General features: G+C 40.4%; 1 protein-coding gene, 1 long non-coding RNA gene and 1 pseudogene across 3 annotated transcripts; all 3 read right to left on the bottom strand.

Annotated features, from left to right (window-relative positions):
• Positions 1-19,682: 19,682 nt before the first annotated feature.
• Positions 19,683-31,951, bottom strand: LOC125083066 (uncharacterized). Of its 2 annotated transcripts, none has more exons than XR_007122171.1 (2): positions 31,921-31,951; positions 19,683-19,737 (listed from the first exon to the last, which is right to left on the bottom strand). It is a non-coding gene; the product is annotated as an uncharacterized LOC125083066 (long non-coding RNA). The 2 variants fall into 2 exon arrangements; XR_007122170.1 differs by lacking the exon at positions 31,921-31,951 and adding an exon at positions 31,151-31,255.
• A 4,394-nt stretch (positions 31,952-36,345) lies between these two features.
• On the bottom strand, positions 36,346-43,179 carry LOC125082949 (spermatogenesis-associated protein 31D1-like; annotated as a pseudogene).
• A 10,392-nt stretch (positions 43,180-53,571) lies between these two features.
• Positions 53,572-59,631, bottom strand: LOC125082950 (spermatogenesis-associated protein 31D1-like). The gene is made up of 6 exons (XM_047698878.1): positions 59,404-59,631; positions 58,420-58,465; positions 57,808-57,868; positions 57,007-57,541; positions 55,512-56,460; positions 53,572-55,460 (listed from the first exon to the last, which is right to left on the bottom strand). Exons 1-6 carry the CDS (start codon positions 59,593-59,595, stop codon positions 53,572-53,574), a joined length of 3,672 nt encoding a protein of 1,223 aa, XP_047554834.1. The 5' UTR covers positions 59,596-59,631.
• Positions 59,632-72,089: the final 12,458 nt, after the last annotated feature.

The following is a 72,089-nucleotide window of genomic DNA, read 5'->3' on the forward strand; positions in this document are numbered from 1 at the left end:
GCCATAGACAAAGACAATTAAAATGATCAATCTTTCATTATGTCTGGGTTGTCTCTCTTTCCCTTTTTTGCTCTCTTTAAAGAAAGTGATCTTTATCTAGATTCGCAGCTGACTTTTACTCTATATCATTCCCTTATATCTCGGGTCTTTCTAATTATGACTCAGCCAGTTCTTCTCCAGCCTCCCAAAGTTTGTTTTTCTCTCCCCTCTTCTTTCCGTTTTTTTTTTTTTTAAGATTTTATTTATTTATTTATTTGACAGATAGAGATCAAAGGTAGGCAGAGAGGCAGGCAGAGAGAGAGAGAGAGGAGGAAGCAGGCTCCCTGCTGAGCAGAGAGCCCGATGTGGGGCTCAATCCCAGAACCCCGGGACCATGACCTGAGCCGAAGGCAGAGGCTTTAACCCACTGAGCCACCCAGGTGCCCCTCCATTTTTTTTTAATTGAAGGATAATATATGTAGTGAAAAGCACATAAATTACAAGTGTATATTTGATGAATTTTGACAATGTGAACACACTCATGTAACATAACACTTCTGAAGCCTTCCCTTCATTTACCCAAAGATAATCTCTATTCTGAATTCTATCACTTCTATCAGTTCTATGAGTTTGAGCTATTTTTAAATTTTGTATAAATTATATAGCACATATTTTTTAGCATTTGGCTTCCTTTGTTCCACATAATGTTTGTAATATTCAAACATTTATTGGGTCATCATATTCCATTGTATAAAAACACTATAATTTCTTTATCTCTTCTATTGATTATAGGTATTTGGGTTGTTTCCAGTTTGGAGCTATTATGAATAATGCTTCTATGAACAATGCTGTGTACCTTTTTGGGTGAATATAATGAATTTCTTTGCATATATAGCTAGATCTGTCTTTTTATATATATTAATCAACCTTGAATTCATTTTAATATATTATATATCTTTATATTACTGGACTTAATTTGCTATTATTTTGTTTAGGATTTTTTATCTATACTCCAGAAAGAGACTGGAGAGCAAGTTTATTGTCTTGTTCCTCTCAGATTTTGATAATCAAATTTTCCTGCGGTGGGAAATGTTTCCTTTTTTTCTTGTCTCTGGAAAAATTTATATAAAATAAGTGTTTTTTAAAAAATAAGTATTAGGAAGAATTTTTATGACAGATTCAATTTTCTTGCATAAATATGGAATTATCCATATTTTCTTTTTTTATATGTAAGAGCTATGTTTTATGGGAATTTATTGATTGCATCTAAATATTCAAATTTATTGACATAAAATTTTTGATAATAATTTTTTTCTTTTTAATTCTGTAGGGACCGTAATGATGCTGCACTGTTCATTTCTGGTAATGGTTCTTTTCTACCTTCTTTCTTTATCTTCACTTTTGATAAGATGTTAATAAATCTTATTTTTCTTTTTAAAGAATCAAACAATTGGTTTTCTGGACTTTTCTATTATATGTATATTTTCTACTTCATTCATTTCCTCTTTTATCCTTATTATTGTCTTCCTTCTGCTTTTTTGAGGTATTTAATTTATTATTCTTTTTATAGCTTCTTGGGGAGGTAATTTAGGTAATAGATCTTAAGTGGTTTTTTTTTTTTCTTTTAACATAGGCTTTAGCTGAATTCTATAAGTTTTCATACATCTTTTTAAAAAGTTTTCATTTAGTTCAAAGTATTCTCTTTTCAGATGATTTCTTCTTTGGCAAATAGATTATTTATAACTATACTGTGTAAGTTCTAAATATGTGGTCACTTTTTTAACTTATCATTTTGCAGTGAATTTCTACCTTAATTTCATTATGATCAGAAAACATACTACAACCATAGTAAGTCCTCACAAAATTAGCTGCTTTATTAGTGTATGATAATGGTTATCATCTAGCTGTGGTTCACTCCTACTTTGCTTATTTCTCCTTCACTTTAACAGCACGAAGGCCTTGTGTAAGTCTTTTCTTCTCTCAGATTTGTTTTTATGCACCTTGAAAGAGAGAGTTGGATAAATGAGCTCTAAAATTTCCTCCATAACTCAAATATTCTATTATTCTATGTTATCTTTATACTCTTAACTAGAATTCATCAGCATGATAATAAAAGGGAATCCATAGAGCAAATTTTATTATTTGTTCACATAATAAGAGCTGTAATTAGTAAAATAGTTCACATTTCACCAAAACACAGACTTAATTTTGTTTAATTAAGAATAAATCAGGGGTGACTGGCTGACTCAGTTGGTGGAGCGTGCGACTCTTGATCTTGGGGTTATGAGTTCAAACTCCACATTGGGTGTAGAGATTATTTAAGAATAAAATTTTTAAAAAAGAATAAATCATTATACTTATTTTTTAAAAAGGGTATGTAACAATTAATAATGAGTGCTGCTCCTGCCTTTTAAGACATGCTTGATTTTCAGAGAGATCATGAATGAAAACATTGAAATACCCTCAGAGAAAGTTATAATCTTATCATAGAGATCCTGAGTAAATCCAGGAAATCTTGGAAAATTGCAAGAGGAAAATGATTTTCTCATAAATTTTAGCCTTAAGTCATAGAGTGCTCTCTTCCAAATGCAGCTTGCTCTTGACACATTTTGTTAATGAGCACTCTGCTTTACTATGAACAAGACAAGGTTATTTCAGACTCAAGTTATGAATGTTTCCTTCTTGTCCTGTGCATGGGAAATACTTGTGGATTTTTTTCTGATAATGAACTTTTTAAATTTTTTTTGACGGTTTTGATTCTTGGAGAAAGGAATCAAGATTGACATAAAGAAGTAGATTGAGATTTTGTCTTGTTAGCAGCTTTTGAGGTTTTAGCAGATAGGCCTTCTAGTTTGTTATGCATTGTACTAAAGCACACTGATTCTTTTAGGCTTTGGGTAGTTTTTACATTGAAAACTGTGATCACTCTTTAAACATTCGATATACAAATACATTGTGAGAGGTTATTTACCACCCCACATATTTTTCTTCTTCTTTTTCTTTTTGATGAGAACATTTAAATTCTATTCTTAGCAAATTTCAATTATACAAAATAGTGTTATCAACTATAGTCAAAATGTTTTACATTAGATTCTCAGACCTTATTCATAGTACAGCTGTAAGTTTGTCTCCTTTACTAACCTCTCTTGATCACCTCCCCCACTCTATCCCAGCCCCTGGCAACAACTTGTCTACTCTCTGTTCACTTCTAATTGTTATTCTAGACTCTTAGTTGACTCATGTACCTTCTAAAGGGTTTTAACCTGGGAGAATCTTGGACATAGAGAGGCTTGGATTCCATGTCAGTAAATAAAATAACAAAACATTCTGAGATTGGCCCATTGCATAATCCTACATGCAAAAGCATGATTTAGTTTTTTAAGGGATAGATTAAAGGAAGAAAAAAGAAGACTTAAGCCAACAGTTCTCTAAAACAAGATAATGATTCATTTCTAGTAGTTTACTCACAAAGAGGCATGGTTATCCTTAGAGACTACCCTTCTGTTATCATGGCTTCAGGCTTGACCTCCTGAATTCTTTCTATTCTGCTTGTCCACAATGGCATACAAACTCTCTTTACCTTTGATATCCGCTCGCTTCCAGTCTCCTGTTTTCTTTCTTGGACTTCACATCCTGGACTGTCCCTTTTTCCTTGGTATATATTTGCCTGGGACTTAAAATTTCCTTTCCGCTTTTTCCATGCTTTGTGGCTATGGTCAATAAAACCACCCCCATCCTTAATCTTGGTTCCCAAAGCTCATTTTTCCAATTTGCTATTTCAAAGTCCACAAAACTTTACCCAGAGAAGTAGTGGTGGGTCGAATCTCACCTTTTAGGGCTTTGTAGCTCCCAGAAGTACTTGGGCGCAAATAGTTGTTTCCAACTGGCATTTCTTACAGTTTACGTGGAAGAAAGCTTAATAGGAAGATCCTGGAGGAAAGTGAGGCTGGTTTGCTTGCTTTTATGCTCCAATACTAACTACCACTAGTTCATTAATTTACATTCTGGGGTGTAAGAATCTGTGACTCCTTGTTAAATACTTTTAACTTACTCTAGAGATTCTTATCTTCAGTAGTAGGGACATTTTTTCTGCCTCAGAAATTTTAAAATGCAAATAACAGTAGCAAAAACAACAGCAAAAACATTGTAACATTTATTGAGAAATAACTATGGTCCTATGCACCTTTATATGCATTCTCTCAACAACAACAACAAAATAATGAGCTAGATCCTATCATAATCCTCATTTCAGAGAGGTTTAGAGAGGCAAATAAATTGCCTAAGGCCACACAGCTAGTATATATTGAAATTTGGAAAAACATCCAGTTCTGCTTTTTAGAAAACCCAGCTCTTAATTACTAGAATATTGCCTTCTTCTTTGTTCCATGGTTTAACATTCCAGAATGATTTCTGGGATGTGTGGTTTCACTTACTATTAGTGCCAAATTGGAGGTTTTGCATTAAAAGCCTTTTATTTCTGATAGTATGTGATTAAGAATATTTGAGAAGTAATAACATTTTATATTTGATACAGTTTTTTACTATATAGGACATATTTTCCATACTTCAGTACTCATATTAATCCTGTATGGGTGTCTGCTATAAAGATGAAAATTTTGACCTTTAGAAAAATCAAGGAATATGCCCAAGTCCCATGCAGAATCAAAACATGGGCATAGTCTTTTGACAACTGTATTATTCTTCCCAATGCAAGATTCTATATTACTGCTTACCAGAATTACTCCAAAATGTCTCTGAAATGGAATTTCAGCTGTGTGCTAGCTCTAGTACTTTTTGGAGATGGTAAGAGGTACCAATTGTAAGAATATTTCAACATTTTGTATATAGAAGAATCCTAGTCAACATTCACAATCTTATGTACCAAAAAGGAAACTGTATCTTATAGGATTTCATAAAGAAATCTCCCCATCGTCACCAAGAGAAAGAACCTCTGATTCCTTTATCCCCACTATTCCTGCGACATCCCCTGTATATTATTAGAAAGTCAGCAGCAGCCTTCTACAGTCTTCCAAGTGCAGCACCTTCTGGTGTGGCATTTGGTTCTACTCCACTGAATCTATGGTAACTTCTGTGTCACAAATTTCAATTTTTGTCTAGTGTGGTATGTTGAATTACACTGTTGGATAATTTTAGTAGTATTTTATGTCTATTGGGAGTACATCAGTTTTCCCAAATGTTGCAACAGGTTGGTGTGATTTCTTTCTTTTTTTTTTTTTTTAAGATTTTATGTATTTGACAGAGAGAGAGAGAGATCACAAGTAGGGAGAGAGGCGGGCAGAGAGAGAGGAAAACAGGCTTCCTGCTAAGCAGAGAGCCTGATGCAGGGCTTGATCCCAGGACCCTGAGACCATGACCTGAGCCGAAGGCAGAGGTTTAACCCACTGAACCACCCAGGTGCCCCAGTTGGTTTGATTTCTTAAGTGTGATTAAAGGGAAAACTTTTTTGGTGATGGCATTTCAGGCTGAGCAGAAGTGACAGCTCCTCAGTAGAACCCAGACAATTCAAAAACTGCCACATAGCATTTATTGGTTCTGCTCAAGTGAAGTAGCAGAGACATTGGTTTGCAGCACCATTGTTCAAAATACTAGAGTGGAATTTCACCTGGTAGTTAAATTCTAATCAAGGTAACCTTAACAAATAGCTGTGTATGACTGTCAAAAGCAGCAGCCTGGTCAAATCCTCAACAAATAACTGATTATGAAGTGAAATTGTTAGTAGAGTATTCTAGATACAGAAATAAAGCCATCTTCATAAACTCTTCAAGACAGGAAAGGAAGGGGAAAAGAGTTGGCCATGCTATTAAACATTTTGCACGTTATTTAATTTTTAGCAATGAGCCAGTAAATCAGGTCTCTGGGGGGAAAATTCCCTGATTTATAGATTTTGCCAATTTCTATGGCATAAATATTCTCCTCATGGCCAGTTTCAAGCTACCAAAATGATGTCACTACATGCAGAATTTAAAAGAGACACACATACACACAAAAAAAGACGCAAACCTTTGTTTCTCACTAACACACAGTGACTTTATGAGGTGTGTGTTATTATCTGAGATGTTAAGTCGCAATGACTGGGAAATTGTAACAGTTGAAATGAAATTGGAGTAGTCAGATCTGTGTGAACATGAGCTCTGTTGTATTCTACTATGCCTGAAAAAAAATGTGTATATTGAGAGCCTTCCCTGTGCTAGACATTGAAGACACCTTGCCATGGTAATACCTAAAAATAATGAAGAAATGCATGAAGCCTCCAAACTTGGCAGTTTGTTGCTTCTGTACCCACCCACATGGGAAAGGTGAGAGAATTTCAGGTATAGTACAGATCTACTGAATTAAAAAACATAACATAGTAGAATGAAAATATCTAATGTATCCTCCAGTTGGTTTTTTGTTTGTTTGTTTTTGTATGTATATATACTTATGTTACTGCTTAAAATTGTAGAGAATTGAATAATGTCCACAGTGTTATTGAAATGGGAAGAACTAAATATAATTAAGTCACCCCTTTCTTGTTATTGCATTAAAGAAATATGAGCTCATTCTGCTCTTCTATTTGTCTCAGAAGAATTTGATTATGACACAGGATATTATAAGACAACAAAGAAATGGGCCCATTCTCAAATCCCATCCCAAGTGATCAAGGGTGTTTCATTTTATTTTGATTGATTTGTCATCTGTTCCTATTCTCTGTTTAATTGGAAAGAGCTGGCAGAGAGTGCTTAGTGTCTAAACCTATTAGAATCAATTCCAAATTTTGTTTACCAAACTCAGATGGATACTCAGGCACATAGTCTTAAAGAAGCCTTCTATGCTGAGTTCCTTCTAATTAGGTTACCTGGAATAGGTGATTTTTTCCTAAAATTGACTAGAGTCTCACAAGCATTCGTGCCTTTGCCTGGTAGATGCCATAGAGTTTTTAATGCCTCTGTGGCCAGAAAGAATGAAAAGACCCCTCTAAGTAGCTAATTTACCACCTGCCTAATGCTGTGTCCATGACAGTTACACAGTAAGTTGAAATAGAGCTAAATTGCCTCTTTGCTCAGTCTCTGGTCAAACTAATTCCATCCCTAGGCTATTACAGCACTGTGGGGAGAAAGGCTTAGAGGCTCATAGAATCGAAACTGTTATTGAAAATTACGGTGTCTTGAGGGGAGGAGTCAAGATGGAGGAGAAGTAGCAGGCTGAGACTACTTCGGGTAGCGGGAGATCAGCTAAATAGCTTATCTAAAGATTGCAAACACCTACAAATCCAACGGGAGATTGAAGAGAAGAAGAACAGCAATTCCAGAAACAGAAAATCAACCACTTTCTGCAAGGTAGGACTGGCGGAGAAGTGAATCCAAAGCGACGGGAAGATAGACCGCGGGGGGAGGGGCCGGCTCCCAGCGAGCGGCGGAGCAACGGAGCACAAAATCGGGACTTTTAAAAGTCTGTTCCGCTGAGGGACATCGCTCCAGAGGCTTAACTGGGGTGAAGCCCAGGCGGGGTCAGCGCGGCCTCAGCTCCCGCAGGGTCTCAGAAGGATCGGGGGTGTCTGAGTGTCGCAGAACTTACCGGTATTAGAACGGGGAAGCCGGCTGCAGAGACAGAGCCGAGGAGTGACTCTCAGCTTGGGGTTGCCTTGGACCGGTCGCAGGCTCGGTCAGCTCGGAGCGCGGCCGGAGGCCAGGGTGGCGGGAGTCATTGGGCGTGTCCTCTGAGGGCGCACTGAGGAGTGGGGCCCCGGGCTCTCGGCTCCTCCAGGCCGGAGACCGGGAGGCCGCCATCTTTACTCCCGTCCTCCGGACTCTACGGAAAGCGCTCAGGGAACAAAAGCTCCCGAAAGCAAACCCGAGCGGATGACTCAGCGCGGCCCCGGGTAAGGGCGGTGCAACTCCGCCTGGGGCAAAGACGCTTGAGAATCACTACAACAGGCACCTCCCCCAGAAGATCTACGGGAAACCCAGCCAGGACCAAGTTCACCTACCAAGGAGAACTGCGGAATTCCAGAGGAGAAGAAAGCAAAGCACGGAACTCATGGCTTTCTCCCCATGATTTTTTAGCCTTGCAGTTAATTTAATTTTTTTTTCTTTTTCAATTTTTTTTTCTTTTTTTCTTCTTCTGCTAAATTTTTTTAACTTTTACCGTTTTCTTTTTTTAACGTTTTTTAAATAGTTTATCTAATATATATATATTTTTTCCTCTTTTTATATTTTTTCTTTATCAGCTTTCTTTTTTTTAATAGTTTTTTTTTTCTTTCTTTCTGAACCCCTTTTTATCCCCTTTCACCCCCCTCACAATTCAGGATCTCTTCTGATTTGGCTAAAGTATATTTTCCTGGGGTTGTTGCCACCCTTTCAGTATTTTACTTGCTCCTTCATAAACTCTTATCTGGACAAAATGACAAGGCGGAAAAATTCACAACAAAAAAAAAGAACAAGAGGCAATACTAAAGGCTAGGGACCTAATCAATACAGACATTGGTAATATGTCAGATATAGAGTTCAGAATGATGATTCTCACGGTTCTAGCCGGGCTTGAAAAAGGCATGGAAGATATTAAAGCAACCCTCTCGGGAGATATAAAAGCCCTTTCTGGAGAAATAAAAGAACTAAAATCTAACCAAGTTGAAATCAAAAAAGCTATTAATGAGGTGCAATCAAAAATGGAGGCTCTCACTGCTAGGATAAATGAGGCAGAAGAAAGAATGAGCGATATAGAAGACCAAATGACAGAGAATAAAGAAGCTGAGCAAAAGAGGGACAAACAGCTACTGGACCACGAGGGGAGAATTCGAGAGATAAGTGACACCATAAGACAAAACAACATTAGAATAATTGGGATTCCAGAAGAAGAGGAAACAGAGAGGGGAGCAGAAGGTATATTGGAGAGAATTATTGGAGAGAATTTCCCCAATATGGCAAAGGGAACAAGCATCAAAATCCAGGAGGTTCAGAGAACCCCCCTCAAAATCAATAAGAATAGGTCTACACCCCGTCATCTAATAGTAAAATTGACAAGTCTTAGTGACAAAGAAAAGATCCTGAAAGCAGCCCGGGAAAAGAAGTCTGTAACGTACAATGGTAAAAATATTCGATTGGCAGCAGACTTATCCACAGAGACCTGGCAGGCCAGAAAGAGCTGGCATGATATATTCAGAGTACTAAATGAGAAAAACATGCAGCCAAGAATACTATATCCAGCTAGGCTATCATTGAAATAGACGGAGAGATTAAAAGCTTCCAGGACAAACAAAAACTGAAAGAATTTGCAAATACCAAACCAGCTCTACAGGAAATATTGAAAGGGGTCCTCTAAGCAAAGAGAGACCCTCAAAGTAGTAGATCAGAAAGAAACAGAGACAATATACAATAACAGTCACCTTACAGGCAATACAATGGCACTAAATTCATATCTCTCAATACTTACCCTGAATGTTAATGGGCTAAATGCCCCAATCAAAAGACACAGGGTATCAGAATGGATAAAAAAACAAAAACCATCTATATGTTGCCTACAAGAAACTCATCTTACACCCGAAGACACCTCCAGGTTTAAAGTGAGGGGGTGGAAAAGAATTTACCATGCTAATGGACATCAGAAGAAAGCAGGAGTGGCAATCCTTATATCAGATCAATTAGATTTTAAGCCAAAGATTATAATAAGAGATGAGGAAGGACACTATATCATACTCAAAGGAACTGTCCAACAAGAAGATCTAACAATTTTAAATATCTATGCCCCTAACGTGGGAGCAGCCAACTATATAAACCAATTAATAACAAAATCAAAGAAACACATCGACAAGAATACAATAATAGTAGGGGATTTTAACACTCCCCTCACTGAAATGGACAGATCATCCAAGCAAAAGATCAACAAGGAAATCAAGGCCTTAAATGACACACTGGACCAGATGGACATCACAGATATATTCAGAACATTTCACCCCAAAGCAACAGAATACACATTCTTCTCTAGTGCACATGGAACATTCTCCAGAATAGATCACATCCTCGGTCCTAAATCAGGTCTCAACTGGTATCAAAAGATTGGGATCATCCCCTGCATATTTTCAGACCACAATGCTCTAAAGCTAGAACTCAATCACAAGAGGAAATTTGGAAAGAACCCAAATACATGGAGACTAAACAGCATCCTTCTAAAGAATGAATGGGTCAACCAGGAAATCAAAGAAGAATTGAAAAAATTTATGGAAACAAATGATAATGAAAACACAACGGTTCAGAATCTGTGGGACACAACAAAGGCAGTCCTGAGAGGAAAATATATAGCGGTACAAGCCTTTCTCAAGAAACAAGAAAGGTCTCAGGTACACAACCTAACCCTACACCTAAAGGAGCTGGAGAAAGAACAAGAAAGAAACCCTAAACCCAGCAGGAGAAGAGAAATCATAAAGATCAGAGCAGAAATCAATGAAATAGAAACCAAAAAAACAATAGAACAAATCAACGAAACTAGGAGCTGGTTCTTTGAAAGAATTAATAAGATTGATAAACCCCTGGCCAGACTTATCAAAAAGAAAAGAGAGAGGACCCAAATAAATAAAATCATGAATGAAAGAGGAGAGATCACAACGAACACCAAAGAAATACAGACATTTATAAGAACATACTATGAGCAACTCTACGCCAACCAATTGGACAATCTGGAAGAAATGGATGCATTCCTAGAGACATATAAACTACCACAACTGAACCAGGAAGAAATAGAAAGCCTGAACAGACCCATAACCAGTAAGGAGATTGAAACAGTCATCAAAAATCTCCAAACAAACAAAAGCCCAGGGCCAGACGGCTTCCCGGGGGAATTCTACCAAACATTTAAAGAAGAACTAATTCCTATTCTCCTGAAACTGTTCCAAAAAATAGAAATAGAAGGAAAACTTCCAAACTCATTTTATGAGGCCAGCATCACCTTGATCCCAAAACCAGACAAGGATCCCAACAAAAAAGAGAACTACAGACCAATATCCTTGATGAACACAGATGCAAAAATTCTCGCCAAAATACTAGCCAATAGGATTCAACAGTACGTTAAAAGGATTATTCACCACGACCAAGTGGGATTTATTCCAGGGCTGCAAGGCTGGTTCAACATCCGCAAATCAATCAATGTGATACAACACATTAATATAAAAAGAACAAGAACCATATGATACTCTCCATAGATGCTGAAAAAGCATTTGACAAAGTACAGCATCCCTTCCTGATCAAAACTCTTCAAAGTGTAGGGATAGACGGCACATACCTCAATATTATCAAAGCCATCTATGAAAAACCCACCGCAAATATCATTCTCAATGGAGAAAAACTGAAAGCTTTTCCGCTAAGGTCAGGAACACGGCAGGGATGTCCATTATCACCACTGCTATTCAACATAGTACTAGAAGTCCTAGCCTCAGCAATCAGACAACAAAAGGAAATTAAAGGCATCCAAATTGGCAAAGAAGAAGTCAAACTATCACTCTTCGCAGATGATATGATACTCTATGTGGAAAACCCAAAAGACTCCACTCCAAAACTGCTAGAACTTGTACAGGAATTCAGTAAAGTGTCAGGATATAAAATCAATGCACAGATATCAGTTGCATTTCTCTACACCAACAACAAGACAGAGGAAAGAGAAATTAAGGAGTCCATCCCATTTACAATTGCACCCAAAACTATAAGATACCTAGGAATAAACCTAACCAAAGAGACTAAGAATCTATACTCAGAAAACTATAAAGTACTCATGAAAGAAATTGAGGAAGACACAAAGAAATGGAAAAATGTTCCATGCTCCTGGATTGGAAGAATAAATATTGTGAAAATGTCTATGCTACCTAAAGCAATCTACACATTTAATGCAATTCCTATCAAAGTACCATCCATTTTTTTCAAAGAAATGGAACAAATAATCCTAAAATTTATATGGAACCAGAAAAGACCTCGAATAGCCAAAGGAATATTGAAAAAGAAAGCCAAAGTTGGTGGCATCACAATTCCGGACTTCAAGCTCTATTACAAAGCTGTCATCATCAAGACAGCATGGTACTGGCACAAAAACAGACACATAGATCAATGGAACAGAATAGAGAGCCCAGAAATGGACCCTCCACTCTATGGTCAACTCATCTTCGACAAAGCAGGAAAGAATGTCCAATGGAACAAAGACAGCCTCTTCAATAAATGGTGTTGGGAAAATTGGACAGCCACATGCAGAAAAATGAAATTGGATCATTTCCTTACACCACACACGAAAATAGACTCAAAATGGATGAAGGATCTCAATGTGAGAAAGGAATCCATCAAAATCCTCGAGGAGAACACAGGCAGCAACCTCTTCGACGTCAGCCGCAGCAACATCTTCCTAGGAACATCACCAAAGGCAAGGGAAGCAAGGGCAAAAATGAACTTTTGGGATTTTATCAAGATCAAAAGCTTTTGCACAGCAAAGGAAACAGTGAACAAAACCAAAAGACAACTGACAGAATGGGAGAAGATATTTGCAAATGACATATCAGATAAAGGGCTAGTGTCCAAAATCTATAAAGAACTTAGCAAACTCAACACCCAAAGAACAAATAATCCAATCAAGAAATGGGCAGAGGACATGAACAGACATTTCTGCAAAGAAGACATCCAGATGGCCAACAGACACATGAAAAAGTGCTCCATATCACTCGGCATCAGGGAAATACAAATCAAAACCACCATGAGATATCACCTCACACCAGTCAGAATGGCTAAAATTAACAAGTCAGGAAATGACAGATGCTGGCGAGGATGCGGAGAAAGGGGAACCCTCCTACACTGTTGGTGGGAATGCAAGCTGGTGCAACCACTCTGGAAAACAGCATGGAGGTTCCTCAAAATGTTGAAAATAGAACTACCCTATGACCCTGCAATTGCACTGCTGGGTATTTACCCTAAAGATACAAACATAGTGATCCGAAGGGGCACATGCACCCGAATGTTTATAGCAGCAATGTCTACAATAGCCAAACTATGGAAAGAACCTAGATGTCCATCTACAGACGAATGGATAAAGAAGAAGTGGTATATATACACAATGGAATACTATGCAGCCATCAAAAGAAATGAAATCTTGCCATTTGCGACGACGTGGATGGAACTAGAGGGTATCATGCTTAGCGAAATAAGTCAATCGGAGAAAGACAACTATCATATGATCTCCCTGATATGAGGGAGAGGACATGCAACATGGGGGGTCGAGGGGGTAGGAGAAGAGTAAATGAAACAAGATGGGATTGGGAGGGAGACAAACCATAAGTGACTCTTAATCTCACAAAACAAACTGAGGGTTGATGGGGGGAGGGGGTTGGGAGAGGGGGTGGGGTTATGGATATCGGGGAGGGTATGTGCTATGGTGAGTGTTGTGAAGTGTGTAAACCTGGCGATTCGCAGACCTGTACCCCTGGGGATAAAAATATATGTTTATAAAGCTGTAAAAAAAAAAAAAAGAAAGGATGAATCCCCAAGTTTTGTAGCAACATGGACGGGACTGGAAGAGATTTTGCTGAGTGAAATAAGTCAAGCAGAGAGAGTCAATTATCATATGGTTTCACTTATTTGTGGAGCATAACAAATAGCATGGAGGACAAGGGGAGATGGAGAGGAGAAGGGAGTTGAGGGAAATTGGAAGGGGAGGTGAACCATGAGAGACTATGGACTCTGAAAAACGATCTGAGAATTTTGAAGGGGTGGGGGGTGGGAGGTTGGGGGCACCAGGTGGTGGGTATTGTAGAGGGCACGGATTGCATGGAGCACTGGGTGTGGTGCAAAAATAATGAATACTGTTATGCTGAAAAAAATAAAAAAATTAAAAAAAAAAAAAAAAAGAAAAAAAAAAAAAGAAAATTATGGTGTCTTAAAATGACTACCTGACTTTCCCCTGTGGACAATGTGCGGAAAGCAAGTGAGAGGGAAATGACTCTGTGGCAGGCCTTCATTTTCTGATGCTGTTGTCTTGGGTGACCTGTGGTAGCAAGGTCCACAAACACCAGAGTCTGTCTTTTTTGGAGTCAATGAGAATTGATGAGGAAGGAGCCACCATCCCTTCTCTCAGAGCCCCAATGAGAACCTCTCCCCAAGCTCCTTGACTATTCTTCATATGGATTGACCAGCCATAGCCATAGTATTGGTGACATATCAAAATGGGTAAGGGTGTGGACTCTGGAATCAGAGTCCTTGAGTTCAAATTTCAGCTGTGCGACCTTGTTACTTCTTTGTCCCTAAGTTTTATCATCTGATAAAAATGGGGATAGTAATAGTACCCAAGTCATAGACAGTATGTAATATACTTAGAGGTAAACATTACGTAAACAGTCACCCAGAAAAAGATGCTCAGGCTGGGTACTGTGGCAATTGATGCCAGTGTTCTGGCCACATCTCTTTGCTATTCACTTTACATGCTGAAGACTGCAGACATGCACCAGCCAGAGTCTTTTTTATGGTCACAGGTTGGCTTGCATTGAGGACAGGCCAGAAGTTCTGAAAGTTAATGCTTCTGGTACAAGTTCTAAGCCAGTGGCAGAAAGGATGTTGGTGCATAAATACCCAGCTTCCTACAGTTGAGATAATTCTAGAGTGTGTTCTATACTGTCTCCTAGCACTTCCCAGAGAGATGAAGCCTCGGATGCCCACAGTAGTAACTGGCTTGATAACAAACTTTACTGGCTTTGTTTTCTCTCTTTCTCTCTATCTCTTTTCCCTCTCACTTTCTTGCCCCCCTTCACTGTTCTACTGCCATACTCTTGTTTCCTGGGATCACTTCTCAAATTGACTACTTGCATTTGAATCCTTTCTCAGAGTACGCTTCTGGGGGAACCCAAATCAAAACAGGTTTCATGGCTTTTGGAGTATTTTAAGTAGCTACTTAATTAGGTGCATTACTTTAAATTTTTTCATTAAGATGGTATACTTTGGGGCACCTGGGTGGCTCAGTGGGTTAAAGCCTCTGCCTTGGCTCAGGTCATGATCCCAGGGTCCTGGGATCGAGCTCCACATTGGGCTCTCTGCTCAGCGGGGAGCCTGCTTCCTCCTCTCTCTGCCTGCCTCTCTGCCTACTTGTGATCTCTGTCTGTCAAATGAATAAATAAAATATTAAAAAACAAGATGGTATACTTTCTTTAGAGATTCTAAAGAAAGTATACCATCTTAATGAAAAAATGGTTTATATACTTTTATGGTTTATATACTTTATGGTTTGGTTTATATACACAGATTTTTTTCTAAGTGGAAAAATGTTCTGGACTTTGAGTCAAGAAAACCCAAGTTGCTGTTGGTTAATGGGATAAATGCATTTTTTTAAAAATTCAGTTTTATCAGGTGATACTATCTATATATTATTATAACAAATAAGATAATATATCTAAAACAATTCTGCAAAGTCCACATTATTGTATCATTAGCAGTCATCTCATTGGGGCTTTATTTTGTTCTTAGAATTTTTACCACTTGACATGGATTATGTGTAATTATGCAAAGTAAAAGCATTCATTAAAATCAGGCCATATTGTTATGATCTACCTTTTGTTCTTCAATTTTTTTTTTATTTCTTTTCAGCGTAACAGTATTCATTGTTTTTGCACCACACCCAGTGCTCCATGCAATCCATGACCTCTCTAATACAATTTTTGTTAACATTTTCATTTGAACTTTTTTTAAGTGATTTTTTAAAAGATTTTATTTATTTATTTGGCAGACAGAGATCACAAGTAGGCAAAGAAGCAAGCAAAGAGAGAGGGGTAATCAGGCTCCGCGCTGAGCAGAGAGACCGATGCAGGGCTCGATCCCAGGACCCTGGGATCATGACCTGAGCCGAAGGCAGAGGCTTAACCCACTGAGCCACCCAGGTGCCCCTCATTTGAACTTTTTACCACCTATCTTCTTTGCCATTTTGGCAGCTGCCTGATGTTCTAGGAGGCAATCGGTGCAGTGGATTTTTGAAGTATGTGTCCAAGATCCTGGTTTCTAGCTCCAGGCTACAAATTGCATAAGACATTTTGATAAATAATGTTAAGAACATTTCTTTTTTTTTTTCCTTATACAAACAGTTTATGTGCTATTTGACTAATGCTTATGCCAGATATGAGTTTACCAAACAACTAAGCCACAGGAAAGTTCAAACCTTATACCATTTCCCTGTTACTTTAATGAAAAAGAAATGCATATTCCTAAAAAGTAAAGGAACATTACATTGCTTATTTTATGAGTTATAAGAAGTTCAACTACTTACTTTTTAAAAGTAATTTTAAAAAGTTAAAAGGCAGTACATAATTATTTTGAAAATTTTGTAAAATAGTAGTAAAAGTGAATAATAGAAAGAATGCTTTATATTCCCACCATTGAGAGAACAACAGTTACTATTTTCATGTATTTCCTTCCTATTTTACATATGTTGTTTTCCTTTACAGTGTTGATTATATCATGTAATGTGTATTTCTGCTTAACATATATATTTGGCATAAGTTGGGGCTATTCAACAGGCATGTCTCATGGCCAAGCACTTTCTTCTAGGTTCTCACTTATTCTTTCCATGTCATTTGCATGACATTTTCAGTGTCATTTTATGATACTGCTGGCAGCCTCTTTTCTTCTAGTTTGGTTTCCTTCTCCCTGCCCCACCTCCAGCTCCTAACCTCTCAGAACGCTGCCCCTAACGCAACCATGTGCCTGAGTTTTATCACTTTGGCACCAGGGCCACCCACAGTCTGGAGACTCACCTTCTTTGGGCAGATGGGTTCCCTTTCCCTATCCCTGGTGATAACATCTGTGTCACACCTTTGCTTGGGAGTGAGCAGGAAAGTCTCGTCTTTCTTTTCCTTTCCTTTCCCCTGAACAGCTATTCATGAAGTAAGGTTATGAGTAAAGGGTGAATTCCCTGTAGGTTCCTTCCAGATGCCCCTCTCCCCTTTATAATTGGATATCCAGTTTTTAAATCCATTATTTAAGGAAATACATTTTTAAAATCACCAAGGTTACAAAGTGGTGAGGTGGAATTTTAAAATATAATACAGTCTCTTTTTCAGAGGGTGAGCCAGAAAGTTACCTTAAGAAAAATTTTTCTTATTATGAGAAAAAGAAAAGTGACGGGCTTACCTTAGTTATTTAAATGCTTAGGTAGCCTGTTCTGGTGTTTTTGTGTTTTGGCCTTGAAGGACAGACCACAGCATTCTGGTTTTAGCAAAGTCTCCCTTTCTTACCCCTGAACCTTTGTGAAGCTTGTGAGCCAGTTTTTCATCAGAAGACTAGCAGCCCTGTGAGAGTGAAGAGAAAAAGACCCCAGATTTAATACTAGATAAATTTGGAAGACGCCACAGTGTCCCTGGTTGAGGCCCCTGATAGGAAGGGACTCTAGAAGTAACTAAGGAGAACTCACGGGGAAAGAAAGTTAAGTTTGGGCTTCGACAAGTTTCAGACGAAGGTGTAAGATAGACCTGGCTCTAGCAGACCCTGAACTGAGCCTTCATATGGTCCCAGGCCAGGTGCTAGTTCATGGCTCAGCAGCACTGGGGTTCCCAGCTAGCTTCAGTGCAGCCGTGGGGCCCGCCTCTAGTTTCAGCCACCCCGGATGTGGCCACGGCCTCAGTGCTGCCTCTGGCTTGTGGCTGTCCCCCATGTTGCAAGAATGATAGAAGTCCTTGGTCTACAGAGTTGTGGTTGGGGGTGACATGGGAGACCAAGTTGCCTGCCAGTAGTAGAGGCAGATGCATTTGTAAGTAATCAATTAAAATAATAAAAAGGATGTGGCTATTTTATACCTCAAGGCCCCTGAAGCAAGTTACTATTACTCAAGCACTTTTGTTTTTCCCTTTATCTTTATTCAAGCACGTTTCATGTTATTAGGAACTTCAATGGCCGCCTAGTGTTGTACTGAGAGAATATACCATACTTTATTTTCTCATTTCTCCATTATTGGACATTAAGGTCTTTTGCATGAGACATTTCTGACAGAATATGGTATTGTTTTAGTGCTGTTAGTGTAATAGTAGTAGGAATATATGTTCTAGGTGTTAAAAATATGCAGCTATAATGTGAAACAATTCATACAGAACACAAACGTTATTTTTTGGAGTATGATGAATTTAGTTTCCTTCTCTTTTTATATTCAAGAGACACTGGAAACCTCTGCCAAGGGTGGGGTGTAATAGAGAGAAGGGGCTCAGAGAACCAAGAGAGCAGACCATGCTTGAGTTCCAGGTGTTCCAAGGGATCTTTGATCAGAAGGAGGGTCAGGGATAGTACTGTGTACTGGGTAGAAAGCCCACATCTATTAGATTTAAGAGACCGTGGCTCTCCCCAACGGATCCCCAGCAGCAAGTGGGCCCAGCACTTACTTGGTGCTTGGTATGTATTTTGTGAATCTTTGAATGAATGGATATTTCCATTAAACACTCAGGGAACAGATTACAAGCCTGGGTAAGCATTCTGGAATTAAAGGATCAGATATACACCAACTTGGCATGTAATTTTGAAAGTGCTGTTTAACCTCTAGAAGGCCATTTTTCTTGAATGTAAAATTGGTAATGATAACTGTACTTACCTTTATAAAGAGCATAATATTATAATACGATAGATCCATGTGGTTTCTTAGTGATGTTATGTTATTTCAAGGTATTTTTTCTGACTGTGTTTATATGATCTACACCTGGATGTAGAAAACAACAACAAAAATGAAACAAAAAAACACTGATATAAAAGGAAGTACTAGCTCATGTTCATAGCATGGATAGTACTTTGCAGTAGATAGGAGGCTGTATTTCTGAATGTACATTATTATATTATTTTAGCCTATATTTCTGAGTGTACATTATTATTTCTGTTAAATTTTCTCTAACTTCCATTCATTTGAGAACTGTGGCACAATGAGACTACAGGTTCCATTTTCAAATTGGAGAGTTTAGAGAACTATAAAATGGGTCTTGTTTTGTTAATTTTGTTTTTTCCAGAAGAAATTTGGCATTGTTTTATTCTGGGAACATGGTGGCTTATGGAGTAATTTATCCAGTCAGGTCCCAGCTACCTTGCCTTGAAAGGGGAGTCCATTAGGTACAACTTTCCTGATAATCTTAACTCTGGCTCCATCATTTTTACTTATTGATATTTTTTTGTAGACACCAGGAAATGATTTTCTGCTACAACATAGAGATTGGATTTAAAAGTTCCATTTTTTTGTGGACATAAAAGGAAACTGATTAATTGAGCAAGGAGATAAAGCTCAATGAGTTAAGTAGTGATAAAACCATATCTGAAAAGGGATTAGTTCTATATAATCAATAACATGCTTTTAACATATGTTATCACATTCAAATCTCAGTAGAGCCCCTTGAGGCAAGTTGGAGAGGCATCATTATCGTTCTTTAAACATTTAGGAAACTAAAACTGATACTCAAAAATTTAGGGTCATGTCTATAACAATAAGCCTGGTCCCTGAAGATCAGAGTTTAGGTTTTCTCACTCCTCCTACTTCATTGTGCTGCTGTTGAAGGTGCCAGAGTCTTAGAATCTTTCTGTCTTTCCAGAGTAATTCAATCATAGTTCCAGAATATTTGTGCAAAAGAAATGTCCCTTCTGAAATTCAGATCCATTACATATTATGTTATCAGTATAGTTCCATCTACAAACTTCTACAAATAACATGAAAGTTTGAGGCATTTCTTTCATTTTTTTTCTTCTCCTCTTCCCCTTTATGTGTGTCCAAAGGGTATTCTTCTCACAATGCCATTTCCTAGGGAAAAGGAACATAGAAATTCTTGTTATTCATCAAGGCTCATACTCTGGATGCTTTTTTTTTAATTAAGGGGAAAAAAAAGAAAATGCTTTCTATAGACTCGATAGGTTATTCCAACTCCTTCTCATTTGTGCTCAGATTTAAAATTTTTCTCTTCTGTTTTCTGGCCACAAGGCTTCTTGATAGGAAATTGCAATAAGAGAAAGGTCTGTTCCCTTTTGGAATGCTCTCCACACAGAAAGCCTGGGAGAAAAGTCGTAGCATATATTAGAGACCCTGGCTTCTAGGAGCTGGGCCAGAGTAGGCAGCATGCAGTAATGAAAGGTGATTCTCTCTGCTTTCAAGTTTCAGTTCCCTTTTTCAAGAACTCCATTCTTGTGGCCAGGAAAAGGAGTTGGTTCTGAACCAGATGCTGCTCAGATTTCCTGGTTGTCAGAGCAGAAGTGAGAAGGCAGAAAAAAAGGAGACAAAATAAGAGAAAGACCAAGAGAGAGTGTGTGTGTGCACGCCTGTGTGTGCACGCACTTGTACACACGCTGTTACGGGGCTGCAGCTTGAGAACCCAATATAATCACAAAACCAAGCACATTTTCCATTGCAAGTAAGAAGGAAGGAAAAGGAATAGATCACTAGAGTAGGGGTCTGCAAACTTTTTCTGTAAAGAGCCAGATAATAAATATTTTAGCCTTTGCAGGGCACACGATCTCAGTCTCAAACCCTTAACTGTATTGTAGCCCAAATCTACCTTAGACAACAAATAAACAAATGAGCATGGCCATGTCCCAATGAAACTTTATGTATTGAACTGAAATTTGAATTTTATATAACTTTCCCATGTCATGAAATATTCTTCTTTTGAATTTCCCCCACCACTTAACAATGTAGAAGTCATTCTGAGCTTATATGCCTCTTAGCCTCTTTCAGCCTGTTCAGTGTTTGCCTCGCAACTTTCGCTGACTCTTTGCCATCACTGAGACTCCATCTAACCTTAACAAAGCTTTATAAAAAGCCTCTCTGAGAGGATAATTGTTTACAAACCATCGTTTTGTTGTTGTTGTTGAGGATGATGATAAATAAGTAGTATGTGAATTTTGTTAGAGTCAGCAGGTATTTCAAGTGTGTAATTAGATAAACTAATCATGGAGGTACCCTGTCTGTAGCTTAGAAGTAGAACCCAAGAAAACAGATGCCATTCAGTCTCTTCTGTCCTTAGATCATTGCGGAACCCATGCGATTAATTCTCAGGGCACAAGTACAAGGGCTTGGATGTGTAAAGGAAAAAGGCATCGTTCAGCAACAAATACAGTGTCACCATATCAAGGTCCCCTAAATAATCACTTAAGTTACTGGATTGGTGCCCCTCATTATTAATTTCGGTTAAATTACACCTTTAAATAATAATGGTTAAGTTGTGCCTTTAAAGAAACCAAGCCCCCCTCCCCCCCAAAAAAAGAATCCAAGCCCCCATAATGAGATAAAATATTTAAGTTACTACATAGGTAACTAAAAACAAGCAAACAAAATAAAAAAAAAATTAAGTTCAAATAAAGCTCTAGTGGGTTCCGGTACTTACTGATTCTCCCTACTAGGGAGAAGTGTGCAAAGTCCCAATAGATTTTGAGTTGAATTTTCTTCTTCCTACCTGTTGCTAATTATGTGTCATCTTTGGACCTCTCTACTCCCATCTTATTGTGGTGTTTTAGGTTCCTGGTACTAGATGTTATCTAATTTCAGAGTTCTAAGTTCAGTTTGCCATTGCTCTACACCACCCATCTACCATATTTTTAAAAATCATTTTTATTAACATATAATGTATTATTTCCCCAGGGCTACAGGTCTTTGAATCATCAGGCTTACACATTTCACAGCACTCATCATAGCACATACCTCCCCAATGTCCATAACCCAACCACCCTCTCCCTACCCCCCACCCCCCAGCAACCCTTAGTTTGTTTGTGAGATTAAGAGTCTCTCATGGTTTGTCTCCTTCCAATCCCATCTTGTTTCATTTTTCCCTTCCCTACCCTCCAAACCCCCACCCTGTCCCCAAATTCCTCATGTCAGAGAGATCATTTGATAATTGTCTTTCTCTGATTGACTTATTTCGCTCAGTATAATACCCTTTAGTTCCATCCATGTTGTTGCAAATGGCAAGATTTCATTTCTTTTTATTGCTGCATAGTATTCCATTATATATACATTATATATACACATCTTCATTATCCATTCATCTGTAGATGAATTCATCTGTAGATGGACATCTGGGTTCTTTACCTAGTTTGGCTATTATGCACATTGCTGCTATAAATATTTGGGTGCACATGCCCCTTCAGATCACTACTTTTATATCTTTGGGGTAAATACTCAGTAGTGTGATTGCTAGGTTGGAGGATAGCTCTATTTTCAACTTTTTTAGGAACCTCCATGCTGTTTTCCAAAGTGGCTGTATCAACTTGCATTCCCAACAACAGTGTAGGAGGGTTCCACTTTCTCCACATCCTTGCCAACATCTGTCGCTTCCTGACTTGTTAATTTTAGCCATTCTCACTGGTGTGGGGTGGTATCTCATTGTGCTTTTGGTTTGTATTTCCCTGATGCTGAGTGATGTGGAGGACTATTTCATGTGTCTGTTGGCCATTGAATGTCTTCTTTGCAGAAATATCTGTTCATGTCTTCTGACCATTTCTTGATTGGATCATTTGTTCTTTGAGTGTTGAATTGGGTAAGTTCTTAATAGATTTTGGGTATCAGCCCTTTATCTGATATGTCATTTGTGAATATCTTTTCCTATTCTGTCAGTTGTCCTTTGGTTTTGTTGACTGTTTCCTTTTGATCTTGATGAAGTCCCAATAGTTTATTTTTGCCCTTGCTTCCATTGCCTTTGGTGATGTTTGTAAGAAAAAGTCACAGCAGCTGATGTTGAAGAGTTGCTGCCTGTGTTCACCTCAAGGATTTGGATGGATTCCTGTCTCACATTGAAGTCTTTCATCCATGTAGAGTCTATTTTTGTGTGTGGTGTAAGGAAATGGTCCAGTTTCATTCTTCTGCATGTGGCTGTCTGATTTTCCCAACACTATTTGTTGAAGAGACTGTCTTTTTTCCATTGGACATTCTTTCCTGCTATGTTGAAGATTAGTTGACCATAGAGCTGAGGGTCTTTATTTCTGGGCTCTCTGTACTGTCCCATTGATCTCTGTGTCTGTTTTTGTGCAAATACCACATTGTCTTGTTGATAACAATTTTGTAATAAAGCTTGAAGTCTGGAATTGTGATGCCATCAACTTTGGCTTTCTTTTCAACATTCCTCGGACTGTTTGGGATCTTTTCTGGTTCCATATAAATTTTAGGATATTTGCTCCATTTCTTTGAAAAAAAAAGTTGATGGTATTTTGATAGGGATTGCATTAAATGTGTAGATTGCTTTAGGTAGCATCGACATTTTCACAATATTTTTCTTTGAAATCATGAGCATGGAACATTTTTCCATTTCTGTGTCTTCCTCAATGTCTTTCATGAGTACTTTATAGTTTTCTGAGTATAGATTCTTTGCCTCTTTGGTTAGGTTTATTCCTAGGTATCTTATGGTTTTGGGTGCACTTGTAAATGGGATCAACTCCTTAATTTCTCTTTCCTTTGTCTTACTGTTGGTGTATAAAAATGCAACTGATTTCTGTGCATTGATTTTATATCCTAACACTTTACTGAATTTCTGTATGTGTTCCAGCAGTTTTGGAGTGGAGTCTGTTGGATTTTCCACATAAAGTATCATATCATCTGCAAAGAGTGAGAGTTTGACTTCTTCTTTGCCAATTCGGATGCCTTTAATTTCTTTTTGTAGTCTGATTGCCGAGGCTAGAACTTCTAGTACTATGTTGAATAGCAGTGGTGATAGCGGACATTCCTGCTGTGTTCCTGACCTTAGTGGAAAAGCTCTCAGTTTTTCCCCATTGAGAATGATACTCACTCTGGGTTTTTCATAGATGGCTTTCATGATAGAGATACCCTCTAACCATACATTGTGAAGAGTTTTCATCAAAAAAGGATGCTGTACTTTGTCAAATGCTTGTTCGGCATCTACTCTTAGTATCGTATGGTTCTTGTTCTTTCTTTATTAATGTGTTGTATCACAGTGATTGACTTGTGGATTTTGAACCAACCTTGCAGCCCAGGAATAAATCCCACTTGTCGTGTGAATAATCCTTTTAATGTACTATTGGATCCTATTGGCTGGTATTTTGGTGAGAATTTTCACATCTGTGTTCCTCAAGGATATTGGTCTGTAATTCTCCTTTTGATGGGGTCTTTGTCTGGTTTTGGTATCAAGGTAATGCTAGCCTCATAAAATGAGTTTGAAAGTTTTCCTTCCATTTCTATTTTTTGGAACAGTTTCAGGGAAATTGGTATTAGTTCTTCTTTAAATGTTTGGTAGAATTTCCCTGAGTAGCCGTCTGGCCCTGGGCTCTTGTTTGTTGGAAGACTTTTGATAAATGCTTCGATCTCCTTACTGGTTATGGATCTGTTCAGGTCTTCTATTTCTTTCTGGTTCAGTTTTGGTGGTTTATATGTCTCTAGGAATGCATCCATTTCTTCCAGATTGTCAAATTTGCTGGCGTAGAGTTGCTCATAATATGTTCTTATAATTGTTTGTATTTCTTTGGTGTTAGTTGTGATCTCTCCTCTTTCATTCATGATTTTATTTATTTGGGTCCTTTCTCTTTTCTTTTTGATAAGTCTGGCCAGGGGTTTACCAATCTTATTAACTCTTTCAAATAATCAGCTCCTAGTTTCATTGATCTGTTCTACTGTTCTTTTGATTTCTAGTTTATTGATTTCTGCTCTGATCTGTATGATTTCTCTTCTCCTGCTGGGTTTAGGCTTTCTTTGCTATTCTTTCTTCAGCTTCTTTAGGTGTAGGGTTGGGTTGTATACTTGAGACCTTTCTTGTCTCTTGAGAAAGGCTTGTATCATTATATACTTTCCTCTCAGGACTGCCTTTGCTGTGTCCCACAAATTTTGAACAGTTGTGTTTTCATTTTCATTTGTTTCCATGAATTTTTTCAATTCTTCTTTAATTTCCTGGTTGACCCATTCATTCTTTAATAGGATGCTCTTTAGCCTCCATGTATTTGAGTTCTTTCCCACTTTCCTCTTGTGGTTGAGTTCTAGCTTCAGAGCATTCTGGTCTGAAAATAGGCAGGGAATGATTCTAGTCTTTTGGTACCGGCTGAGACCTGATTTGTGACCCAGGATGTGATCTATTCTGGAGAGTGTTCCATGTGCACTAGAGAAGTATGTGTATTCTGTTGCTTTGGGATGGAATGTTCTGAATATGTCTGTGATGTCCGTCTGGTCCAGTGTGTCATTTAAAGCCCTTATTTCCTTGTTGATCTTTTGCTTGGATGATCTGTCTTTTCAGTGAGAGGGGTGTTAAAGTCCCTTACTATTATTGTATTATTGTCGATGTGTTTCTTTGATTTTGTTATAAATTGGCTTATATAATTGGCTGCTCCTATATTAGGGGCATAGATATTCATAATTGTTAGATCTTCTTGCTGGACAGACCTTTTAAGTATGATATAGTGCTCTTCCTCATCTCTTATTATAGTCTTTGGCTTAAATTCTAATTCATCTGATATATGGCTTGCCACCCCAGCTTCCTTTTGATGTCCATTATCATGGTAAATTGTTTTCTAACCCCTCACTTTAAATCTGGAGGTGTCTTTGGGTCTAAAATGAGTTTCTTCTAGACAGCATATCGATGGCTCTTATTTTTTTTATCCATTCTGATACCCTGTGTCTTTTGATTGAGGCATTTAGCCCATTTGCATTCAGGGTAACTACTGAAAGATAAGAATTTAGTGCTGATGTACTGCCTGTAATGTGACTGCTACTGTATATTGTCTCTGTTCCTTTCTGGTCTGTTACTTTTAGGCTCTCTCTTTGCTTAGAGGACCCTTTCAGTATTTTCTGTAGGGCTGGTTTGGTATTTGCAAATTCTTTTATTTTTTGTTTGTCCTGTAAGCTTTTTGTCTCTCCTTCTATTTTCTGTGACATCTTAGCTGGATGTAGTATTCTTGGCTGCGTATTTTTCGTGTTTAGTGCTCTGAATATGTCATGCCAACTCTTTCTGGCCTGCCAGGTCTCTGTGGGTAAGTCTGCTGCCAATCTAATATTTCTACCATTGTATGTTACAGACTTGTCCCGAGCTGCTTTCAGGATTTTCTCTTTGTCACTAAGACTTGTAGGTTTTACTATTAGATGATGGGGTGTGGACTTATTTTTATTGATTTGGAGGGGGTTCTCTGTACCTCCTGGATTTTGATGCTTGTTCCCTTTGCCATATTAGGGAAATTCTCTACTATAATTCACTCCAATATACCTTCTGTCCCTCTCTTTCTTTCTTCTTCTTCTGGGATCCCAATTATTCTAATATTGTTTCATCTTATGATATCAGTTTTCTCTGGAATTCTCCCCTCTTGGTCCAACAGTTGTTTGTCTCTCTTTTGCTCAACTTCTTTATTCTCTGTAATTTGGTCTTCTATATCACTAATTCTCTCTTCCGCCTCATTTATCCTAGCAGTAAGAGCCTCCATTTTTTATTGCACCTCATTAATAGCTTTTTAAAATTTCAACTTGGTTAGATTTTAGTTCTTTCATTTCTCCAGAAAGGGCATTTATTTCTCCAGACAGGGTTTCTCTAATATCTTCCATGCCTTTTTTGAGCCCAGCTAGCACCTTGATAATTGTCATTCTGAACTAGTTTAAACGTATTTCCAATGTCCATATTGATTAGGTCCCTAGCCATTGGTACTGCCTCTTGTTCTTCTTTTTTGTGGTGAGTTTTTCTGCCTTGTCATTTTATCCAGATAAGAATATATGAACAATAGAATAAAACACTAAAAGTGTGGGAAAGATCCCAGAAAAATATATGCTCACCAAATCAGTAGAGACCCAAAACCAGGGGGAGAAGAATGGCTGAAAAATAAATAAATAAATAAATAAATAAATAAATACATACATACATAAATAAATAAATACCATATATGTTTTAGATTGGTGAATAGAACAGAGCCACCCACTTGATTTTGGGTGTACTCTGGTTTCATAGGATAAACTACCTCCCAGAATTTTAAAGAAAGAAAAACATATATATATACAAAAATAAGGATAAGCACAATGAAGGGATGGAATATGACTATAAAGATGAAGATTAAAGAAAGATTCTAAAAAAGGAATTGATAAGATAAGTCGGGTGGAAAAAGAAAATAAAAAAAAAAAAGAGAATGTGATCAGGCTGGAGACTAGAACAAAGCCATGTGGTAGATTTATGGTATAGTTTGATCTCTTAGAAGAAATTGCATCCCAAAATTTTAAAGAAAAAAAAATCCCGATATGTATATAAAAAATAAGGTTAAATAAAATGAAGGGATAAAATATGACTATAACAATGAAAATTTTGAAAGATTTTTTTTAAATTGTATTGTTGGATAAAATAGTTAAAAATTTTAAAAGAGGAAAGAGGAAAATTAAAAAAATAGAATATGAAAAAGTAAAATTTTAAAAATTTAACTTTGCAAGACAAAAGGATATAAGAAAGCCATGAATTCTGCACACTGATTTCCTCTAGCTTTGGAGTTCAGCAGTTTTCATTGACGATGAACTTGGTCTTAGCTGGATGTTCTTACTGATCTTCTCGGGTAGGGGCCTGTTGCAGTGACTCTCAAATGTCTTTGCCCGAGGCAGAATGGCACTGCCCTTTGCCAGGGGCCAGGGTAAGTAATCTGCTCCGGTTCACATTCGTAGCTTTTGTTCCCTGAACACTTTTCTGTAGAACTTTGGAGGATGGGAATGAAAATGGCAGCCTCCCAATCTCCAGCCTGGAGGAGCTGAGAGCTCAGGGCCCCACTCCTTAGTGCACCCTCAGAGAAAAGCAGTCAATTCCTCCTTTCTCCCTAGTCTCCGGCTGCGCTCCGTGCTCACCTGTCCTGTGACTGAGCATTTCTATCTCTGGCGCATGGCTCTGTTTGGAGTCTCCAAACACAGCCAATTCCTGCAGCATGCTGCCGTGCTGCTCCTCCCAGAGGAGGAAGATGGGGGGGGGGGTCTCTCCAGTACTGCTACTAGTGGGGTCTCTCCTCAAAGAGCAGTGGCCCGACTGTGCCTTTGGTCAAAGTTTTAGGTAACCCTGAGCTGAGAGCACACTCCTCGGTTTCGTCTCTGTAGCCAGCTTCCCCATTCTGATACCTGGCAGTTCTGTCGCACCCAGGCACCCCTGGTCATTTTGTGACCCCATGGGTCCTGAGACCACACTGTCCCTGTGAGAGCTCCACCCCTACTCAGCCTCTGGAGCAAAGTCCCTTAGTGGAGCAAACTTCTAGAAGTTCTGATTTTGTGCTCCGCTGCTCCATCACTTGCCAGGAGCTGGCCCCTACCCCCACAGTCTATCTTTCTGTCAGTTTGGATTCACTTCTCTGTATGTCCTACCTTCCAGAGAGTGGTCGATTTTCTGCTCCTAGAATTGCTGCTTTTCTTCTCTTCTATCTCCTGTTGAGTTTGTAGGTGTTTGGAATGGTCTAGCTTAACTCCTGGGACCTAATGATATTTCAGTCTGCTACTCCTCCACCATCTTGCTTCCTCCTCTACTATATTTTGATTGCTGTAACTATCTCAGTTCTTAATTGCTAATTTCACAGACCTGTGGAATTCTAGAAGTGCAATTATCCTCCAGTGTAATTGCCTTCTGCAAAGATTTTCTCCTATAAAACTTCTGCAAAAAAATTTTGCTCTGTTTGATACTACCTGTGAATGTATATAGATGCCTTCTTGGCTATACAGAGTGGTGTTGTCTAGAGCTCCCTGGCTTCAGAAAGAGTAAGTTATCTCTATGATTGGAACACCCCCTTTAATTAGGAACCTTTGTTACTATGGCTATTTCAGGTGTCCCATCATCTCACATCCCACCTGGGTATAGCAGATGATGTTATGAGTGGTCTGATTGGTATCACTTAAGAGCTTTTGTTTAAATATTTCATGTTCACTTATAAAAAGTTATGCACATTAAATAGCTCCTGAATTCTTTAGTATCACTTAAATGCAGATACTATAATACATACTCTTCTCAACATTCAATTATGCAATAAGTGATTTGCTTCATAAATATGAACAAAAGGACCTACTGTGTGGCAGGTTGTATATTAGATTATGTGAGGAATTAAAAGATTCAGGAAGCGTTTCTTGATTGGTGCTCTGGGAACTCGTGGGTAAGAAAAGCACACAAATAATTATTATCCCAAATTGAATGCATTTGATGCCTAAAATAAAAAAAAAAAAAAAGCAGTAAGTGTGGGAGCTCAAAAAAAGGAAGGGCAAGAACACTTGGGATGACATTTCAGCAAAGGCTTCAGAAAGTGATGGCATTGGAGGTGGACCCTGAAGATGGACACTTAACAACAGGCAAGTCTCAGGATGAATGGAAACAGAGTTAACAAAGATGCTCTCTCTAAATGCTAAGAATATATGAACATTCATCACACGGAAACAGCCATTGCTTCCTTCATCTAAAACCCACATGTGATCTAGTAGCAGAGTGCTATATGCTTGGTAATAATATATGGCTCATCAAATATCACTCATCAAAAGTGATAGGAATCATCAAGACCTCTTGTACCTGTCACAGAGAAAACCAATTAGAGCAATTGAATAAAGCATAGTTGTCCTGATTTGAAATATTTTCAAGCAGCTTCCTTCTCAGCATCTCTTAATTGTTTGAATTTGCAAAGAGTTTCTCTTTCCCACATTGAGAAATCAGGGACAAATCAAAAGGATTTTTGGTCATTGTTGATAAATATTCTAATTAACCCTTCATTGACTGACGACTGCCAAGATTCAGCAGCAGGTGGTAACAGTTCATGTGTAATCATTATAATTGTTTGAAATAATTCAGTTTTCTGTTCCAGGATTGTTTTTGGAGAAGAGGCCTGGGAGAGACAGTGCAGATAGGCATGATTTAAAACAGTATCCTTATTAAAAGTGCACATTATATTTGCTGGTTAAGTTATTGGTAAATTTAAGTATATTGTGAATAGATAAAACTAATCATTTGTTGCAAAATAATAATTACAGCTGTTCTCCCTTTAATTTTTAAGATAGGAAATATCAGGTTCACTTAGGTATGCATATCTGACATGACATACTTTCTTTCTAAAGCATTCAAGGTGTCTGATGTTACAATTTTTTTTCATTATGAATAGACATCCACATGGGCTTTTTTTTTTCTTTAAAATTTATGGAACATATGCAATACCCACTTCACCCAAAGCTATAGAATAATGACGCTATTATTGTAGCCATCTGTCTCTTCACATCAGTGTCTACTGTGGTTTTATAGTACAGTTTTAGGACTTTGTAAGAAACAATATTGGTTAACATTAATAACTACCATCGTCTGACACTTTACATCTCTATTTGGAGTCAGCTCCTGGAAGCATCTTCCCCAGTCCTGGGGGCAGTGGTGCAGGAGGAAGGACAGCTCTCTTGAGGGAGGTGGAGTCAGCTCCTGGGAGCATCCTTCCCAGTCCTGTGTACAGTGGTGTGGGAGGAGGGACAGCTCTCTTCAGGGAGGTGGAGGAAGCGCTGCCTAGTTTGCTCCACTTGACTGACGCCCAAAGGAAAGGGTGAGTCAGTCTCCTACTTCCTATTATAACTCTGCATTTGCAGTTTTCCACCTTGACAGGCAGTAACAGTTCCAGCCAATGCTAATTTGGGTAACATCTAAAAGGCTTGCCTGACAAGGCAGATTCAAATTATGAAGCAATCCCCTCACATACTGAGACCTTGTTAGCTAGATTAGTGGTGGATTGGCTCCTTGTGACAGCTTGTTTGCTAGAGGTGAGCTATCTGCATTTCCAATGCAGGCAGGTTATATCATCATTTAAAGAAAAAAAAAATAAAGATGTCGTTTTTCTTGTTTGTCACAGAGTTCATGTAATATTCCCTCTCGATTTTCTCATTGTTGACTTCAGAAAGAAATAGCAGCAAGTGTGTACCTTTGAGTGCGACAGCTAATTTTGTTATGAATGAACAGAGTACTGTGACAAAACAGTGGCACAGCTGTCATAACAGCTGTCACACATTAATCATGACAGTGACAAATAGCATAATCTGGAATTCCTAGCATGCATACTCAGTATGCCCCACTGCCAAGCGAGCATATCACGCATGGTTCAATTAAAAAGACATCAATACAGGTTAATTAGACAAGGGCTAGAAGACATTGATCCAAAATGAAAATAAAATTATTTATAGGTTGGTGTTTAGGGACACCCAAAGACCAATTACTTAGCCGACATGATAATTTGAATCTATTTCCCTAACTGGTCCTTATCAATGTGTATATCACATGGTAAATTACCTGTTCTGCCCCAGACCAGCAGCCTTTCTTCCATGAAATATTTGATCCCCTCTTTTTCTGCTCTCAACGTGAGTCCTTGAGAGCTGCCTTTATGTGCTGTTAATTGATTGAAGGGACTGTATTGATTAACATATGATTAACATATTGTGTCATGATAACAAGTGATAACATATGATAACAAGTTGTGGCCAACATTTTTTTTTAACTTGTTTTGCATGTCAGGTACTGAACAGAATGATATTAAATGGAGTGAATTTTTATTTAGTAATTCTTCCTAAGTAAAGAATATAGGCAGGTGAGACTGGGTTTATGCCTAGAAATGACAGTCTCTTACATGTGCTGTGTTTTAATATGTATGCCTGTATTCATGTGCATATACGTGTCACATCAGTATGTATAAATATGCACACATGCCAAATATATATATATTTTTCCCTCCTGGTATTTTAAGCTCAACAATTCATTGGATTTGCTGATTGAATTCCTGGGAGCTGGTTCTTGAATTGCGCTGAAGCTGCCTTGATGAAATATTAATGAATCAATTTCCATAGACATGGACTCATTATCTCGCTCGATGCCATTGGAAAACACAATCCTGCCTGCGGTGTCCTTCCACCTGCCTGTGACATGATTTGATTTTCTCTCTCTCATTTTTTAATTAAATAAAAAAATTGCTATCAGGAAATTTGTGATAACTTTGGAACAGACGTTTCCATTTCTCTTGATAGGCACCTAAATGGAGGTAAGGCATTTAAAATAAATTTATGTACCACTTAAGTGAGGTATTGAAAAGTGGATCCTGGAAACAAGAAAAAGAGGTGGTCAGTTTAGTACTGTGGTCTCTGTAATGCCCTTTGGAAATGAGGAAACTTGTTTTTTTTGGAACAACCAATCTACTGTGGGAAATGTCTATATTTTAGGAAGCTGGGCCAACCATCTAATTGTTTACAATGTTATCAATTTTAGAAAAAGCTACTAAACACAAACACATTGTCACTTTAATTTAGGACTGATAGAATGTAGATGGAATTATTCAGTCTGTGTCTACAAAATGCCAAAACAGCTGGTTAGAACATGAAAAATTCAGTCAGTCAAGCAGTGATTATCTACATACAATATAAATAGCTGGTTTTAGGTATTTTGTTTTGTGTTCACTGAAATTGTCTGGTTGTGTGTGTGTTTGTGTGTGTGTGTGTGCCTTATACAAGTCAATCCAGGGATGTAATAAAGCACATTAAACTACGATTATACCAAACAGAAAGTTTCTAGCTTCCTTCCTTCCCATTCATTCTGTTCCAGTGAAGATTATTGATGCCTGCTTTGGGTACCATCAACACCCACTTTTTAGAACTCTGAAAAGTTCTCTGGTAAATGATTGCCAACATTGTTAGAGAAAGACCAGGATTATGTTCTCAAATTCAGTGGCTTTCACCATTTTGAATTAGAACCAGTAGAATATCTGAATGTCATGTGATCTGAGGACAATATTATCATTTGAACACATACATATTATATGACCTGAAAATGACTTTTATATTTCCCTTTCTTAAGGAAAGCATGAAAGCTAGACCAAGAAAGTCCTTTCAATACAAAGCCAGAAACAAAACAAAACAAAATTGCCTTTATTGAAGGAACTCTGCTCTCCAGGACCTCATCCCATTTCCATCTAGGTCATGGGAAACCCACTTGTGTCCACTTCTCCCCAGGCTGACCTGATGCAGTACTATAGCTCTGAGGAATGCCTCAGAGCACCTCCTGGTTTGACACAGTTTGATGAAAGAATGAAAAAGACCCACCAGGGTACCACCATAGAGCATTTTTACAAGTAATGGCAAAGAACCCATCAATATGGGCAGCCCATGGATGTACCCTTGGTAATAATCCCCCTCCTCTAGGTTTAAATCAAGTCAGAAATGACCTAGAACTGCTTGCAGAGGCTGGACACCATTCTAGACCTTTAGTCTCAGGGTTGAGGTCCTACTGAAACTAGAGGCAGAAATTCAAGTAAGTTTCTTGAAAAATAACCCAAGATTATTTATTCCACTGAGAGATATTCTAAGAGATTATAACGACGAAGAATCAATTTTAGGTCAAGTTATGAAAGTGACAAGAAAATAAAAGCAGCTTCATCCTTTCACAATCAAGCCTTTTAATCTCCCTCCCTCTTTACCGTTTATGGTACTTTTTGCTGTAGGGCTTGTATTTTTTACTCTGCATTGCTGCTTTTTATGTGGCGTCATCTCTTGGTGCTTTGTAAGCTCTTTGAAAGTTGATGCTCCTTTTTCTTCCTCATGGCCTAGGATTGCATCTACATGTTGTAATTGCTGAATGAATACACACATAATGAATAATAATGTGTTAGCTTTAGTAATTTTAAAAGGCATGGATTTGCTCTAAACATCCATGTTGTTTCCTCAATTTGGCATATTACTTGACTGAAAATTCTGAGAAGGCCAAAATGTTTATCTTTTTATTTAATCTTTTTTTTAAGATTTTATTTATTTATTTGACAGAGATCGCAAGCAGGCAGAGAGGCAGGCAGAGAGGGAGGAGGAAGCAGGCTCCCCGCTGAGCAGGGAGCCCAATGTAGGACTTGATCCCAGGACCCCAAGATCACGACCTGAGCTGAAGGCAGAGGCTTTAACCCACTGAGCCACCCAGGCACCCCCAAAATGTTTATCTTTAAAACAAGTTCTCTTCCATCTTCTTTTCATTAGATAGTTTTATTCCCTTCTCCCCTCCTGTCTGGTAGTATAAGATCCTCTTTACATAAAGGTTGGGTTGACTTTTATTGGTGCTAATGGAATGGGGTGTTGAACCATTGGCCAATATACTAACACATTTTTCTCTCCAAACTTTCATGTTTCTGATCTTCCCTAAACTTGAGGGGTAGCTTGTACATATTACACCTAACAATTGTGTAAGTTATACAAATTTACATGTTATTTTACATTCAAGTTTCCCAATTGTTTTATGCTTTCTAAATTTGCATAGAGAAATTGATCCTCATCTCCCTAGTCATTTTTCAGCTAATATACTTCTTACTTTTTATGATCATGATGCTTTCCCATTGGAGGAGGAATCTGGAAGAAAGGAAAACAATCCTAGAAGCAGAACAAAAGTATGAGATCACTCGTGGATGGTATTACCATGTAATTTGGACAGATGCCTTCCTATAAGTTCTGAGTGTGCAAAGTCTGTCTTATTACATCACCCAATGTTTCTCTGAATGGAAACAATACACATTAGATATGACGTGTTATGTGACCCAAGGCCATTAACTCAACCCATTTGAGCCTTCACATCTCCCTTGGTTGGAAGTCTGCAAGCCATAAAAACAAGGAAAATATCTCAAAATTGGAGTTACATACTCTGAGATCCCTAGTACTCGCTTTTCCGTCAATTGGGTGACCCATTCTCTCTGATGTTCAAGCTATGAGAATTTAATTTGGAATGATGGATGTACTATGTTAAATATATTAATAAGAACAGAACTTAAACCTTGCAAACTGTAGGGTTTCCTTCCTCTGTAAGTGTGGCTAGGTCTACAGAAGCTGAAGGTTACTTATTTAGACCTATGGTCTGGGACCTAGGGCAAAGTGGAGAGACTGTGTTAGAGCCAGGATGTGCCATATTACACCTAGTTTTTCCTCCCCTCTAAGTCTGAATACTGGTAAGTAAGATGGTTTTGAAGGCTTATTTTATTTTACCATTCAGGATGAACCCATACTAACTTTACCTCTCTGCACCACCTTTTCTTCCTTCTTTGGATGCTCTGGTCTCTTTGTTGTTTACTTGCCAGCTGCCACTCCATTTAGCCATTGAACAGTTTGACCTTGATGACTTGGATATGAATGAGGACAAAGATCCACATGGCACCTTTGGCCACTTGTGCTTCAGCAAACTGAATAGGGTGTCCAAGAAGAAACCCTTGCATTAGGAAGACTTCTAAGAAGATTCCAATCCTCCCCACTTCCTGATGTTCACACCTTTATGTAATTACCCCTCCCCTTGAGCATAAGCTGGACTTAGTGATTTGCCTCTGACTAATAGAAAAAAGGAAAGGTAATGGGATGTCATTTCCATTAGTTTACAAAAGATCTTAACTTCTGTCTTATTTGCAGACTCTCTCCTTGCTTTGATGAAGTAAGCTGCCATGCTGGAGAAGCCCACATGACATCGAGCTCTAGCCAAGAGCCAGCAAGGTACTAATGATCTCATTCCAACAGACTTTGAGGAACTGCATCCTGCCAGTAACTGTGTCAATGAGTATGAGTACAGGAGTTGGTCCTTCCCCAGTCAAGCCTTCACATGAGAATGTAGCCTCAGCTGACATCTTAATTGCAGCCTTGAAGCAGAGAATCCAGGTAGGCCTTGCCTGAATTTCTGACCCACAAATGCCATGACATAATAAGTATATATTTTTTAAGCCACTAAATTTTGGAATATCCATTACACAGCAATAGATAATTAATGCACCCCTCAATTACTGTAACCTTGGTATAAAATGTTGCATGTCTGGGAAGGCAGGCACCATACAGGATGAGAGTTTCCCTGGCAACATCCCTGGAAGTACTCTCTTCATGCTCAAAGACGATCCCATATGATCATATGTTGAAATGGTATCATTGGGCTGTAATAAGCCTGAGTATCTTCCAGGAGGTGAAGCCTAGATGACAGTAACTCATCCCACCCGACAGATAATTTGGGAGCAGATGAAAAGAGTTTGAGTCAAGTTCTACACTGTAAAGGTTTTTCTCACTATTTGTAAAGGCCTAAATGTTTTCAGAGTAAGTTCTTTGTACTTCTTTGTACTTTTTATGAAAAAAAAAAAAAACAAAAACAAACAAATAAAAAAAAACATAAATGTTTTAAATATAGGACATCAGAGCAGGATCAAATAAACAACCCTAGGATAAAACTGAGAAGACTACTGTCTGGTTTCTTACAAGGGACTGGTGCACTTGTAGAAGCCAAAAGAGTTAATCATTAGGAGTTGAATGCACTGCTTCCTTTACCTGAGCACAAGCCCCAGTCCTAGTCTCAGTGCAGCACACAGAGAAAACCACTCTCTATTAGAAGAAACATTTATTGAGGAGGATTAATATTCTTGGTTGTACTGAAGGTTGTTCTCATCAGAGGATATACTGTCATGAAAACTGTGAGGCTTTCTCAACAAGGACTGAATTATTTCTTTAGGGAAATTTTTCTCCCTGGAAGTGCTGGAGAAGCATTTTCTGCTAGAGTAGAAGAGTCAAATTGCTAAACACAGTACTTTTGTTAGGGTCACCCCTGGTGGCCCAAAGGACCTGGCATACTTGATGCACACGTGGGGCTTGGAGATGAGGCACAGACTTCCCAGAGGCCAGAGGAGAAGGGGGTTGACTCTGGCATAACAGCTGATCCTTGAAGGCCTCAGCTTTCTGGCGATGTCTGACCCTGTCTCTGTTCTGACACTTGTAAGACGGTTCTGGTCAGCACAGACAGCTTCTTGGCTGCAGGACTTGATACTTGCCCGTTTCTCTTGCTGTGGGTCAGAGAGAGTCTGATAGTTGGAGGGATGTCGCTTGTCAGGCCCTATTTGGGCCTTTACATCCTCCTGCTGCTGGCTTAACTCTGAGGCCTCAGATCCATACATATGTGCCAGCTTCTCTTCTAGGACCTTCCCAGGTGAGCTTGTGAGTTTCAGGAGGCTGATAACTCCCAAAAGAAGCCACATTTTCAATTGGGTCTTGGTGCTACACTAAGGTGGACATGAACGTGGCTTTTTGCTGGGGGCTTTATTAATGCCCTGTGATTTTTTTTTTTAATCTTCAGCATAACAGTATTCATTGTTTTTGTACCACACCCAGTGCTCCATGCAGTCCTTGCCCTCTCTAATACCCACCACCTGGTTCCCCCAACCTCCCACCCCCCCACCTCTTCAAACCCTTCAGATTGTTTTTCAGGGTCCATAGTCTCTCATTGTTCACCTCCCCTTCCAATTTCCCCCAACTGCCTTCTCCTAACTTCCCATGTCCTCCATGCTATTTGTTATGCTCCACAAATAAGTGAAACCATATGATAATTGACTCTCTCTGCTTGATTTATTTCACTCAGCATAATCTCTTCCAGTCCCGTCCATGTTGCTACAAAAGTTGGGTATTCATCCTTTCTGATGGAGGCATAATACTCCATAGTGTATATGGACCACATCTTCCTTATCCATTCATCTGTTGAAGGGCATCTTGGTTCTTTCCACAGTTTGGCAACCGTGACCATTGCTACTATAAACATTGGGGTACAGATGGCCCTTCTTTTCACTACATCTGTATCTTTGGGGTAAATACCCAGTAGTGCATTTGCAGGGTCATAGGGAAGTTCTATTTTTAATTTCTTGAGGAATCTCCACACTGTTCTCCAAAGAGGCTGCACCAACTTGCATTCCCACCAAAGGGGAAGCCTTTCTCCACATCGCCTCCAATACATGTTGTTTCCTGTCTTGCTAATTTTGGCCTGTGATTTTTCTCTTTGAATTGATCCACTGAAAAAATTGCCTCATCTTTTTTTCTGAAGTAACTTCAAGAGGAAACTGTTCATTCTGTGACAGATTTGGGGAAACACTCTCTCATTTTTTGTCCTCAACGCAGTGACTGTTCTCTCTGCCTACAGATGTCCCTACTCCTGAGTCCTCACTTCTGCATTTTCTTGCTTTGGGATCCTGAGATCTCACTTACTTGCACCTCTTCTTTATGGGAAGTTCATAGGCTGGCCCTTACAGAAGGCCAGTTTTGAGTCCCAGGATTCCTGCTGCTGCTCTGTGCTAATTCTGCTGTCCTTCAGTTGGACGTGCAGCACCTGGGATGCTTCCATGTCCCCACTGCACACACTTTGGGACTGAGTCAGAGAAGCCTTGGAAGTCAAGCTATCTGAAGGAAGGTGTATGTCAGTGGGACATCCTTGAGCCTGGTTATGCTCCTCACTCTCTAGTTTAAACTTTAACTCACTCAGGATCTGTCCTTTCAGGTCTGATAGTTTAGAATCTTGGGAACCAGTATTTTTGGTGAGGGGTCTTCTGTGATCAGGGAATCTACTTCTGTGATCAAGATCTACTTTACTCATGTTGACATTTATCATTTTGTAGCTTCCCAGCTCATTGGTTGTCAAGGTGTCCCAAGATTGGGATTGAAGGGTACAGAGCTCCTTGGTGTCGAATATATCCCTGGACAAGTTGGGCATGACAAAATGTTCTAAATTCTTCTCCACCATCACTTTGCCCTGTTCCATTTCTACTTTGTTACTGGAACTCACATTCTCATGCATTGGCTCATGCTCAGCCCCAGCTTGCCCTGTGAGCACCTCTGGGCCAAATGTGTTGTCTTGTACAGTCTCACTGGGTCGCACTTGAGCTCTTATGCTGTGTGCAGGGGGCTAAAAGTCTGGCTGCCCCACTCAGCTATCTGGATGCACTCTGCAGTCTTATGGTCAGTGTCAGAGTGTGATGCCTTCAGGCCCCCATGTCCTTCATTGCCACAGATGACATAGCGGGGAGAGGATGATCCACAGTGGGGACTGACTTTGTTGTTCTCACCCTGTTTCCCAAAAAAGGTTTAGAGCTTTCCTCACGGGGTTTAAAAAACTCGGCTTTGGAATCCACCCCAGAAATATGCATGGCTGAGAAGGGAAAGTTAAATTGGGGAAGAGACCATGTTTTGGCTTCTCTCAACATATAGAAGTTTATGGATTCAAGAGCCCTGAGGGGTAGACCGCACATTTGCCTCATGTAAAATCTTATAATATGGGCCTCTAGCACCTGTTATGTACTGGGATCAAGAAAAGAATGCTCTAGAGTGGTGCTCTGGCAGTAAACCCTACCCACCCACCATTCTTTTTAGAATCTGTGTTTTCTGTAGCAATCTAGGGACTCACAGAGAAAGGCAGTGTATTGTCCTCAGCCACCCACGAATAACACACACCTATAGGAATCCTACCGCTGTGATCTGCAAAACTTCTTGCTCATATGTAATCTAAGAATGCTCTTCATTTGATTCTGGTCTGTGTTCTTCCTTGAGACATTTAATAATTCATTCCCTGAGTGTTCCTTGAATGACAAACACAGTTACTTTTCTCCAAGGCAGCCCTCAGACCTTTCTGAGACCCTGTGGGCTGTCTTCTGGACTCTTCCGCAGGATATATCCAAGATTACTCCTCATATCCTTCTTAGCTGGAACTTTGTTTGGACCCTCTCATGGAACCTTCCAGAGACATGCAACTCGGTCTTTGCTAGATCCCTGCTACTATGGCCCTGAAGCTCAGAGAATTATGAGTGAACATGTCTGCCTTTTTGCTGAGAGATTTCTGTTAATTTATGCTGAGGCTCCATCAATGCTAGGGCTCTAGACTTCTACAGTCATGGAGGCACCAACGTGGGATTACCTTCCTTGGACTATGTAACTCCAGTGTCTCCTGGGGTTCACAGGCGATATGAAAATTGCCAGGAAAAATGGAGACTGGCACATAGGCATAGGATGACCAGCTAACAAATGGAAGGTTGGGAGCTCGAAGACAAGTGGTTTCTTGAGATTTCTGGAACACAGGGACTAAACACTACAAACTTTCCTGTTACTTCTGCAATACGTGCCATTTCAGGTGTTGATTTTCTGTCAAGATATGAGGGTCTGACTCATTCTTGGATATATGGAAAGACACTGAATAGTCCCTAATCTGGGATGAAGAAGAAGATGGGAGACAGGACTGAAAATAGGCCTGGGTTTTCACCTGAGTGAAAGATGGGGGCTGGGATTGGGGCAGGGTTTGAGGCAAAGGCTGGAGATGTACACCAGGGAGAGCAAGGGATTGGGAATAAGGAAGTGGTGGAGATGCTTGCATTTTGATAGCAGAGATATTATGAATTCTTATTATTGAATAAGACAGTGTGAGACTCTAGTGGGGAAGTACTACTAGAAAATAGGACAGTGGCTATGAAGGACTCAGTGTGCAAAGAAAGAATACCTCAGAAGTGCTGGGTATATTTCTGATGCAAGTTTCCTCCCAAAGCCTTGATATAGAGGAACTGTTGATAGAGAGCTGCTCTGGTTTGCCTTCAGTGTTCCAGCCAGTTTTGTGGGCTGTAGTGAACTGTACATCAAATGGCTGCAACAAATTCTCCAAAGATGTCCATTGGTATTCTGACCACATTTGTTTTGAAAATGGCCCCTCCTGCTTTCTTCTCTAAAATCAGAAAGCCATTTTCTCTCTAAGAGGGCCTGGGAGTTAAGGCCAGGGAAAGAAATTCCACTGGCCTCCTTGTGCTTAGTAGCAGAGTCTCTCCAGAGATAGGTTTCTGGTTGATGGAGGTAGACTTGCTCTTGCTGAGAACTGGAGTGTGATAATGTGGGGAGAAACATGTTCTTGGCATGAGCCTTCCAGGAGGAGAAATCTGAACTTGACAGACTTGAAGAGTCAGTACGTCTGATTATTGGGACATCAGTGGACAACCCACCAGGGCTATCTAGAGATGACTTCTGAGGAACAGGGTTCAATGAGATGGAAATCAATTTGGATTGAGTAACAGTTAAAGGGCAGTCTGGCAGTGGTGAAACAGTTGGTGCAGCATGATGACAAGCAAATGAATCATTGGGGTTCCTTGTCTGAGACAGATTTGGTAAGAGGTTGATATCTTGTGAAATGGTGGGGTTAAGAGCAGAGATGGTATTTAGAGGTAAAGTAGCCTCTGGTTGGACAACAGGATCTCCTTTCTGAATGTCATGTAGTTTGGAAGGGGGAATGGCAAGGGGATGGGATATGGAATGTCTCACTGGAAACTGAGAATCCAAGGCTTTTGACTCTAGTAGCAGAGAGTGACCAGGGGGTGAGGGTAAGAAAAAAATCAGCTAATGGGGTCATTGGGTTAGGTGAGAAGATGGTGGGGGGTGGTAGAGAAGGCTAAGGCAAAGGGGCTGGTATTAGGTCTCCTGGACAGACTGCTGAGAAGTCAGGGGATGAAGTGAATGAGGAGTCAGTCATAGGAGGGGTAGAAGCCAAGGGGATAACAGAGGGAGTAGCATCTTCCAGAGCCCCTGGGAACAGCAGGTGACCCATCTCAGCAGTTGTGGCATTACACACATCACAGAGGGGGTCTCAACATAACAGTTGACAACAGTGGATGGTATCATGATGCCGCCTAGGGGGCTGTGGAGACAGGAGGAACAAAGCTGCAGCCAGGACCAGAACAAACATAAGTGACCCTGGCAAAGGTAGGCCCCCTGTTCACATCCCCAGGACTTTCGAATTCTAACTCTGAGGAGTTTCCATCCCATGTCAATTCCAGGCTTCCCTGAGGCTCTAGAAGTTGAAAGACTCTGCTTAAAAGGGGGGTACAGGAAAAAAGGTAATGTTTAGTTAACTTTCTAGAAGAGAAAGCACATTTCTTGCCTCCTCTACTTGACTCTGGCAAGTTCTCCAACCCGGGAAACCAGGAGATAGATGAAGATAGAAGCAAAAGATTTTATAAGAAGCTAAGTAGAGTGTCCTTTACATGATACCCTAGGTAGATTGGACTTGGAGAGCTCCAAGAATTAGGATATAAGGTCATATGATCAATGCTAATAATAATAAGACTTATATTGTTCTATCATTCACAATGGGCTTTTCTACATATTATCTATGCTATGTAATACTGAAAAACATCCTATGTGGATCATAGGTCAATGGTCTTCTCAAAGAGGAAATTGAGTATCCATGATGTCACAGGTCTTTCACAAAGTCAGGAGACAGAGATTCTGACTCTTGACATCTCACATGGCCACCTAATGGGCAACGTCTGTTGTCCAGATCCATCACTGCTTCGTGCTCAGTAATGGTCAGAGCAGGGAATCTGAGAAGGGTTTTGTACTCTGACTACCTTTCCATGAGCCTCTCTTCTGAGGCTTCTGTTTTCTGAGAGGGAACATATCTAGCAGCTGGCATCCTCAGAGATCATGGACCTGAGCCCTTATGGAGAGAACAGCAAGGGTCACCCTTAGAGAATTCAGGTGGAATAGGCAGACCCTTACCTTTCAGAGTCCCACCTTTCCTCCTCCTCTTGGCTCTGTCCTGATGCTAGAACAAAGATAAAAAGAATGAGAGGGGTTGGGACCCATGTCTAAATCTTCTCTCAGAAATGGAGACATTCTTTATCCAAGTATAGTAGGACTTTAATTAATAGAACTTTGTGTTCCTTGCTTTTTTCAGTTTTTAAGGTGATAAAGTATTCTCAATACTTACTTCTGCGAAAAACTCAGAGGAGGATTTTGTCTGGGAAGTCCACACTTGATATTCTCAGTCAGAATTCCTTTGTTCAATGAGGACACAGAAAATGAAGTCCAACAGTCACATGTATGCTGCCTCAGGTAGGAACCTGTATCCTAAGTCATAGCTCAGATCTCACTGTCTTCTCAGAGGCTCAGCACTGTTCTCCTGATCAGCCCAGCATGAAGGAAGCCTTGATCGAGTGATGCTGGACATGGGAATGTGACGCATGATCAGCTGCTGGGAAACTATTCTCTTACACAGACCTCATACTCTCAAAATAACCCAATTCAGGACTACAGAATCCCTGTATTTGAGATTTTACCCAAGACCCACCACCATACCCAGATAGACTGTGAGTTTCAAGTAGAAACCTTAGTCCTTCCTTAACCCTTATCCCTGCCAGGCCACTTTTCCTAGAAGAATGAATGTATGTTCTCTTAAGACTTCCCATTTTAGGTATTTCTCTAATCCTACCAAAAGCATTTAGAAATCTGGGAAAAGGAACAGGAAAACAAAGAACCCATTCTCTGAAGGGCAACCTCTGGATTGAACAGACTGAAAAACTGAACAGACTAAAAATCTATGACTTTTCTTGGAACAATAGTGATAAACCACTACCTCAAATCTGAAGAGAGTATCAACGCAGAAAATCATACCTAAGATTTGCTTACCTGAAACAGAAGGCACTGGAAGCTCAACACCGCTTTCCTGGTAGGAACACTTAAACAGACATTTCGACAAATTCCTGGAGGATGCATATGGCCTAGCATGAGAGTGAGAAATTCCTGGAGTCACAATCTGATGGGAGCCCCCCACTTATATGGGTTTTATTACCGGGAACCCAACCTGGTTCTCATAATAAAGAGCTACCCCCCCCAAATGCTGTCTGGCATTTTCTGGCCAGGAAGAGTAGGGTTAGGGTGATAGGTAACCACTTTGAAAATATTGTGAAATATTCCCAGACTGTTTTCCATAACAGAAGCCTACTCAGAGGGGAAAAGCCTACCAGAGCATTATGCCCCATGGGAGAAGGTAAATTACCCAACTACGGCAGCCACCTCTAGATTTCCTCTCTCACCCAAAGAGTGGAACAAAACAAAATAAAAATCTCTGAAACACTAGTGAACATCACAATCCAGGAACATAAGGCCATCATTAAAAGACGAATGATTAATCATATCCCCTCCCCTCACTCCCCTCACACCTTACTACAGTATTGACAGCTCTGGTGTAGGAACAGGATCATAGCTAAAAAGAGCTGCAAGGTATAGGTTTTATTTAGGGAGATTTAGGGAAACCTAAAGACACTAGGGGAGACAAAAACAAGGACACTAGAGGAAACGGCAGCCTCTGATATGTATAGCTACAGTAAATATTAAACACACCCCAACACCTAACCAGATTAACATAAGACTTCACATTAATGGTCTTTTTATTTCAGTTCTGATTACCCAATACATCATGTTTGGCTTTCAAAGAAAAATAACAGGACATGCTAAAAGGCAGGAAAAAGCAAACTGTTAAGACAAACCAAGCATCAGCTGTACATTCAGAAATGACACATTTCAGAATTCTCATATGCGGAAGCTAAAGTAACCATGATTATGTTAAGGGCTCTAATGGAAAAGGTAGATGACAGAGGAAAGCAGATGATGCATGTAAGCCGAGAGAAGGAAATTCTACAAAAGAATCAAAGGAAATGTTATAAAATAAAAGCAGTATGACAAATGAAAAATGCCTTTGATTGAATCATCTGTAGGTTGCATACAGTCAAGGAAACATATGTGAGTCTGCATAAATGTCATTAGAAACTTGCCAAACTGAAATACAAACAGAAAAAGAATTTTCTTAATCCTAAAATCTAGAATATCCAAGAACTGAGTTTCAAACTGTGTAATATATATGTAATTGGAATACCAGAAGAAGGCAGAACATAAAAAATGTTTGAAGTAATAATGACCAAATATTTTCCAAGATTAATAACAGATTAATGATACATTGTGAAAGTTCAGAGTACACCAAACAGGGAAATACTAAAAAAGTCTATACCTGGACATATCATATTCAAACTGTAGGAAAACAAAAGATAAACTTTGAAAGAATCCAGAGGGAAATATAAACACTACCTCTAGAGGAAAAAAACATAAGAATCATGACCTATTATCATAAACCATGAAAGTAAGAGATTGGAGTGAAATGTTTAGTGTTGAAAGAAACAACCACCAATCCAAAATGTTATATCTATTGATATTATCCTGCAAAAGTAAAAGAGAAATAAAAACTTAGACAAATAAAAACAGGGGATTCATCACCAACAGACCTGCCCTGCATAAATGTTAAAATAAGTTCTTTGGCAAGAAGGGAAATAACTCAGATCTACATAAAGGAAAGAAAGAGAAGGAATGAATGAGGGTCAAATAAAACTTTCATTCATCTTATTCTCATTTGACCTAATAATAGTAATGATAATGTGTTGGGTGATTATAGTATATGGATAAGTGAAATGAATGGCATCATTGTTACCAGGGACAGGAGGAATTGGACACTCCTGCACTATCTATGAAGTGATATGACATTATATGAAAGTGGGCTTAGAGTAGTTGTAAATGTATATTACAAACTCTTGGACAACCACTAAAATATTTTTAAACACAATAATTGATAGACTAACAAAAGTGAGAAAATAGAATTATATATAATGCTTGTTTAAAACCAGAAAAAAAAAAAAAAAACAGAGAAAGAGGGGAAGGATAGGTATAATGAATAGCAAATAGTATGGACAAGGTAGAGATTTTAATCCAACTATATTTAAAAATCACTAAATGGAAGTGGACTAAATTCACCAATTAAAAGAGTAGACTGTTAGAACAGATTAAAACAAAACAAAACATAACAAAAAACAAGACCCAATTATATGTTGTCTATAAAATACCCATATTAAATACAAAGATACAGATTAAAAGCAAAGGGACAGAGAAAAATGTACCATGCTAACACTAAGGAAAAGAAAACAGGAGTTACTCTATTACTTTTGGACAAAACAAACTTCACAACAAGGAAAATTATCAGGGGTAAAGAAGAGCATTACACAACAACAAAGAGGTCAATTCTCCAAGAAGACAGAACAGTCTTTAACAGGTACACATGTAACAACATAGTCTCAAAATATGTAAGGCAAAAACTGGTACAATTGCAAGAAAAAATGGATGAATCCATTGTTATTGCTGGAGATTTCAACAGCCCTTATCAGAAATGGGCAGATTCAGCAGGCAGAAAACCAGTAAAGATATAGTTGCCCCAAACAACATCCTCAATCAACTTGCTCTAATTGACATTTATAGAATACCTCATCCAACCACAGAATACACATACTTCTCAAGCTCACATGGAATGTTCACTAAGGTGGACCATATTCAAGGACACAAAACACACCTTAAAAAATATAAAATAGAAATCACACACAGTATGTTTTCAGACCATAATAGACTTAAACTAGGAATCAACTACAGAAAGATAGCTGGAAATCCCAACATGTTTAGATTAGATTAAATGACATACTACTAATACACAGGGCAAGAAAGGAGACTCAAAAGAAAAAAACTATGTTAAACCAAGTGAAAATTAAAATACAACTGAAGGGGCACATAGGTGGCTCAATCTGTTAAGCATCTGGCTCTTGGTCTCAGCTCAGGTCTTGATCTCAGGGTCATGAGTTCAAGCCCTGTCTTGGGCTCTACACTGAGCATAGAGATTCATAAAATAAAATAGGATAGAAAAAAAACTACTTAGTATTTGTAAGATTCAGCAAAAATCTCCCTGATATGAGGAAGTGGAGATGCAACATGGGGGGTTATGGGGGTAGGAGAAGAATAAATGAAACAAGATGGGATTGGGAGGGAGACAAATCATAAGTGACTCTTAATCTCACAAAACAAACTGAGGGTTGCTGGGGGGAGGGGGGTTGGGAGAAGGGGGGTGGGGTTATGGACACTGGGGAGGATATGTGCTATGGCGAGTGCTGTGAAGTGTGCAAACCTGGCGATTCACAGACCTGTACCCCTGGGGATAAAAATACATTATATGTTTATAAAAAAATTAATTAAATTAAAAAAAAAACTCTGGTTAAAAGGCAAAACAACAACAACAACAACAACAAAAGTATCATTTGGAAGTTGTTTTAAATTCATCTATTTGAAAAGAAAGATTTAGTATCTCTGAGGGACTTTACTTACCTGATTGAATTTCTGTTTCCAAAATACTGGTAAACACAGTTTCCTCTTTCGGTAGCACAGCACCAGGAGGAGGAGCCCCACCCGACCCAGGAAGGCAAGGATGGGAAGACTGAGCAAGTGTAATTGGAGTTCAGCCATGGTGCAGTAAGGCTTCTCAGACAAAGATGATTCACATCATTGCAAATGCACTCCTGCCTCAGGCAGCTGGGCATGGAGAATCCATGTATTAGAGTTCCAGGTCCACATCACAGGGCTTTAGTACAGACACCAAAGGTTCCTGAGTGCTGGGGAGGAGACAGGACAGGAGACAGAAACTCACATGCAACCCTTGCCCCACTATCCAGCCCAATAGATGTGTCCATCCTTCCTGGCCGGTTAGATGCATCCAGCCTACCTTCCTGCTCCACCTAGTCACATATCATATATTTACCTTAGTGAAATGTTCTCAGTCGCCTGTTACCCTGATATCACCTGAGACCCTTCTCACTGCTTGGTGATCTTACTTTGGACCTCAATTCATCTCTGAAGGTTTGCTGTACCCCGGGATTTACATTCTCAAGTTCTACTCTGCCTTCAGCTGCAGCTCTCCCTCATACATCTTTCCCTGTATGAAGCCAGAAATAGACTCAGCAACAGCCCCACCCCCATAGCTCCTCAAAAGTATTCAAAAGGTTCACTGAAAATCATGAGAAAGCAGAATAGCCTGTACCAAAGAACAGAAACCATGACAAAGAGGGAGACAAGGGCACAACATATCCATGGAACTGAGGCAAACAACTTAAAAGCTTTTAGTAATTCTTTCATTTCCCCAAATCCCTCTTAGGCTATTCATGCACTATAGGTTCTCTTCCACACGTATAATGTCTCTCCCTGCTGCTCCCTCTTTCCTCTCTGTCCAGTCCCCCTTCTCCCCTCAACACTTTTCAAGGTTCTTTATTTTACAGAGCAAGTGTGCTGCATCACAGCAGACCAAACTCACCTTGATTTAGGAAGTGAGCTCCTCTATCATAATGTCTAATGAGCACAACTGTAACTATACCTAGCAATACCTTTTGGATTTTTGAATGACATCTATGTTTATTTCTTCCATGAAAAGTGTTTTTACCACATACCTTCTACCTTACCTTTTCACCAAAATGCCTTATTGTCATCTCTACCAATTTTAAATGATAATGACATTTTTGTTGATAGTTATATGTATTTATTTCTTCTCCCCATGTTACCTAGTCATTTAATAGTTGAAACCATTACAGCTTCATTATTTAGATTATAAACTGTTGAAATTAAGCCCTGTATCATTTCCTTACTTGACTTGCCTACATTCCCTTCCTGATGAATCAGTCTTGCCCTAGACACCCAATCCTTTCCCTCCCATATGAGGAGGGTTTGCCAGTAATGACAGCCTTCTTTTCCCCTCTTAACCAGCGTCCACAGCTTCACCATTGTCTCTCCCAAAGGAAAGTACACTTCTGACCCACCCAACTTCAAATACCCTCCCTTGACTGCAAGATGTATGTCTGTTAAGATAAATCCCTCCACATATCTTTGAATTTCTGGAATTGTTTTTAAATAGGCCCCTAGGACTCACAACTATAAAAACATCCTTTAAAGTCTGAGCAAGATAAGTTCCACCCCAAAAAATTTCCAGGTATGAAAGCATTATAAATTTGGCACATCGAATTGATTTTTCAAACCTGGCCTTGTTCTAAAAAAGGCTGAGAAACTGATCCCAATTAAAGGAAACTAAAGATACACAGCAACTGGATGTAGTAGGTGATTCTAGACTAAATCCTGTAAGCAGGTTTACACAAACTCACATACACACACACACACACACACAGAGGGCATTACTTGATGAATTGATAAAAATGGAATTTGAGTGGGGCAATGGTTAAAAGTTTTACATCAACATGAAACTTACTGAAGGAGATAACTGTGCTGTCAGAGAATATTCTTTGTAATAAGAAATACACTATGAAATATTCAGGGAGAAAGTGCATGATGCATGAAATGTATTTTCAAATATTCAAGAATGTATGCATAGATTTCATAGGCATATATGTAGAGAAGGGGAAGGAGAAAAGGAGAGAGAATTGTAAACAGGTCAAAATCTTAATAGGTAAATCTGGATAAAGGGTATATGGCTTTACCATCTATGGCTTTTCCATCTATGCAACTTTTCCAAAACTTTATTTTCAAATACATTTTAAAAATAAATTTGGCCTTTATGCTCCCCTTCTTGTCATCTTTAAGCACTTATTTTTAAATCCTTTGTTTTAACAGCGTTATTGAAATAAAGCTCACGTATCATAAAATTCACCCATTTAACATGTATAATTCCTTGATTTTCAGTATATGCTCCACCACAGTCAATTTTAAAACGTTGTCATGACTTAACAGAAACAAATCTGCAAACTTTTGCTATTATTCTCCTCTCCCCTCCTCCCTCTAGCTCTAAAATGAACTACTTTCTGCTTCTACATTTACCTATTCTGGATATTTCATGTGAATGGAATCATATGTGGTCATTAGTGACTGGCTTCTTTCATTTAACATGTTTTCAAGGTTCATCCCTGTTGTGGCATGGATTGGTCTTTTTTATTCCAAAAATATTATATCATAGGGATATGTTATATTTTACTTACCCATTTTACAGTTGACAGATGTTTGAATTGTTTCCATCTTTGACCATTTAATAAGATAGCTATAAACATTTGTTTACAAGTTTTTATATAGACCTATGTTTTCATTTCTCATAAGTATATACTAAGAAGTGGAACTGTTTATGTTAAACAGTTAACCTATGTTAACTGTTATGTTAACCCTATGTCTAACATCTTGAGCAACTGCCCTAATGTTTTCGAAAATAGCTGTAGCATTTTTCTTTTTTTTTTCATTTCTTTAAATTTATTTTCAGCATAACAGTATTCATTGTTTTTTGTACCACACCCTGTGCTCCATGCAGTCTCTGCCCTCTCTAATACCCAGCACCTGATTCCCCCAACCTCCCACCCCCCTACCTCTTCAAACCCTTCAGATTGTTTTTCAGAGTCCATAGTCTCTCATTGTTCAACTCCCCTTCCAATTTCCGCCAACTGCCTTCTCCTAACTCCACCTGTCCTCCATGCTATTTGTTATGCTCCACAAATAAGTGAAACCATATGATAATTGACTCTCTCTGCTTGACTTATTTCACTCAGCATAATCTCTTCCCAACATTGTGTGGGGGTTCTAATTTCTCCACATTCCCACCAAAATTTGTATTCTTTTTGATTTTAGCCATCCTTGTGGGATTGAAATTTTGGCAATATTGATTTTGATTTGAATTTTTCTGATGGTTAATGGTATTGAGCAGTTTTCATCTAATCTTTTACTTTTAATGGCATTTTGGGAAAGAGGGGAGTGTTTGATCTACTTCATGTAAGGTGATACACAGTAGTTTATTTGAACAGTAACATGACAAATTTTTCTTCTAAATATTTGAAAACACACAATGCCAAGCCTTCAACAACATATACGGTGTTGTTCTATACTTTTTGCATATTACAGTTAAGGAGTGATTAAAGGACAGTGAAATTCTGCCCTGAATTTGCTCCGTAAGATTACTTCTTCTGTGCGGTTGAGGAATTCACTCACATGCCTCCTCAGGGTTGATTATGAGGCAGAGAAGAACTGATTGCCAAAGCCTCTAAAGCCCAGTGCCTTTTTGACACCAATGCTGCATACACCTGTTGTGAATAAGTCTGTAGCACAGGTGATAAATATCAAAGAAATGTGAGAGTTTCGATGTGGACACATAGCATATGTCTCAGAGAAGGATGGCAACTTGTTTTAAAGGGGCTTTTGCACTTTAATCACAGTGTATCACACCCGCCCAATGATAACAGTGCAAGTTGGGTGGCAGATGGGTGTGAAGTTATATTGTTATATGTGCTCTTGGACATTTTTCTGTAGTAAAAAACATTTAAAAAATGCAGTAAAACCATTAAAAAAAAAAGATGTTGGGTGCCTCATAAGGACAGGGAGGAGGGGTCAGAAGGAGACCTGGCAAGGGCGGATCAGTCCATCAAGACAAGAAGTTAACTCTCTCTCAATAAAGACATTTCAGAAAGTATATTTCCTTTCAGATTGGGAAGGAAACCGCTTTCCGTATAACAGGAAGGATGAGGAAAAAGAAGAATGGGCAGATTTTTTTTTTTAATAATTTGGGTTTGTTTTGTTTTGTGAGAGGCTCAATTACGGCTTTCTTGCTCCTCTGTGAGCTGTGCTCCAGCACATCTGCTGGGCAAGTGAAGATGGCCTAAGTTTGAGGAAAGTAAAGGAAATTTGAAATAGATCTGAGGGCCACCTGGGTGTCTGTCTCAGTGGGTTAAGAATCTGCCTCGGTTCAGGTGATGACCCTGGTGTCCTGGGATTGAGTCCTGCTCCCTGCTTGGTAGGAAGCCTGCTTCTCCCTCTACCTCTGTCACTCCCTCTGATTGTGCTCCTGCTCTCTGTCAAATAAAATTTGAAATAAAATAAATTAGATCTGGGTGCATTGAGGAGAGAAGGTACTAAGGAAATAGTGACCTAAGTCCATTTATTTTGTTCAAATTAGTTAGTCTTGGATAAGTATTTGTGGAGTGAATGAATGATTTCCAGGTAGTGCTGGGGCTGGATTTCATGTGGCATCAGTAGACTCAGTTGTGAGTAGACTCAGTTTTGACATGGGAGATTTAATCCAACAATAATCAGTTACATACAGAAAGGCATTTCTAAAAAAGGCAGAGAGACAAGATTTTGCCAGACAGGAAGGACTGAGGGGGATTAGATGGGGTCGTTCACTTGTACTAGAGACTTGTTTTGTTTTGTTTTTTTAACTGAAGAAGGGCTGATGCAATATCACAGTAGTGTCAGGTATGCAACTCTATGCTGTGCTGTGCTCACTGGAACTGCAGCTACCACATGTCACCAGATAACGCTGTTACAGTACCATGGACCCTACTTCCTATGCTGGACTGGTGCTTTTTAAATGTTGGTTACCCGACCATCATCCACTTTCCACTTCTTGCCTATCCAGCAAGGCCTTGCTCTTCCTTTCCTCACTCTCCAAGGAAGAGCAAGGCCTTGCTGGATAGGCAAGAAGTGGAAAGTGGATGATGTGGAGTAGAAAAATTAACAGGGACATATAAGCTGGAAGGACAGGGGCATGAGGCAGAGGGACAGAATGTCAGACTATAGTATTCTGATGGCAGAAGTATCCCCGGTAATAAGCTCTACAGGGTGGCACGAAGTGCACTGGGTTGGCCATAATGGACTGTAAAATGAGATTATGTAGGAACACGAAGTCTGGGTTACTGGCTGGTCTGTCTGCATAGATGTTAGAGCCTCCTTTAGCCCCTCCTCACCTCTTCAGGCTCCCTGCCCGAGGCCCCTTCCCACCTATTGTCCCCCTCAGGGCCTCCACAGCATCAAATCTGCATTCTTTCTGTGACCCCTACATTCAGATAGTGTAGGGTCAATGATAACCTGGACAAGAAGCTACAAGTGTGAGAGTGTAGTGAGAGAGGTCATGGACATCTGGTTTTTTGTTTTAGCACTGAGCAGCCCTGAGGCTGTCCAGAAGACTACTTCAGGTGTTCTCTAGCACACTCACCCCATTTTGAGTCCCAGTCTGAGGTGGAGTTGCCTTCCCTCCAGAGCCCTGTTTTAAGTGTGGAAATGTGTGTCGTCTTGCCCCCTACTCCCGCAAAAAAGCATTCCATGGAGTTCCATGATAAGCCCCCAAACATGTGTATCCTGGTACACATTCTAGAACTCACCTCTGGTTCATAAGTTGCACGTCTTCTGGGGAAGAGCTACCATGGCTCCACTAAGGTCTTGAATTTTGAAGGTGGCATACCGCCATCCTAGCCATAGTAAAGGCCGTATCTTATATATTGTCATCGGGTGTGGATGGAAGGCAGGCACCAAGATCACCTTCCCCCAAAGGGGATGCCATGCCTGACAGCCTGCAGGTATTGCTTGCATACTCAAGGAACAGAACCATGCCTTTTTGGTATAAGGCATCGGTACGCTGTGCCAGATTCCAGTCTGCCTCAAAGTGGTGGTGCCTGGATCAGACTGAGGAAGGAGGGGAGTGGGACAGGGTCCTGAGAAGGGGATGATTAGACATACACTTTTGTTCTACTAGCAAGGTCCCTCTTTCACCTTTTCATTTCTTCAAAGGTATCTTATACTGGAAGGTGGTAGCTGCCTTGTCAACATTCCTACCACTAACAGCTAAGTGATGCTTTTGTTGTTCTGCAAAAAAACATCCTCAGCCCAGCAGCCTAAAGGAACACCCAGGGAGGGGAAGCACTTCCAGTGGGAAACCCCAATGTCAAGTTTAACGTGACTTACAGGACAGATTTTTCAGCAGCATCTAGGGTATTCTTCGAAGCTACCCCAACCAGCCCAAGATCAACCTGAACAACACCCCCCCCCCCCAAATACTCCCATTCAGAGTTCATCCACCTGTGGGATCCTCTGATCACTGACTTCGAAGTCATGATTAAGCTACTGTAACACAATAACAGTGAAGAAACAACAGTGTCTTAATCATTATTTTCTGAAAACTATACCTGTCTTTGATCCTCCTCAGATATAGAAGACTTATATATTGTAAAGGGTGTAAAACATTCAATGAGGGGAGAGGTGTGAGCTACTATACATTTTCAGTAAGGCTAAGCCATGGGACAGGAGAGAGAGCCCATCTCCTCACAGTTCATCAGAGAGGGGGCTTTTGGGGACACATGATACATATTTCCCAAGAGGTCCAGGAGATTGGTCACCTTTTAGAAGCCAAAGGAAGCAATCAGTAACAGCTGAACAGATTTACCCAAAACCCACGCTCCCAAGACAGTACACAGAACAGACATCACTTTATAAGAGAAGTATTTACTCCTCGCAAGGCATTATTTTGGGGGTAGGAAATGCCCCCCAATACCCTCTCACTGGAAGTTCTCTGTAAACAGCTTTCTGTTGAAATAGTAGAGACCCATCTCTGTTCACAGTGCCTGCAGGAGTCGTGAGAGTGGCCGGAGTCCACTGGGCAGCCTGATGCCCACAGGTGGCCTTTGGGTTGGGCGCAGGCTCCCTGAGGGGCATGGAGAGGGGATACTTCTGATGCGGTAGCTGGTCCTTAAACGCCACAACTTTCTGGGGCTGTCTGTCCTTTTTTCTGAGCTGTCTGTCAGCTTCTTGCTGGCAGGACCTGGTATCTGTCTCCTTACAGGCGGGAACCCTGTAGTTGAAAGGGTACCCTGGGACAGGCTGTGCCTGGGCCTGCACTTGTGCTTTGTGCTGAGTTTTCCCCAGCTTGGTTGGGGAGGGAATGGGCTGCTGAGGGCAGGTGCTGCCTATTGCACGCCGACACCCCATTCTCTCCTCTTGGATCTTCCCAACCGCTGTCATGATTTTCTGAGCTTCGGGCGTCCCAGTAAAGGCAGCTCTACTGTTAAGTAGGCCTCTGCTTTCCACAGATAGGGGACTATGCTTCTCCTGGGAGTTTTCATGCCTTTTGCATTGAATTCCAGGAGTAAGCCATTGCAAAAAATCCTTCATTTTTTTACTGAAAATAGAAGGAGGCTGAGCCTTCTGGGAAAGGCTTTCAGGAGGCAGCTGACCCTTCTGTGATAGGGTCTGGGAAGGCTGGCTTCCCAGCTTTACCTTCCATACAGCGTCCTGAGTAGGGAAACTCTTCTTCGATGGCACATCTTCAGTAGGGAACCTGTTCATCCTCGGTTGGGATGTTCCCAGTCCTGCATCCCCTCCACCATGCTCTTGTGCCTTGGATCCCGGACACCTCATGGTCTTTGCAGCCGGTGGGGGGTTCTTATTCTGGCACTTCCTTAAGAACTGCTTAGGGACCCAGGACTCCTGCTGTTGTTCCATCGTAATTCCTGTGTCCTCTGGATGGACATGCAGCACCTGGGAAGCTCTCGTGTCCCCGGGGGAGACACCCTGGGCATGAGTCAGTGAGGCCTTATAAGTCAAATGATCTGAGGCAGGGGCCAGGCCAGTGTACGGGGCTTGGGCCTGGCTATGCGCCCTGTCCTCCAGTATAATTTGGGAGCTAACTGGCTTGTTGGTTGTCAAGATGCGAGGTTGTGAATGACCTGTATGAAATTCCTTGGTCCTGAATATCTCCCTGGACTCTGTGGGCACAACAACAGGTTCTGGATTCTTCACCCTTCTGCCTTGTTGCCGTCCTCTTCTAGCACCGGTATTCGCACTCTTATCCTTTGCCTCCCGTCTGATTGCACCTTGCCTTGTAGGCAGCCTTGGGGCCCATCTGTTGCCTAAGGTGTCACGTTTGACAGATGTAGGAGTCTGGCTGCCGTTCTTAGTTTTCAGCACATCCTCTGCCAACTGATGGTTGATATTACAGGGTGATGGCCTCAGAATGCTCTGTTCTTCCTTGCCCACAGTTGAGGTGGCAGGGAGAGGATGATCGCGGATGGGGGCTGAATTTGCTGTTCCTGCTTTGTCTCCATGGACAGATTTCAAGCTTCCATCAAGGGAGTGTGTGGACTCTCTTGATTTAAAGTGCTGTATGGATTCAAGGACCCTAGGGGGCAGGCCCCAAGTCACCCTCTTATTAAGCCTTTTAATATGGTCTTCCAGCTTCTGTGCTGCACGAGGTTCAACAAGGGGAAGCTCCTGGAAGGTATTCAGGGAGTAGTCCTCAACCTCTGATGGTGGCAAACTTCCCTGCTTTATTTCAGTCTGGGATTTCTCAGAAAGTAGTGAGGTCTGCTGCATAGTATGCCATGAATTATGCACAGCCCCAGGCAACTGACCCTCACTGATTTCCTCAGACTTTCTGCGTAAATGTGTCTTCAGGGCATTTTCAAGTTGTCTCTGTCCCATAGTCTCCACAGACACCATGGAGTTTTGCACGGATGGGCTCCTAAGTTCTTTCTCAGAATCATACCCCATATCATTCTCTGGGTTGTGTCCCTGATCCTTCATCAGGTCATCTTCATACTTTGCCAGGTCACTGTCCTCTAACAGAATTTCTGGGACCTCCACATACACGCTTTTTGACATACTCCATCTGATCGGACTCTTATTAGAGATCCCCGAGTGTCCACCATGGCACTGAGACTCAGGTAGCTGTGGAAGAGTACTCGGACCGCTCATCAGTGCGAGAGACTCATAGATCCTGCGGGGCAGGCCCCACCGGTGTTGGATGAGCCTCTTTCGAAGGTGACTCTCTAGTTTTCTCCGAAGCTCTTCATTCAGAGGAAACTGTCCAGGAGGGACAGAGATTACAACTTGGGCCTTGGTGGCCTTGTGGCTGAGACAAGGGTTAGGAGCGGAAGGACAGTAGTCCTCCTGGGATCTTTGGACTACAGTGGGTAAGCCCCACACACGTTTCTGTACCTTCTGCAACACGTCCCATTCCACATGCTGCATTTCTGTTGATGTGAGACTCTCGGATTTATTCTGAGGTCTGTGAAAACACACTCCACAGATCTTGATGTCGGGTAGAGGACCAGATGCCCAGATTGGGAGTGGGGATTGAAGCTGGGCCTGGGGCTGGACCTGAGGGATAGGTAGGGGCTGGGTTTGAGGCAGGAGTTGAGGTGGGTTCTCAGGCAAAGATGGAGGAAGTGGATGGGGAACTACTGGGGATTCCTGCTCTGGGGAGGCATTCGAGATGTTATCTGAGGCATCAGCAGCAGGGAAGAAGGACTCACTATGTGGAGTTTGGAGACCCCAGAAGAACTGGATGGGGGTTTGCTGTGAATGGCCCTCCTCCAAGGTGGTAGGATACGGGCGCTGCTGCTGCATAGGCAGCTCCTTTGATTGGTCTTTGCTGCTCCCAAGAGGGAGGGAGGATGCCAAATCATGCGTACCAACAATTGTTTGTTTTGGAAAAGATCCCTTTGTGTCCTTCCACCTGAGGAAGTCACACCTCTTTTGGACTTGTTTCTCTAGAAGTGCCAGGGCATCAGGGCTGAGAAGTGAGAGGTTCCCAGGCTCTACAAGGTTGGCTGCAGGGTCTCCCCTGGAAGAAGCGTCTGAAGAATGGAGGGCTTGATGGAAATCACGTGGAGCCAGGGTTGAAGGGAAGAAGTCTTTGGCATGAGTTTGCCACTGAGGGAGGTCTAAAATTGACAAGCTGGAGGGGTCAATGCCTGTGATTGCTGGGACATAAGTAGACAACCCACCAGAGCTCTCTGGGGGTGGTGAGCTCTCTGGAACAGGCTTCCTTGAGATGGAAATCGGTTCAGATGGAGTCACAGTTAAATTGCAGTCTGGCGGTGGTGAAGCAGACTGGGTTGGTGGTGCGTGATGACGAGCAAAGTTCGCAGTGGGATTCACCCTCTGGGACAACTCCAGTAAGGGGGTGACATCTTGGGAAAGGGTAGGTTCCGGAGAAAAGATGCTTTTTAGAGACACTGTCTCTGTTTGGACACTACGGTCCACTGAATGGGCATGATGGGGTGGGACAGGAGGTGGACAGGCAGGGGACTGGGCTGGGAAATGGTCCATTTGGAATTTGGGATCCGAGGGAGGAAAGGGCTTTGGTGGCAAAGAATCACCCGGTGGTGAGGGTGGAAAGAAACCAGCCACGGGGATCACTGGGTTAGGTGAGAAGGAGGAGGCAGGTGGTGGGGAAGGCTCAGGCAGCGAAGCTGGTATTAGCTCTCCTGGAGGAACTGCTGAGAAGTCAGGGGAGAGAGTGAATGATGAAGAAGTCACAGCAGCTGTGGAAGCCAAGGGAGTAGAATCTTCCAGAGCCTGCAGGAACAGCAGCCGATTGATCTCAGCAGTTGTGCTATTACATACCTCACAGGAGGGGTCTGGACATAACAGTTGACGAAAGTGGATGGTATCGTGATGCCGGCCGAGGGGGCTGCAAGAGACAGGAGGTACAAAACTGCAGCCAGGACCAGAATAAGGGGAGGAGGCCATGCAGGCCTGACAAGGGAGGGGCCACCTGAAGCCTGCTGTCCCTTCACAATGCCCCACTTTTATGACTGGACAGTGTACTCCGTAGCCTTCACCCCAATATCTGTTCCTATGGCTACCCCCCCATGGCTATGACAGACTGCAGTGAATCCTGCAATTGCATAAAACCTGCTCTAAGGGGCAATAGGATCAAGGGGAAAAACTGGTCACCTTCTTAAAATAGAAATCAGCTTCCGGGTCTCCTCCACTTCCCGTTGGTACCATCTGTCATCTGGGGAAACAGGAGAGTGAGTTATATAGTGAAAGTAGAAACATAGGTATTAATCCAGGAGTCCCCTTATGGGACAGCCTCAGGATGTTGGGATTCTGAGAGCCCCAACAATCAATAGATGAGGGCAAATGGCCAATGACGTGAAGCTGGTTAGTAATCTAGCTTCCTGTATAAAGTACTTTCATGTAAATTACCCATGTGATGATCAGACCACCTCTGTGAAGCAGAGAGGTCAGTGAAGACTCCTCTGAGTATCCATGATGTCACAGAGCTTTCACAAAGTCAGGAGACAGAAGTTCTGACTCTTGTCCTCTCACACGGCCACCTATTGGGCAGCACTCATTGTCCAGATCCATCACTGCTTCATGCTCAGTAATGGTCAGAGCAGGGATCTGAGAAGGGTTTTGCACTCTGGCTGCATTTCCATCAGCCTCTCCTCTGAGGGAATATATCTAGCAGCTCGCATCCTCAGAGTTCATGGACTGGGCCCTCATGGAGAGGACAGCAAGGATCAGCCTTGGAGAGCTCAGGTGGAATAGGCAGAAACTTACCTTTCAGAGTCCCACCTTTCCTCCTCCTCTTGGCTCTGCCCTGACGCTAGAAGAAAAATGAAAAGAATGAGGGGGATTGGGACCCATGTCTTACTCTTCTCTCAGAAATGGAAACATTCTTTATGCAAGAATTCTAGGACTTTAGTAGAACATTGAGTTCCTTGCTCTTTGCAGTTTTAAAGGTGATAAAATGTTGTCAATATTTACTTCTTTGAAAAACTCAGGGGACGACTTTGTCTAGGAGGTCCACACTTGGTATTCCTTGTCAGAAGTCCTTTGTTCAATGAGGACATAGAAAAGGAAGCCCAACAGTCACATCTGTGCTGCCTCAGGTAGGACCCTGTATCCTAGGTCATAGCTCAGACACCACTGTCTTCTCAGAGGCTTAGCAGTGTTCTCCTGATCAGCCCAGCATGAAGGAAGGCTTGATCAAGTGATGCTGGACATGGGAATGTGACTTGATATGATCGAGTGCTGGGAAACTTTGTTCTCTTACACAGACCCCATCCTCTCAAAATAACCCAATCCAGGACTACAGACTCCCTGTGTTTGGGATTTTATCCAAGAACCACCACCATATCCAGATAGACTGTAGTTTCAAGTAGAAAGCTTTGTCCTTTCTTAACACTTACCCCTGCCAGGCCTCTTTTCCTAGAGGAGTGAATGTCTGTTCTCTTAAGACTTCCCGTTTTAGGTGTTTCTCCCACTCTACCAAACTCCTTTTAAAACCTGGGATTAGGGATCCTGGATGGCTCAGTTGGTTAAGTATCTGCCTTAGGCTCAGGTCAGGATTCCAGGGTCTTGCGATCTAGCCCCACATTGCACTCCCTGTTTAGCTCTCCGTCTGCCCCTCTACCCCACTTGTGCTCTCTTGCTTTGTCTTAAATAAAATCTTTAAAAAAAAAAAAGGAATAAAATTTGGGATTAGAAATGGAAACCATAGTAATCTATGTTGAGTTCACCCCCTCCCCAGGGTTTTCTTACCTTTTGGGTGGTTTTGGTTTTCCAAGTTGGAAATGGAATCCCCACCAGGTAGCACAGGAACAGAAGGAGCAATCCCAACCCACACAGGAAGGCGAAGTTGGGATCAGTCTCCAAGCATGTTGAGCCAAAGCTCAGACATGGTTTAGTATCGCTATTCAGAAATGAGAGCACATTCCAGTGTTTGAACTCCATTGTCTGAATCACAAGACAGCCTATACTGTGCACACGCTGAATATATATCCTCCCCAGGCTTACATCACAGAGCACTGTCACAAAGAGTTTCTGAGGGTGAGGGAGGGCAGAGTTGAACAAGGTGTGTCCAGAGCCCCTCCCCACCTACTAGCTCAGAAGACCCCTCCATCCTCCTAGTCCTTCAGGTCTGCCATCCTATTTTCCTACTCCTTTTCATCATTTCTCTGGGATATCCTTTCATCAATTTTCTGTCATTCCGTGTATAATTCATATATTACCTGGGTCCCTCTTTACTGTTTGAGACCTTGACTTCGGTCTTACCGGGTCTGTGCCTTGAAAGTCTGCAAGACTACCTGGAATTTTTGCTTGTACCCTGACATTTACACTCAGGATCACATAGGTCCTCAGATCCAGCTTTCATATTCAATGTGTTTGCCTGGGACAGCTGGGTGGCTCAGTCGGTTAGGTAACCACCCTCAGCTCAGGTCATGATCTGAGGGTTCTGGGATCAAGCTCCACATCTGGCTCCTTGCTCCAAGGGGAGCCTGCCTCCCCCACTCCCTCTGCCTGCAGCTCCCCTGATTGTGTGCTCTCTGTCAAATAAATAAAACCTTTAAAAGAAAATGTGTTTGGCTTCCATGAACCCAGAGAGAGACCTTAAAGTTCTTTCACACTCACTTAGTTTTGTACATGTTGCACAGCACGTTTCAGTTTTTGTTTCATTCGGCCTTTAGTATCTTCCGTCAGAGAGGCTGGCTCAATTAAACTCAATAATGCATTATTCAATAATCCCAAAACTAAAGTCAGTATAAAATTATTGTAAATAATTAAACCTTCAAATGGTCCTGGGGGTATCTGTGTAGCACTCATATCCCTAAAGTTAGTGAAGCTAAACTGCATAAAAGGTTTGGGGACAAGCTAACACCCCCCCACACACACACACACACACAGCCGTTGACAAAATAATCCAATATATTTCATATTGAAGAATAAAGTGTTTTCTCCTTTTATTTCAGTCTTTCATAAAATATTGACCCCAGGTCTTCTTACTCTACCTAAAATACTGTGTTCTGTACATCAATACCCTAATAGGCGTACAAATCCCTTCTCAGTGAGTGGCAGCCCTGTAACAAATGCCATAGACTGGGTGGTTTAAATGACACACATATATTTTTCATAGTTCTGGAGGATGGGAATTCCAAGGTCAAGGCACATCTGACTCAGTGTCTGTTGAGACCTTCCTCCTGGTTCACAGGCAGGTGCCTCTTCTCCCCACAACCTGATGTGGCAGAAAAAGTGGGTGAGAGGTTTCTGGGGTCTCTTTTCTAAGGATACTAAACTCATTTATGAGGGCGCCACCCTCATGACCTAATCACCTCCCAATGTCCCCATCTCCTAATACCATCACATTAGGATTAGGGTTTCATCATATGAATTTGGGGAGGAGCACAAACATACAGTTCATAAACTCCCCAAAGGCCGGGATAGGTTACAGGCTGCTAAGTAAGCTACTGATGCCCTCCTCTGGTGGCAGGGTGGGACCCAGGAGTGTCACAGCCTTCCTGCAGAATGTAGTCTTGAAGAGCCTCACCTGATTGCCCTTGTGGGCCTTGTATATGCTTTCCTAGGAGTGCCTTGCCAGGAAAAGGGGTTGAGAAGCTCCACCCTATATTATCATCCCCACGTATGTTTGAAAATCATCTACCTGTGACAGTTTTTCCAGGTTCCTTTTTGTCAGGTTTAAATAATCCCAGTACTTCCCTCCACTCTTCCTCCATCTTCTTTTCTGAACTCTTTTATCTTCATGACAGCTGTCCTCTGAACTGCCTCCTAACTTCTGATGTCTTTCTTAAACTGGATACCCTTTATTTGACACCCCTGGCCTAGCATGATTAGCTTGGTCATCTGTGAAAGGGTAGGGCAGCCTTTCTCCTGGCCCCGCAGAGTCTCCTTTCGGTTCTGCAGGAACAGGTCCCCTGCCTGGAAGATCAGACAGGCCCAGATGCACCGCTTCCTCATCCTGACATGCAGTCTCAGCCACATTTTCATTTAATAAATAGTTACTTTTGGAAGCCAAGAGACACAAACCACCTGTTAAGTCCTGGTCTCTGTCCTTAAGGGCCTCATGGTGCTGTTCTAGGGAAAAGCCCTGTGCAGGCTGAGTGTTACACAGGACCCAGGGCAGGTATCCTGCTGCATTTGTGTATTGCCAGGTGATCTCTGGAACAGAGGAACAAAGGGACAGGTACTGTGGGTCACAAATGCTCACACACACCATGCTCCTTAGAAAGGCAACTCTGCATGTCTAATCTCTGAGATTATCTGATACAAATTAATGACTCTTTGAGAGGATAGTTGAAGAACGGCTTTTCTCTTTTAAAAGGGCATGTGTTGGCTAGATATCCTTATGTACATTTATGTGCCTTGAGTTAAATCTTTTCTCGGAACCTGGTAGAAGTTCCTTCAAAATTTAAAGGAACAAGACCTGAAAGGTGTGTGTGTGTGTGTACACACACACACACACACACATATATATATATATATATATATATATATATATATATATAATCTCACCAAAAATTACCTCCAATGAGGTTCAGTAGCGGAGGTTCACAGCACTTCTCCTCCTACACTAACAGCAAGTGTAAATGATTTGCTACTTTTTCAAGAAGTTTACTGCGAGCAACCTCACAATCACCCCATGATGTAAGCAGCTCATGTATTAGTGTGTCTCTATTATGAAAGAACGAAACTGAAGCTTGGGGAGGGTAAGTGACTTTTCTAGATCACTCAGCTGTAACTCATAGAGCACTGACAATGAAATCCCCAATGTTCTCAACACCCCTATCTTAAATAATAAGTGATATCCTAAAAAGCCGTCTTAGTCCTAAAATTAAAGCAGCCGTGTGGCTGAGAGTATCTACTTTGTCTATTCAATGCTGGCAAATTTGTGATAAAAGAAACATTCTTTTTATTGTTTTTATCACCCCTTTAGGTACGTTTTCCTTTTCACTCTTGGCACCAATGTCTTGATAGGTTTTCTCCATTGCCCTCTGAAAACCTGCTTTCAAGAACCATATTATGTATGACTCTCAGTAAGATGTAAGTGAGTAACAAAAGCTTAAAATGTCATTCTTCACAGGAATACATCTCACACAGTTTACAGACATCTAACCCTTAAGCCTTGTATAAAGCCTTCACATGAACATCTCAGGCAGCCATCCTGAGGTAGCAAAGATGGCTTTTGGTAGAGCGAGATGTTCTCACAACCCCAGGACATATTCCCAGCTGACCTGGGTCACCACATAAGTTATCCTGGATTTTATACTATACTTGGTTGTATCATCTCCAAGGAGGAGTATTTTTAAAAATCTCTAGTAAGATAATAGGCTTCTATTTGAAGAAACTCCATAGAGATAAGTGTAGATTCTCATATGTCCTCCATTTTCTTTTTTTTTTTTTTTAAGATTTTACTTATTTATTTGACAGATAGAGATCGCAAGTAGGCAGAGAGGCAGGCAGAGAGAGAGGAGGAAGCAGGCTCCCTGCTGAGCAGAGAGCCCGATGTGGGGCTCGATCCCAGAACCCTGGGATCATGACCTGAGCTGAAGGCAGAGGCTTTAACCCACTGAGCCACCCAGGCACCTGTCCTCCATTTTCTAAGGACAGTCCTCCATGCTCTCTCATTCCCATCCTCCTCACTGTCCCTGAGATAAGCCACATGGGGTCAGCTGTTTTTTCAGGATAAAAAAAGGCCTGAAGAACAGATTCTGGGGAAAAATCCTTTTAAACGGTATCGAAAAGAGTAGCTAGCTGTAAGATGTCTCTCATTCATTAACACACTGAACTCACTGAACTCTACTATGTAGTATTTCTAGTAGAAATAACAAGGTATTGCCTCAGCCCCTGAGCAGGTCATAGTTTACTGAGACCTGCAAACAACTAAAATAAAGTGAAGTGATGTGAACTATAAAGGAAGTAGGAATAAGAACACAATGAAAACACAGATAAAGGAGTCTTCTGCCAGGAAGGAGAGAGAAGGGTTAGGGAGAATTTTATAGTTGGTGCCAACTGAGATGAGCCTTGTGAGGTATTCAGGACTTTCTCCTCCCCCTCTTCTCCCTCCTCCTCCTCCTCCTCTTCTTTGTGTCAACTTTAGGTTTTAGAGCAGTTTAGGTTCACAGCAAAACTGGGCAGAAAGTACAGAGTTCCTATATATCCCTCTGCCTCCCTACCATACACACAATCTCCCCCACTCTCACTATCCAGAACCAGCAGAGGGCATTTACTACAACCAATGGACCTACAATGATACAACATTCTCAATCAAAGTCATAGTTTACATTAGAGTTCATTCTTGGCATTGTACCTTCTATGGGTTTGAACAAATGTATAATGACATGTATCTACCATTGTAGTATCACACAGAGTAGTTTCACTACCCTAAAAATCCTCTATGCTCTGCCTGTTTATTCCCTCTTACCCCCAATTCCTGGCAATCATGGATCTTTTTACTGTCTTCAGAGTTTTTTCCAGAATGTCATCTTGCTGGAATCCTACAGTGTGTAGCCTTTTCAGATTTGCTTCTTTCACTTCATGATATGCACTTAAGGCTCCTCTGTGTCTTTTCATGGCTTAATGGCTCATTTCTTTTTGGCACTGGATAATACCCATTGTCTGGATGTACCACAGTTGATTTATCCATTCACTTATTAAAGGACATCTTGGCTGCTCCCCAGTTTTGGCAACTATGAATAACCCTCCTATACATTTTTTTTTAAGATTTTATTTATTTATTTGACAGAGAGAGATCACAAGTAGACGGAGAGGCAGGCAGAGAGAGAGAGAGAGAGAGAGGGAAGCAGGCTTCTCGCTGAGCAGAGAGCCCGATGTGGGACTCGATCCCAGGACCCTGAGATCATGACCTGAGCCGAAGGCAGCGGCTTAACCCACTGAGCCACCCAGGCGCCCCCCTCCTATACATTTTTTAGACCACGTTATTGAGACTTAATTCACATACCATATAATTTACCCATTAAAAGTGTGCAATTCAGTGGCTTTTATTGAATTCACAATGTTGTGCATTCATTACCACAATCAACTTTAGAACATTTTCATTATTCAATTTTTTTTTTTTTGATTTGACAGAGAGAGTGAGAAAGCATAAGCAGGGGGAACAGTGGGGATAGAAAGAGAGAAGCAGACTCCCTGCCATACAGAGAGCCCAATGTGGGACTCAATCCCAGGAACCCAAAGTCATGACCTGAGCCAAAGGCAGACGCCTAACCATCTAAGCACCCACGCATTCCCATTTTTATTATTCTAAAATGAAACTCTTCCCCACAGGCTTCATTCATCCTTCAGTTTACACATTCCTACTGCCCCCACCCTAGGTTACCACTAATCTACTTTATCTACTGACTTGTCAATTTTGGACATTTCATATGAATGGAATCATGTGGCCTTTTTTATCTGACTTCTTTCACTTAGTATACCGTTTCAAGGTCCATCCATGTTGTACCATGTATCAATACTTCTTTCTTTTTATGGCAAATCATATTCCCTCATAAAGATATGCCATGTTGTATTTATACATTGATTGGTTGAATTATTTGTGTTCTTTCTACTTTTTGGCTCTTATGAATAAAGCTTCTATTTCTGTATGTGATTTGGTGTGGATGTATGTTTTCATTTCTTGCTTATTCATTTTTATAGTAACTTAAAATCATACTTTGTCTAAGCATGTTGCTTTCTGAGATTTGTTTAGTAAAACCATATTAAATTCCCTATGAAATGAGATCTCTGGGGTCTAATTGCAACTTTTATCAAATGTGTGTGTACATCAAGTTTCCCAACTGCCAACGCTTGCAAAATTAGCCCTTGAATCAGCGGGAATGATGGTGATACCTAATGTTTCAGAGTAATGAACACCTTATGTTCTCAAGGTTCTATTCTTAGAAAGTCAGAAAAGGGTGTGGGACTCCAGCCAGAGGGAACCTAAGGAAACTAGAACATATATAAACATATATAAATATACATGTCTGCTCATGCTAAAGCATGGTCTGTGCCTGAGGATGAGAGCAGCAAAAAACTGGTCTGAAAAAGTAGAAGGGGAATCAATGGTGAATGCCTTTGAATGGCAGTTTCAGAAACTTGAACTTCGTGACACTGAGGGCAGCTTCATAACCAGAAGAATGGCATACTCTGTTTTGGAAAGATGATTGGCAAAAGACAAGCTGGTTAAGAGTTCATGAAGAAATATGCAAGTTAATCACTGTATCACATAAGACTCCCTTGTGGATGATAGAAAGCCAGATGAATTCTGGCTTGCTTAATTTTAATTTATTGGCTTATATTTCTCTGCAATATAGGAGTTAGATCTGGGTTCTGACTCACTATCCCTAGGTTCTGCTTTCTCAGTGTTGACTCACTCCCAAGCCACTTCTCTTCCCATTAAGAGAAAAACATGTCCCAAGACGGATCTGGCCAGGAAAAAACAGAACTGTTGTCCCAGTGTTCCCAACTAAAGTCCCAACATTCGGGTGAATGGCACCAGCTCAAGTCATAAGAATGCTCCCGAAATAATTACTGGGTTACTATCCACAATATAGAAATTGAGGATGGTTAGAAAGTTCTATTACAATCTGACAGAGTAACTGCATCTAATAATTAAAACTGAGGCTTATATTTTGTCTTTGTGATTTTTTTAAATTTTTTAATTTTTATTTTTTTAAGATTTTATTAATTTATTTGACAGAGATCACAAGTAGGCAGAAAGGCAGGCAGAGAGAGAGAGAGGAGGAAGCAAGGCTCCCCGAGGAGCAGGGAGCCCGATGCAGGGCTCAATGTGGGGCTCGATCCCAGGACACCAGGATCATGACCTGAGCCAAATGCAGAGGCCTTAACCCACTAAGCCACCCAAGCGCCCCTATTTGTCTTTGTTTTGTGTGTCGTTTTTTTTTCAGTTATTGATTTGCACTGTATTTTATGCAAGTATCAGCCCATGGTGAATGGGGGAGTATGAGAGGAAGCAAACTGGTCCTTCACCACAGAAAGCCTGAGAAACTGTGGGCTAAAGTACCTGCTCCACGATGGAGTCTGGGAGTAGATTCAGCATTCTGGAAGCCCACAGGGAGGCTTTAGGAAGATCCTTCCCTCATGCCATGAGGGGGGCAAAAATAAACATCCACTAAAATCATGAGACCTAATTTAGAGAGGGAAGGATACTCCCAGACTTTCCTCAACTCATTCATTATCTCATGCTTTCTTTAACATTGACCTGCCCTTACTCAGAGTCCCTGGTAAGAATTTATTCTGCATAAGCTCTGGGTATGGCCATTTTTATAGGCTAAACATTATACATTCACCTACCCTCCCCATTGGAACTTTGATGACTAGAGTCAAAGCATTTAAATGACTCTACTAACCCATTAAGAGAAAAACAACTTTGAGTAAGACTAACACAAGGTAATTACTAACTGAGTCAGATTCCTTTGCCATGCTCTTGGCACTAAGCTATAGAAACTCCAGAGCCCTAGAAGAGGTCTAAAGGAAAAAAAAATGTACAAGACAAATTTCAGGGATCTCAGTTTCTCATTAAAAATACATTTTTAGAGGGGCGCCTGGGTGGCTCAGTGGTTAAAGCCTCTGCCTGTGGCTCAGGTCATGATCCCAGGGTCCTGGGATCGAGCCTCACATCGGGCTCTCTGCTCAGCAGGGAGCCTGCCTCCTCCTCCTCTCTCTCTCGGCCTGCCTCTCTGCCTACTTGTGATCTGTCTGTCAAATAAATTAAAAATCTTTAAAAAAATACATTTTAGAAAATTGTTTTAGGTTAATGTGCTAGGGCAGTTGTATGGCAAGGAAAAACTTGCAGCAATTTGGCAAATTGCAGGTTTCATTCTTTTAAAATAAAATGGAAACAATAAAAGCTCAATTAAAAATAAAATTAAAAAAACAATCTGAAAGAGAATTCTGATTCTTTATCTTTTTTTTTAAGATTTTATTTATTTATTTGACAGAGAGAGACCACAAGTAGGCAGAGAGGCAGGCAGAGAGAGAGAGAGGTAGGGAAGCAGGCTCCCTGCTGAGCAGAGAGCCCGATGTGGGGCTCGATCCCAGGACCCTGAGATCATGACCCGAGCCGAAGGCAGAGGCTTTAACCCACTGAGCCACCCAGGCGCCCCTCTGATTCTTTTTCTAATTAAAGCTCTAAATTTAAGTTTTGCTGGAGAGCAACCTGTGTTCTTCCTCTCCCAGTCCACAAACAGCTAATACAGGTCAAGGATTTGAGATGTGTGCTACATTCAGAGCTGGAAATGACTTTGGAGAACCTTCTAGCCTGACTTTCTCATTTCAAGAATTGGAAACTGAGGCAATGGCAGGTTTGCTTCTTTTCTCCTTAGTCTTCTCTTTCATGCATGTGTGTACATGAATGTGTGGATGTACATGTGTATTTTCTCTCAGAAGGCTTGGAAATTTGGAGTCTACACGGTTTTAACATAATTCAGACACTCAGTATGGGACTTCTTTCTTCCCAGGGTCCTAACTCACCTTCTAGTATGAAGGCAGGGGTTCAATAAGCACAAAATTTTACCCAGTGCTGCCTCAAAATGTGCAATTTTTGCATAAGTGAACTCTACAAACAATAGAGATAGTAACTTTTTTTGTGAAACTCTAACAGAAGTCTAGTACATGTCTTCATACCTTCTGCAGTAAAATAAACTGAATGTAATCTTCCTTCATGACCCCAGCTTAGTCTAATAAACAACTGTCATACTCCAGAGGAGCAGGTGTATAAGTTCCAGGATATAGACACAAATGTACATTGGCCCCAAAACCTACCATCATTAAAAAAAAATAAAAAATAAATAAATAAATAAATAAATCTATCATTTAGAATTTAGCATATTATTTCTTTTTCAGATAGACATAGTGATTGTTTATCAAATACATACAGAGTGCAAACTGACCTATGACAGAATGTCCTTTAGCAGGGCACAGGACTACCCTTAAGAGTTAATGTACCACCCTTGCATCCCCATGCAAGGGTAGTTCAGCTTTCACAAATCAATCAATGTGATGGAACCAATCAATAAGAGAAGAGAGAGGAATCACATGGTCCTCTCAATTGATGCAGAAAAAGCATTTGACAAAATACAGCATCCTTTCCTGATTAAAACTCTTCAAAAAATGCAACTTCATAAAATCCATCTATAAGAAACCCACAGCAAATATCATTCTCAATGTGGAAAAGCTGAGAGCCTTCCCACTGAGATCAAGAATACGACAAGGATGCCCACTCTCACCACCATTGTTCAACATAGAACTAGAATTCTTGGCAACAGCAATCAGACAATGAAAAGAAATAAAAAGTATTGAAATTGGCAAAGAAGAAGTCAAACTCTCTCTCTGTGCAGATGACATGATACTTTATGTGGAAAACCCAAAAGACTCCACCCCCAAATTATTAGAACTCATACAGCAATTCAGTAATGTGGCAGGATACAAAATCAATGCACAGAAATCATCTGCTTTCTTATACTGCAACAGTGAAAATGTAGAAAGGGCAATTAGAGAATCGATTCCATCTACAATGGCACCAAAAACCATAAGATACCTTGGAATAAACCTAATCAAAGAGGAAAGGATCTATACTCGAGGAACTACAGAACACTCATGAAAGAAACTGAAGAAGACACAAAAGATGGAAAAGCATTCCATGCTTGTGGATCAGAAGAATAAACATTGTTAAAATGTCTATGCTGCCCAGTGCAATCTATACTTTCAATGCCATCCTGATCAAAATTCCACCAGAATTTTTCAAAGTACTGGAAAAACCAATGCTATAATTTATATGGAACCAGAAAAGACCCCGAATCACTAAGGAAATGTTGAAAAAGAAAAACAAAGATAGGGGCATCATGTTGCTTGATTTCAAGCTTTACAACAAAGATGTGGTCATCAAGACAGCATTGTACTGGCAGAAAAACAGACACATAGACCAATGGAAGAGAGTAGAGAGTCCAGATATGGACCCTCAATTCTATGGTCAAATAATTTTCGACAAAGTAGGAAAAAATATCCAGTGGAAAAAAGACAAACTCTTTAATAAATGGTGCTGGGAAAATTGGACGGCTATGTATAGAAGAATGAAACTTGATGATTCTCTCACACCATACACAAAGATAAACTGAAAATGGATGAAAGACCTCAAAATAAGGCAGAAATCTATCAAAATCGTAGAGAAGAACATAGGCAGTAACCTCTTCAACACTGGCCACAGCAACTTCTTTCAAGACAGGTCTCCAAAGGCAAAGGAAACAAAAGTGAAAATTAACTTTGGGACTTCATCAAAACCAAAAGTTTCTGCACAGCAAAGGAAAGAGTCAGCAAAACAAAGAGGCAAGCCACGGAATGGGAAAAGATATTCACACATGATACTAGAAAGAGCTGATATCCAAGATCTATAAAGAACAACTCAAACTCAGCTCTCAAAAAAAACAGATAATCATGTCTAAAAATGGGCAGAAGACATGAACAGACACTTCTCCAGTGAATACATACAAATGCCTAACAGACACGTGAAAAAATGTTCATCATTAGGCATCAGGGAGATTCAAATCAAAGCTACATTGAGATACCCCCTCACACTGTTTAGAATGGCCAAAATCAATAGGACAAGAAACAACAAGTGTTGGAGAGGATGTAGAGAAAGGGGAACCCTCTTACACTGTTGGTGGGAAGGCAAGTTGGTATAGCCACTCTGGAAAACAGTGTGGGGATGCCTCAAAAAATTAAAAGTAGGACTACCCCATGACTCTGCAATTGCACTCCTGTGTATTTACCCCAAAGATACAGATATAGTGAAAAGAAGGGCCATATGTACCCCAATGTTCATAGCAGCAATGTCCACAATCACCAAACTGTGGAAAGAGCTGAGATGACCTTCAACAGATGAATGGATAACGAAGATGTGGGCCATATATACAATGGAATATTACTCAGCCATCAGCAAGGATGAATACCCAACTTTTGCATCAACATGGACGGGACTGGAGGATATTATGCTGAGTGAAATAAGTCAAGCAGAGAAAGTCAATTATCATATTGTTTCACTTACTTGTGGAATATAAGGAATAAAATGGATGACATTAGGAGAAGGAAAGAAAAAATGGATTGGGGTAAATCAGAAGGGGAGATGAAAGATGAAAGACTGTGGATTCTGAGAAACAAACTGAGGGTTATGGAGGGGAGGGAGGTGGGGGCTGGGTGAGCCTGGTGGTGGGTATTAAGGAGGTATTGCATGGAGCACTGGGTGTGGTGCATAAACAATGAATCTTGGAACACTGAAAAAATTAAAATCAAGATGTTAAAAAAAATAAACACAATTTTAGAGAAAATAGCAAATATATGTCAGAAAGGCCTTTAAGTGACTCATGGCAAACGCTTTTTTTTTCCCATTTATGAATTTTATTTTATTTTATTATTTATTTATTCATTTATTTTTGTGACAACTTGGTTTGCCTCATTCTGACTTTCCTTGCTTTGGCCATTCTGATTTCCTGTTTCATTAGTTCCTCACTGCAGTGTACTAAAGTCTTTTAGAATATGACAATAAGGGGCACCTGCGTGACTCAGTGGGTTAAGGCCTCTGCCTTTGGCTCAGGTCATGATCCCGGGGTCCTGGGATTGAGTCCCGTATTGGGCTCTCTGCTCAGCGAGGGGTCTGCTTCCTCCTCTCTCTCTCTCTCTGCCTCTCCACCTACTTGTGATATCTCTCTCTGTCAAATAAATAAATAAAATCTTAAAAAAAAAGGAAAGTGACTAATGAAAAATATTTAACATGATAATGGAACTAACTACAGACATTTGATTTCTCATAGCATAGAGAGAGTCAGGAACAGTAATTTCTCTGCATTTTGAGGGCTATTTCCACCTAGTCTGAAAGATAATGGTATCAAAAATTGTTTTAGGCTTTCAGACAGTTTTCAAAAAAAAATTCAAAGGATCATAAATTGAATTTATTTGAGGTAATTCTTCAAAGAGAAAATACTCCCCAAAGTATTCCCTAAAATATTCCCATTTTTTGGTCAACTCTTAAGTCATCTTTGGAATATGACTTGATTTCCTCAAATCTTTAGATTCTTAGATTTGTTTTCTGATTCTACAGCTTCACACAGAACTAATAAAATGAGGTGAGTTGAATCTAAGTTATTACCTAAAACTATCATTTGGTGAAAAAAACTGCAGTAAAATGATAAGCTGAAAGACACTACATGCAACAGTTTGAATGGATATTTAAAATGCTTTTACAGCCACATTTTTTTTCTTTCCTTTGGGAAAATATATATATTTTTTTTTTAATTTTAAGGATAAAAAGCCTGACTTTATCACAGGGGCTTTTTGCAGGCCAAAATGAATGAGCTCAATTTAGAGAAACTGGCTTTTGTTGTCTTGAATTTCTCAAAAAATGATAGAGGTTCCTGGCCAGAAAT

This window comes from Lutra lutra, chromosome 13, assembly GCF_902655055.1.
Source record: "Lutra lutra chromosome 13, mLutLut1.2, whole genome shotgun sequence".
Classification (NCBI taxonomy): domain Eukaryota; kingdom Metazoa; phylum Chordata; class Mammalia; order Carnivora; family Mustelidae; genus Lutra; species Lutra lutra.

What these genes read in the sequence shown, in the direction of transcription:
- LOC125082950 (XM_047698878.1), bottom strand. Translation starts at nt 59,595, where the DNA reads ATGGAGTTCAAACACTGGAATGTGCTCTCATTTCTGAATAGCGATACT. An exon ending in AAACCAAAACCACCCAAAAG is followed by an intron (nt 58,466 to 59,403) that starts GTAAGAAAACCC and finishes TTTTTCTTCTAG; the next exon opens with CGTCAGGGCAGAGCCAAGAG. An exon ending in CTGATTTCTATTTTAAGAAG is followed by an intron (nt 57,542 to 57,807) that starts GTGACCAGTTTT and finishes TGTCTCTTGCAG; the next exon opens with CCCCCTCGGCCGGCATCACG.